This window comes from Bos indicus x Bos taurus, chromosome 3 (assembly GCF_003369695.1).
Source record: "Bos indicus x Bos taurus breed Angus x Brahman F1 hybrid chromosome 3, Bos_hybrid_MaternalHap_v2.0, whole genome shotgun sequence".
Taxonomy (NCBI): Eukaryota; Metazoa; Chordata; class Mammalia; order Artiodactyla; family Bovidae; genus Bos; species Bos indicus x Bos taurus.
Window position 1 is genome coordinate 57,721,893 of NC_040078.1, and position 72,089 is coordinate 57,793,981.

General features: G+C 39.4%; 1 protein-coding gene across 1 annotated transcript; it reads right to left on the bottom strand.

Moving 5' to 3' along the window:
- Nucleotides 1–13,660: 13,660 nt before the first annotated feature.
- Nucleotides 13,661–55,441, bottom strand: CLCA2 (chloride channel accessory 2). The gene is made up of 14 exons (XM_027536654.1): nucleotides 54,680–55,441; nucleotides 53,656–53,793; nucleotides 49,736–49,886; nucleotides 46,673–46,781; nucleotides 45,284–45,443; nucleotides 42,179–42,406; nucleotides 38,423–38,653; nucleotides 37,173–37,350; nucleotides 36,251–36,357; nucleotides 28,293–28,517; nucleotides 25,624–25,894; nucleotides 22,718–22,888; nucleotides 19,154–19,387; nucleotides 13,661–14,204 (listed from the first exon to the last, which is right to left on the bottom strand). The coding sequence occupies exons 1-14, from the start codon at nucleotides 55,100–55,102 to the stop codon at nucleotides 13,762–13,764; spliced, it is 3,069 nt and encodes a 1,022-aa protein (XP_027392455.1). The 5' UTR covers nucleotides 55,103–55,441; the 3' UTR covers nucleotides 13,661–13,761.
- Nucleotides 55,442–72,089: the final 16,648 nt, after the last annotated feature.

Consider the following 72,089-nt stretch of genomic DNA (forward strand, 5'->3'; position numbering starts at 1 on the left):
TTATATCTGACTGTGCAAGGCAAACTCCCTAATTTCCTTATCAGACCTCTATTTCATTATTCCATAGCTTCTATTGTCCAATAAAATTCAAATTAGCATTAAATTATTTTACTGAAATTAAATGTCTCCTAGGTGAGAGGCATTTAGATTATTGCCAGCTACCGTATAGATTCTTTTAAATTTGCCAAGTCTCAGATGGAAACTCATATTGGTCCACCACTTTCCTGTATTCAAATTACTTGAAATATCCCTTCCTATAATATCATTTGATCTTTGCATAGTGGTAAGCATCAGTTTCATCTTGTCTGTCTTTTTCTTTGACATTCACTCATAAAAATTAAATTAGTACTTGTTGCTAATAATTAGTGTGTGAAAGTCGCTCAGTCATGTCCGACACTTTGCGACCCCATGGACTGTCCATGGAATTCTCCAGGCCAGAACACTAAAGCCTTTCCCTTCTTCAGGGGATCTTCCCAACCCAGGGATTGAACCCAGGTCTCGCGTGTTGTAGTCAGATTCTTTACCAGCTGAGCTACAAAAGAAGCCCCAATAATTAGTACTTATTGCTTAAGTGTATAATCTGTAATTAATCAAAAGTGAGGCATTGGAATAGAGTGGAAGTATCCAATTATAAAGTAGTTGTCCAGATAATCTAAGTATGCTTTTACATAAAAATTCAGTGCCTATTGCCCAAAGAAAGGCAATGCCAAAGAATGCTCAAACTACCGCACAATTGCACTCATCTCACACGCTAGTAAAGTAATGCTCAAAATTCTCCAAGCCAGGCTTCAGCAATATGTGAATCGTGAACTTCCTGATGTTCAAGCTGGTTTTAGAAAAGGCAGAGGAACCAGAGATCAAATTGCCAACATCCGCTGGATCATGGAAAAAGCAAGAGAGTTCCAGAAAAACATCTATTTCTGCTTTATTGACTATGCCAAAGCCTTTGATTGTGTGGATCACAATCAACTGTGGAAAATTCTGAAAGAGATGGGAATACCAGACCACCTGATCTGCCTCTTGAGAAATGTGTATGCAGGTCAGGAAGCAACAGTTAGAACTGGACATGGAACAACAGACTGGTTCCAAATAGGAAAAGGAGTACGTCAAGGCTGTATATTGTCACCCTGCTTATTTAACTTATATGCAGAGTACATCATGAGAAACGCTGGGCTGGAAGAAACACAAGCTAGAATCAAGATTGCCGGGAGAAATATCAATAACCTCAGATATGCAGATGACACCATCCTTATGGCAGAAAGTGAAGAGGAACTAAAAAGCCTCTTGATGAAAGTGAAAGTGGAGAGTGAAAAAGTTGGCTGAAAGCTCAGCATTCAGAAAACGAAGATCATGGCATCTGGTCCCATGACTTCATGGGAAATAGATGGGGAAACAGTGGAAACAGTGTCAGACTTTATTTTGGGGGGCTCCAAAATCACTACAGATGGTGATTGCAGCCATGAAATGAAAAGACTCTTACTCCTTGGAAGGAAAGTTATGACCAACCTAGATAGCATATTGAAAAGCAGAGACATTACTTTGCCAACAAAGGTTTGTCTAGTCAAGGCTATGGTTTTTCCTGTGGTCATGTATGGATGTGAGAGTTGGACTGTGAAGAAGGCTGAGCACTGAAGAATTGATGCTTTTAAACTGTGGTGTTGGAGAAGACTCTTGAGAGTCCCTTGGACTGCAAGGAGATGCAACCAGTCCATTCTGAAGGAGATCAGCCCTGGGATTTCTTTGGAAGGAATGATGCTAAAGCTGAAACTCCAGTACTTTGGCCACCTCATGAGAAGAGTTGACTCATTGGAAAAGACTCTGATGCTGGGAGGGATTGAGGGCAAGAGGAGAAGGGGACGACAGAGGATGAGATGGCTGGATGGCATCACTGACTCAATGGACGTGAGTCTCAGTGAACTCCGGGAGTTGGTGATGGACAGGGAGGCCTGGCGTGCTGCGATTCATGGGGTCGCAAAGAGTCGGACATGACTGAAAGACTGATCTGATCTGATCGACTAATCTGAGTGAATTCTGGGAGTTGGTGATGGATAGGGAGGCCTGGCAGAGAAGGCAATGGCACCCGACTCCAGTACTCTTGCCTGGAAAATCCCATGGGCGGAGGAGCCTGGTAGGCTGCCATCCATGGGGTCGCCAAGAGTGGGACACGACTGAACGACTTCACTTTCACTTTTCACTTTTATGCATTGGAGAAGGAAATGGCAACCCACTCCAGTGTTCTTGCCTGGAGAATCCCAGGGACGGGGAACCTGGTGGGCTGCCGTCTATGGGGTCGCACAGAGTTAGACGTGCCTGAACGACTGAACTGAATTGAACTGATTGACTAAATATATGCATTTAATATGCATGCATCATTAAAAGTTTTACATTTTAAAATATCTCAGACACCCCCCCCCCACACACACACACATATTATACATGTCTTCCCCTTGGTTCCCTAGAAAAGAGAGGCTAGGCAAGCTTATGTACTAGTGATTTGCAAGCCTAATTCCAGAACAGTGGGAGTGAGAAAAGGGGAAATAATCCAAGGAAGCCTGGGAGGCAATAAAAAGTGCTTATTACACCACTGTGGTGTCACAGAGATCAGCAGGCCACCCTGCAGATTCAGCCGCCCTGCCATCTGGGATGTCTCCTAATGGGCAATCGGAGGAAGGGAAAATGTTTGGATCCTTCTCAACTACATATGATCACTTCCCCTGAGCTTTCTCGTGTCACCCAAACCTTCAGCAGCTGATTGCAAAAAAAAAAAAGAAAAATGCTATAGCTCATGGTATATAAACAGGCAAAGATTCCAAGTGGTTCCTGATTGACCTCTGGCAGTAGATCCACTTGGGCCTACAAGGAGTGATTGAGGTGCCCATTGGGTCAGCTGGGGCCAGACAAACCTAAAGAGGTTCAATAAGGTGAGTCCAATACAATTTACTTCCTGAACTGCTCAGACCCACTCATGTCCTTTCATCATATCTAGATCCATTATTACAAGGTAAGGCTGGAATTGGGGGTAGAGGCATGAGCTAGTTCACATTTTCACTGAGAGAAGGTTCAAGACCAGTCATTCATAGAATCTCCTCTGAAGTGCTCATCATGGGCTATCTCCTAAAATACCCAAAGCAAGAGAGTTGTTGAAATAAGTTGTGATGCCTGCTGCTACAGCTGGTCTCAAGACCATTACAGATATGTATTGTCTCCTTTCTTCATCAGCAGTTTCCCTAATTTTTAGCCAGCATTTTGGCTGATCTGTGGTATTTGTTTGCCTGATGGAGTGACCCAGCCCTTCATTCCTGAGGCGTCTGAGCCTTGGGTCACTCTGCCCTTGTTAGGCTATGGTTGGAGCAGATGCTGGTGACAGGTGTCGCCTGGCATGACAGAGCAGTTTAGGTGCCTGCTTATATTTTGCTTGGCCTTCCCTGCTGGCTGGGCCCTGATTGCTTGTTCAGTGGAGAGTGCTTGACGCTGCCTCATCTCCTAACACCACTGGCTGTTGTGTCCCAGGGGAGAGGGTGGAGTTAGTGTGGACCCACTGGGCAGGCTGTGGTGGCAGCTCCACCCTCTCTGGTACCCAAGTTCAGCCTGAACAGACTCACAGAGGCTTTGGCTCACATAGCATCTCACGCCATGGCACCTGGGATCTGGCTTTGTCAGAGGCAGCCCAGATTATTTGTGTATTTTAAATAAACAGAAATATAAGTATGTTTTCCTGTGTTTGGCTGCTTTCACCTAGTATTTTCAGCATGAATTTCAGCTATGTTGTTTTACGTAGCAGTAATCGTGCTCTTTTTCCTTTGTATTCCATTGTAAAAATATGCCACAATTTACTTACTGATTGCTTTTGATGAACATTTGGATTATTTCCTGCTTGGGGCTATTTTAAATAACAGTGCCATAGACATAAGCATTGACTTCAGTTGGGTATGTACCAAGAGTGGAATAGCCAAGACACAGAATATGTGTATGTCTAGCCATGGTTGGTCTCCCAGACACTTTTCAAAATGGTGTACTGATTGATCTACATTTCTACGAGTACACAGTGCGGCTGGTCTTTACAATTTTATCCACACTGGATGGGGTATAATCATGTTGTACTGTGGTTTTAATTTGCATGTTTCCTGATGACTGATGTTACTATACATGTTTCCTGATGACTGATGTTACTATACACCTTTCCATTTAATTGCTAGTCATTTGGATGTCCTTTTATGAAGTGCCTTTACAAGTCTTTGCCCAGTTTTTATCAGGTTAGTTTTTTTCTTGTTGATTTTTAAGAATTCTTTTGATGTTCTGGGTATTGAGCTGTGGATGTATACATTGCAGATATCTTTTCCCAGTTTGTGGCTTGTCTTAGCGGTTCTCTTGGATAAACAGAGGTTCTTAATTTTAATGGAATTCAATATAATGTTTTATTTTATGGGTAATGTTTTTGGGGTCATGTTGGAGACAGCATTTCCAAGTTCATGAAGATGTTATACAATATTTTATTCTAGAGTTTTGTCATTTTATCTTTCACATTTAGTTCTGTGATCTATCACATATTATGTTTTGTATATATAGTATGGGGTAGGATTCAAGATTTTTGTTTTGTTTTGCTCTCTAGGTAGCAGTACATGCAGGTCATTTATTGACAGGATCATCCTTTACACCCTGAGACTTGCTGTGTCTCAATGATAAAGAAGCCACTTGCCAAGGCAGGAGACGCAGGAGACTTGAGTTTGATCCCTGGGTCAGGAAGATAATCCGGAGAAGGGAATGGGAACCCACTCCAGTATTCTTGCCTGGAAAATCTCATGGACAGAGGAGCCTGGTGTGCTACAGTCCACGGAGTCACCAAGAGTACGACAATACTGAGCAACTGAGCATGCATTCCTTTCCCCCCACTGAGTTGCAGTTGAGATTTTTTTATGAATGAGGTGACTGCAAGTGTGAAGATCTGTTTTCAGACTCTATATGACTAGGCTTATTATCTCAGTCCTGTTTTGTCTTAGTTACTGCTGGTTTATAAGTCTTAATATTTAGTAGTATAAACACTAGCTATAAAATTATCAGCTTGGGAATTCTACCAGAAGAAAATTGCTGGATTTGACAGGATCATATTAAATTTATATGCTCATTGTAATATGTTAGCTAAATGATACAACCACCAGAGCCATGACAATTCTTAGGTCAACCATAAAAGGTCAAAAAGTGATGGTTACCCAATTCCTGGAAATCTCCACCCCTTCTCCAAAATAATTAGAATAATCCTACCACTCATTAGCTTGTGAAATTACCCAGCCTATAAAAATCGTCCACCTCGTATTTCAGGGCCTCTCACCTTCTGAGATGGCCCACACTCTGTGGGTGGACTGTATTTCTCCCAAAGCCTTTTTTTCCTTTTGAGACAGATCACATTCTGTCTATGGAATGTGTATCTCTCTAAATAAATCCACTTCTTACTTAAAATAAATAAATATATACATATTTATACATCAGTTTGGAAAGAAATGACATTTTTATAATATTGAGTTTTTGAGTCTTTATTGAAAGACTCAATCCACGGTCCTGGAATATCTTTTCATTTTAAATTTTATTTATTTGAGCTCAATTATGTTTTATAGTTTTAAGGGTAAAAGTCTTATGTACCTTTGGTTAAAGTTATTTCCATGGTGTTTTAAAATTGGGGGGTGTTATTATAAATGGTATTTTTAGAAAATTTCATTTTCTAATTGTTTATTGCTGATATATAGAAATATATTAGATTTTTGTGTATTGACTTTTCCTCCACAGAACTTACTAAATACATTTATTTCTAGTAGTTTATAGATTCTTTTGGATTTTGTATGCTTATAATTATGTCATCTATGAATAATAATATTCTTCCTTTTTAATCTTATATTACAATATTTTTATTTTGTTTCCTTCTCTTATTATACTTGTACTTCTCCACAGTACAGCATTGAATACCAGTGGAAAGAATGGTTATCTTTATTCTTGTTCCCAATCCCAAATGAAAAAGCATCCTATATTTTACCATTAAGTATGATATTACCTAGAGATATTTTGTAGGTATCTTCATCAGACAAAGAAAGTCTGCATCTGTTCCTAGCTTGCTGTTTTCTTTTTAAAAATCATAAATAGGTTTTTAATTTTTCCAAGTGCTGTTTATGCATCTATTGATTTTCATTTTTTATGCTGGTACTCTGGGGGCTTACATGGGTTTGAGTTTTCGATATTAAATCTCCCTTACATTCCTAGAATAAATTCTTGATCATGATGTAGTATACTTTTTGGTGTACTTACATTTGGATAGGATTTTTTGCACTATGTTCATGAGAGAGATTGACGTTAACTTTTCCTTTCTTGTAATGGTCATGCCAGGTATTAGTATCAAGGCTATCTGGTCTCAAAAAAGTTGAAAAATGTTTCCTATTTTTCTATTCTCTTGAATAGTTTTAAACAAAGTATTTGTTTAAAACATATTATTTCTTCTTTAAATTTCCCTCTGACCATTGTTTTAGCTTCATTGTGTAAGTTTTGCTATGACGTATTTTTATTATTATTCAGTTCCAAATATTTTCTAACTTTATTTTGGGTTCTTTTATTAGCATATGCACTATATAAAAAGAAGGCTATTGCTTAATTTGCAGACATTTGGGGAGTCTCTAGATAATCTATCATTAATTTCTAGTTTAATTCTACTGGAGCCAGAAAGCATACTCTAAGATTTAAATTATTTGATATTGGTTGAGTCTTACTTTTTGCCTCAGCTTATGGTCTATTTGGTAAAACATTTCATGTGCTTTTGAGAAAAATATTTTCTCTGTAGTTATTAAGTTACAGTGTTCTGTACATGTTCAACCAAGTTAATTAATCATGTTATCCAAATTTTCTAATTTGTTACCAATTTTTGTCTTTTTACTGAGTTATGTTAAAATCTCCAATTATAATTGTGAACTTATCTATTTATTTTTCTTTCTATTCAGTTCTATCAACTTTTGCTTTATATATTTTACAGCTATGGTTTTGGTGTAGGCAAATTTAGGATTGTTATATAATTATCATCACAAAATATCTTTTCTATCTCTAATAACACCTCTTGCATAAAATCTACTTTTAATGATATTAATTATGGTATACTGGTATTTTGAATATTGAAAAGTTAAAAAACACAGCACAGTTCTTGGCATATGGAATTTATTCAATAAAGTATCTTTACACTTCTTCATTTCATTTACCCAACCTGTAGCCTTGAAGGGGAAGATTGGAGAGAAGTCAACAACATGAAAAAGCTGGGGCTTTGCATTAGATGGCATCAAGTAAGAATGACCAATATATGTATGTAGGACATTGGTGTGTTTAATAGGTAGTTTTAAGCTGTTTGCCATATAGCACCTCGATATGACTCTTGCTTCCACACCCTAGTTCCTGACATCCTTTAGTAATGGTAATAAGACTGCAAGGTATTCCTACAGTATTGATGACAGAAAAATTGGTACAAATGTTTTGGAAGGACATATGCATTACAGTTTAAGTGTGTTTATCTTTCAACATAGCAATTCCATCCTAGGAATTTACCAACAGACTCATATAGGTGTACAAGAGTATATGTACAAGCATAATATAATTTGTGCCTCAAAATATACTTTATAATAGCAAGAAGTAGAATTAATAAGTAAGCTTATTTATTATCTATTTTATCACATCTTAAACATCTGTAGTTTTAATAATAGCATGTATTACTTTTATAAGTGAACTAAATTCCTATATAAAACTAAAATGTTAGACTAAATACTATCATTAGGAAATCCTAAAATGTTAGCATAGAACTGATAGTTCTGTTTTCTCTGTTCTTAATTTCTAACCTATTTTTCTTTATTCTTCCATTTAACACTCTCCTTTTTATTTTATCTTCATGCTCTTGCTTCTTCTTTCCTATATTAGTGTGAAGTAAGATTATGCCAGTTTTATAAATGTTCTTTTGAATGTTTGCTAACTTATGTTGCTTCTGTTCCACAGGCCACGATATCTTTCTGTCGAAAGCTATTGCCTATTGTACTGAATGAATTCCTCCTTCTTGTGCCCTTGAGACAAGTGTTCTCAGAAAGCAGCTTTTTGATATGACTTAGCAGCCTCCCTGGAGAAGGCAATGGCACCCCACTCCAGTACTCTTGCCTGGAAAATCCCAGGGATGGAGGAGCCTGGAAGGCTGCAATCCCTGGGGTCACTGAGGGTCGGACACGACAGAGCGACTGCAATTTTACTTTTCACTTTCACTTCCATGCGTTGGAGAAGGAAATGGCAACCGTTTTGTTATTGCCTGGAGAATCCCAGGGAGGGGGGAGCCTGGTGGGCTGTGGTCTATTGGGTCGCACCGAATCGGACACGACTAAAGTGACTTAGCAGCAGCTTAGCAGCAGCCTTCCTAGTGGCTCAGATGGTAAAGAATCTGTCTGCAATGCAGGAGACCTGTGTTCGATCCCTGGGTTGGAAAGGCCCCCTGGAGGAGGGCACAGAAACCCACTCCAGTATTCCTGCCTGGAAAATCCCCATGGACACATGAATGTAAGAAAAGGTGTCCATGGGGTCACAAAGAATCAGACACGACTGAGCGACTAAGCACAGAAACCTATAGCTGAGGGAGACCTGGGTTCAATCCCTGGGTTGGGAGGATCCCCTGGAGAAGGGAAAGGTTCTCCACTCCAGTATTCTGGCCTGGAGAATTCCATGGACTGTACAGTTCATGGACTCGCAAAGAGTTGGACAGGACTGAGTGACTTTCACTTCCACTTTTCACTTTTCTTACATTCATGTGTCAAATATTCATATGAATGGTGCCTTTCTCTTCCTCCCTATGAAGCCAGGTTTCTCAATCATGGCACTATTGACATTTTTGGTTGCCTAGATTTTAAAACATATCTTTGCTCAATATAAAGCTCTTCATTGGCAGATATTTTTTAGCACTCTAAGATATCATTTTGTTTTTTTCTGGCCTCAATTATTTCTGATGAGTAGTTAGTCACCTTTCCTATAATATATGTAGGTGTTATTTTCTTTATATAGATACCAATTTTAGATTCACTGAGCATGTTAGACCTGTGGGTTGGTAGTGTGAATCAAATTTGGAAAATTTTCATATTTCTTTGAATATTTTATGCTCTATTTCCCTCCCTCTAATTCTGGTACTTATTTACTTGTACATTAGACTACTTGATAATGTCACACAAGTCATTTGGTTGTTTTGTTTGTTTCATTTTTTACTGAAATGCTTCAGTTTAGATGCTTTCTAATTTCCTTTCTTTAAGTCATATGATCCTTTCTTCTGTAGTGCCAAACTGTTGTTAATCCATTACAGACTTTTCCCATACATTTCATTTTTCAATTTTAGGATTCTGATTTGTTTGTTTTTAAAGACTTTCACATCTTTCCTGAAATTCTTCCTCAATTAATCACTTATATCTATCTTTTCCTATAATTTATCTTATTTATAGTGTTATTGTAAACTAATTATCTACCAGTTCCAAATCTGGATCATTTTCGGATTCTCTTTTATTGACAAAGTTTTATTCTTATTGATTATAGAACACATTTCTTGCTTGTTGCCGTGTATATTAATGTTTTATTATATATTGGATGATACATTGTAAAGACTGTGTTATGTCATCTTTCTCTGAGTTATGTTCTAGCATAATTGAATTATTGGTGAATATAATCATTCTATAGAGTACTGGTTTTAAACTTGGTCAGAACAGATCTATTTTAGTTTTGCCCTTGGTTCTAGGGCCTAATTCTTAGTCTGCGGGTGTGATCCTCACCACTGTGTGGCCCTTCTAGAGTTTCAGTGGAAACACACGGTGCTTAGAGTTGCTTCCTTTCTGGAATTTCCTCCTTCAGTTGCCAACTGCTTTAGCAACCCAGAACTCCTACTTTTGGTTTATCAGCTCAGTAAGACTGTTGCTGTCTGCTTGAGCCCTATCCAGATAGTCTGAGCAAACTGGAAATGCCTTCTGGGGGAAATGCCGGTTAAATGTTGATATCACCTAGACTGTGTTCCTTTTTTCAAGGATCATATCCCCTCCAGTTTTCACCTGTTTTTCTTGGTTTCCAGTGCCTTCAAAGGGTTGTGATTTATACTTTTTTTTCCAGGGTTATAAATATTATCAGCAAGATGATTGGTTTGATATGAACAAATCTGCCATTAGTGCAATTGGATTCATCATGTTGTTTTAAACAAACGATATAGGCAGGGATCAATTCTTCTGAAATAATTACATTATGGCAGAAGGCAAAACCTAAAGCAAACAAAATAATTTTTAGTAGACTTTCTAATAATATGCAGGTGCAAAAGCACTTTTGGAACAGACAACATTGCACATATAACAGCAATCTGCTCAGCACATAGGCTACATGAATTCATCTCCTAAAAATCTCTCTCTCTCCCATTGAAATTTAACCTTTTACTATCCCTAAAAAGAATAGTGTAAAAAGGAAAAGGATATTGTCCTCAATATCAGGAACAGATTTACATAACTAACCATTCTGGCATATGAATATAATAATAATAATACTTGCCTATATTACCTCCCAGGCAGCTTATCCATCTTTGGGCTTCCCTGGTGGCTCAGATGGTAAAGAATCTGCCTGCAATGCAGGAGAGCTGGCTTTGATCCCTGAGTTGGGAAGATCCCCTGGAGAAGGGGACAGCAACCCACTCCAGTATTCTTGCCTGGAGAATTCTATGAACAGAAGAGTCTGGTGCACTATAGTCCATGAGATTGCTGACAGTCGGACATGACTAAGCTGCAGAGCAGCTTATGTCACCTTCAATTCCTAAACTTCTCTTTCCTCTCCCAAATAATTGAACAATTGGCTCAAAATTTTTTCCTCTTCTTGCGATCTTTGATCAGATTATCAGTGATGTCACTATTCATGTGGTATCCCACTAGTGACCAATACTTCACAGTTCCTCATTCTCTTTGGCCCAGCTCTCATGTATTTATATTCCTTATTATTTGTTCAGGATCAGTGTCACCTCCTTTCCTATGGCTCTGTTCTATTGATGATCACTGGGGTCTCTAAATCAGTATCATCCCACATTTACCACATCTTTCTTATTGTCTAATGTACACCTGGATAAGCCTAGGTGTACTAGGTAGGAGATGAGCTCCTAGCAAGCAGTTGCAAGCACCATGTTTCTTTCAAAGAACTCACTCATTTCAGCCAACTTTCTTGCAATGAGTAAAAGATAAGCCAACAAAGTGTTTTTCACTCCCTCACAATCACTGAAGCTCGTTTATCCTATACCTTTGATGAGATCACTCTTTCAGCTCTGCTATATTTCAGTTTACTACTTCAACATCATTAATCTGTTTCAGTTCTATCTCTCTCAATTCAGTGATTTGTGGATTTAAAGCCATGTGTTCATACTATACCCACAAAACTAAAAAAAAACAACAAAACCCTATTTCTTCAGCCTAACCCTGTATTCTTGCTTATTAACCTTGAAGATTTAAATATTTCTAGGCATAATCCCTGGCATCTTTCCACATTTTCTTAAATAGACAGGAGTAGACTTCCCTGGTTGTCCAGTGGTTGAGATTATACTTGCCGGTGCAGGGGACACAGGTTCGATCCCTGGTCTGGGAAGATCCCACATGCCAAGGAGCACCTGGGTCCATGTGCCATGCTTACTGAAGCCCTAAAGCTCTAGAACCTGGGTGCTGCAACTGCCAAAGCCTGCCTGCCTAGAGCTCATGCTCTGCAACAAGAGAAGCCATGACAATGAGGAGCCTTCACACACAACAAAGAGTAGCCCCTGCTTGCTGCAACTAGAGAAAGCCCACACAGCAACAAAGACCAACACTGCCAAAATAAATAAATAAATGAATTAAAAAAATAGACAGGAGTGAAGGAGCATTATGGCAACTTGACTCCTGTTTACTCTGCCATTAGCCAGCACAGTGCTTTAGATTACTTCCTTAACCCTTCATTTCCCTATTTTTAAATTGAGGAAAACATTTGAAAACCCATGCACCCCATCTTTGTCCCTTTGCATTCTTGTTCCAGCTTCCTACTATTCCCTCTCCACCTCCAAACTGGAAGTGAAGTTGCTCAGTCATGTCCGACTCTTTGCGACCCCATGGACAGTAGCCTGCACCAGGATCCTCTGTCCGTGGGATTTTCTAGGCAAGAGTACTGGAGTGGGTTGCCATTTCCATCTCCAGGGAATCTTCCAGATCCAGGGCTTGAACCCAAATCTCCTGCATTGTAGACAGACGATTTAACGTCTGAGCCACCAGGGAAGTCCATCTCCAAAACTTAATCTAATTGTCATTCTTAGTTGGTACTAGTAATGAAACAGTTCTAATCCACATTATTGTTTGCATTCACCCAATAAAATTTTAAGTTTTATAATATGCAAAGCATGCAATTTTATTGCCCCATAATCTTAAAAAAATAAGGGTAAAATTAAATAAAAGATAATTTTTTATTTCCTTATGACCTGTGCTTGCCTCTCTCTAGTCACCATCCACCCCTGTAGGTAAATACCTGTAGGTAAATAAGCTTTTATGGGGAAAGGATTCGTGAAGTCTTATTTAAACAGTAAAAAACAGAATTAGTTAATAATCTCCAAAGGTCAGTTTCTCCCCTGTGACTTTTTTGGTTGAAGTTGAATGAAATGATATAGCCTATATATGTGTTAAAATAGGCTCAGAACTATGTAGTTTTTTCTTTACTTAGTTTTATGAGAGCTATAACCATTTTCATTGAATAACACTCAAAGCAAATTACTTGGAAAGCTGCTTTGATAAGAGTAGAACATTATAAGCAATAAATTTAATATACCTCTGTTATAAAACCAGTGCCAGGGGACAAGGATAACACCTACATTTTAAGGTTAACTCTTACAATGAGCCAAATCTCTTTGAGCATTAGCAGTGGCATCTATCTGTAGTCTAATTAACCAAATGAAAGAAGAAAAGAACTTTACAATAGGTGCTTCATATATAAAATACAACTTGACCTTTAGTCATAAACAAGCAACCTGTTCTGAACAAATAAAGAGAAATGAAAAATTAATCATAGCAACTGAGCAACTGCTTCATGTAGATAATTATACTGTATCATTCCGGCATAACCTCCTTCTCTTTACTTGGGGCTGTTTTTCCTCTTCAATAGAGTAAGCTTTTGAATCTTTGATTTGATTTTGCTATTGCCTTTGCCTTTAAACACATTAACTTAGAGAATGCTGCTGCTGCTGCTAAGTCACTTCAGTCGTGTCCGACTCTGTTGCACCCCATAGATGGCAGCCCACCAGGCTCTGCTGTCCCTGGGATTCTTCAGGCCAGAACGCTGGAGTAGGTTGCCATTTCCTTCTCCAATACATGAAAGTGAAAACTGAAAGTGAAGTCACTCAGTCATGTCCGACTCTTCGCAACCCCATGGACTGCAGCCTACCAGGCTCCTCTGTCTATGGGATTTTCCAGGCAAGAGTACTGGACTGGGTTGCCATTGCCTTCTCCGAACTTAGAGAATAAATTCCATTATTTTGTCCATAGCCAAAGCCTAAAGGTTTTCTAATTCCCGTCCCCCTCAATTAATGCTATAAAAAAGATTTTTGGTCTATTTACCGTGTAAAATTCTGATCTATACTGCACAGAAACTCAAGACATTTTTAATAATTTGATGTTAATTTGACTTTATTAGTATGTTTTTGTAAAGTGCAAAAGCCATGGATCTTATATTTAAGAGGGAATGTACTCTGTACATTTCTCATAGTAATTTTGTTTCATTCTCTTTCTTACCTGCTCTCTTTTTCCTGTTTAAAACACAGTGTGTTACAACTATAGTGAGGCAAATGATTCCTATAACACCTATTGCTGTCAGAACTCCTTTTAATATAAGATTATCTCTGTCAAGTACAGGAGAAGAATTTGGGAGAATCAACAGAGATGCCTGGGCAATGTTAGAGATAGCAGACTTTAAGGAGTTTCTGTCTACTGCTCGTATTGCCACATAAATTCTGTGGCTTTTTTGTGCCTCTCCATCAGGTTGATATTCAGGTCCGTTTGTGAAAAGCTCTGATGAGAACTTAAATATCTCCTTGGTACCAGCTTGCTGAGGATTTAACTTCGATGTATTCACTAAAATGGCATTGTTAAAGTCATCTTGAATATTCTGCAGACTTTTACTCACTCTTATTTCATAGCTGTTAGCTGAAATTAAAAAAAAAATACAAATGGGGAAGTTAAGTGATTTTGAATAAACTCTCTAGTTTATTAGAAATGGCTTAATGACAATAGCAACCAAAAAAATCAAAATACCTATGAATAAACAAGGAGAGAAATATGCATAAGAACAAAACTTTTAAGACACTACATAAGAACTCATACTAAAACCTGAATAAGAGAAAAGTTTTATTATGTTTTTCAATAGCAAGATTCAACACAATAAAAGATGTTATTTTTTCCCTAAGTTATTTTGTAAATTTTACATGATTTTATTAAAAGTAGCTCTAGTTTCTGTTTTAACAAGCTTATTGCAAGTTTAAACAGAAACTAAATAATCAAAATTAACCATATAAATTTAAAAAATAGCAAATTTATAGTGGAAGGACTGACTTTATCAGATATAAAAACCCTGCAATGCTTCAATAGCTAAAAAACTGCAGTACAGGTGCATGAATACATTCATGTATAAAAATTGACCAAGACATATTCAGGAACTCATCTCACACGCTAGTAAAGTAATGCTCAAAATTCTCCAAGCCAGGCTTCAGCAATACGTGAACCGTGAATTTCCAGATGTTCAAGCTGGTTTTAGAAAAGGCAGAGGAACCAGAGATCAAATTGCCAACATCTGCTGGATCATTGAAAAAGCAAGAGAGTTCCAGAAAAACAACTATATCTGCTTTATTGACTATGCCAAAGCCTTTGACTGTGTGGATCACAATAAACTGTGGAAAATTCTGAAAGAGATGGGAATACCAGACCACCTGATCTGCCTCTTGAGAAACCTATATGCAGGTCAGGAAGCAACAGTTAGAACTGGACATGGAACAACAGACTGGTTCCAAATAGGAAAAGGAGTACATCAAGGCTGTATATTGTCACCCTGCTTATTTAACTTATACGCAGAGTACATCATGAGAAACGCTGGGCTGGAAGAATCACAAGCTGGAATCAAGATTGCCGGGAGAAATATCAATAACCTCAGATATGCAGATGACACCACCCTTATGGCAAAAAATGAAGAGGAACTAAAAAGCCTCTTGATGAAAGTGAAAGAGGAGAGTGAAAAAGTTGGCTTAAAGCTCAACATTCAGAAAATGAAGATCATGGCATCTGGTCCCATCACTTCATGGGAAATAGATGGGGAAATGGTGGAAACAGTGGCAGACTTTATTTTTTTGGGCTCCAAAATCACTGCAGATGGTGACGGCAACCATGAAATTAAAAGACGCTTACTCCTTGCAAGAAAAGTTATGACCAACCTAGATAGCATATTGAAAAGCAGAGACATTACTTTGCCAACAAAGGTCCGTCTAGTCAAGGCTATGGTTTTTCCACTGGTCATGTATGGATATGAGAGTTGGACTGTGAAGAAAGCTGAGTGCCGAAGAATTGATGCTTCTGAACTGTGGTGTTAGAGAAGACTCTTGAGAGTCCCTTGGACTGCAAGGAGATCCAACCAGTCCATTCTGAAGGACATCAGCCCTGGGATTTCTTTGGAAGGAATGATGCTAAAGCTGAAACTCCAGTACTATGGCCACCTCATGTGAAGAGTTGACTCATTGGAAAAGACTCTGATGCTGGAGGGATTAGGGGCAGGAGGAGAAGGGGGCGACAGAGGATGAGATGGCTGGATGGCATCACTGACTCAATGGACGTGAGTCTGAGTGAACTCTGGGAGTTGGTGATGGACAGGGAGGCCTGGCGTGCTGCGATTCATGGGGTCACAAAGAGTTGGACACGACTGAGAGACTGAACTGAACAGGCTTCCCTGATAGCTCAGTTGGTAAAGAATCCACCTGCAATGCAGGAGACCCTGGTTTGATTCCTGGGTCAGGAAGATCCACTGTAAAAGGGATAGGCTACCCACTCTAGTATTTTTGGGCTTTCCCTGTGGCTCAGCTGGTAAAGAATCCACCTGCAATGCGGGAGACCTGGGTTTGATCCCTGGTTGAGAAGATCCCCTGGAGAAGGAAAAGGCCACCCACTCCAGTATTCTGGCCTAGAGAATTCCATGGACTATATAGTTCATGGGGTCGCAAAGAGTTGGACATGACTGAATGACTTTCACTTTCATTTAGCACTGTACTGGGCACTTAATATGGCTTAGGTGGTGCTAGTGGTAAAGAAACCACCTGCCAATGCAGGAGACATAAAAGATGCAGGTTCAGTCCCTAGGTTGGGAAGATCCCCTGGAGAAGAGCAGGACAACCCACTCCAGTATTCTTGCCTGGAGAATCCCAGGCACAGAGGAGCCTGGTAGGCTACAGTCTATGGGGTCGCAAAGAATTGGACATATTGAAGCGACTTAGCACACAGTAAATAATAAAAACTCAGTTTAAACAGTTATTAACCCACACTCTTAATGAAGAGGTAAGGGCATAATCCATTTCCATAATACCTTGTCCACATATATTCCCAAACATAATAATGATCTGGTAATATTTTGCTTGTTTCACATACTTTGTCATCTTTTTACAGTGTATTGTATATGGTAAAGAGTTGGTACTGTATATACAGTGATATATACAAGTTGTTCATTTATTGCTAATAAGGTTTTTAATAATAGTGAAAATTTTCATAATTGTAATGCCAGAGACATACCCTGATTGTTTTTAACTCTGGTGATAGAGGTGACTATCACAGCTTTCTAGACAACAATTTGTGAAGAAAAAAAAAAAGAGAGGATGAAAGCACATGTTTATAAGTTAAACAGGCACCTACTTGCTAGTTGGTATACTCATGGCTAATTGGTCAATTTTGCCATTGCTGGGTCATCAAGTCAGTTATGATTGAGTGATCTCAGCAAGTTAATACACATCTCACCACTCCCTACCTGCCGATCTTTTGTATTTGAGATTTCGCATTGTAACAGGCTTGATATGCTTTAGTCATCCTGCTCTAGTCATCCTCTCCATCCTGCAGGGCCATTTATGTGAATGTGTGAAATCCTCTCTCCCTTTCTAAAGCCCTTTGTAATATCAGTTCTAAAGTCCCATTCAGTTGTATTTCTTCTTTTCAAGCCATTCAAAATCACTGATACTGTACACCCATTTTCTTTGTACTCTTAATTCAGTGGTATAGTTGAAACCACTGGGAACTGGGAACACAGTTACCAGTAGTCTGAGCTTGTCTCTTTTCACACTACTGTGCTTCTGAGGCAGTGAGGAAAGAGGAAAAGTACTAGATGGCAGGCACCACACTTTCTTTTACATAAAGATGGGAGTGAGTGTGGGTGGCTACTTACTTCAAATAAGAAGCTAGAGAACTCTAGCAACACAAATCAACAGCCCAGGAAATTAACTGGGCCCTCTTTCTCCTCCATTTTGTATTATATATGTCACCTTCAGTCAGTTCAGTTCAGTTGCTCAGTCCTGTCCGACTCTTTGCGACCCCATGAATCACAGCATGCCAGGCCTCCCTGTCCATCACCAACTCCTGGAGTTCACTCAAACTTACATCCGTTGAGTCAGTGATGCCATCCAGCCATCTCATCCTCTGGCATCCCCTTCTCCTTCTGCCCCCAATCCCTCCCAGCATCAGAGTCTTTTCCAATGAGTCAACTCTTCGCATGAGGTGGCCAAAGTACTGGAGTTTCAGCTTCAGCATCTTTTCCTCCAAAGAAATCCCAGGGCTGATCTCCTTCAGAATGGACTGGTTGGATCTCCTTGCAGTACAAGGGACTCTCAAGAGTCTTCTCCAACACCACAATACTTTGTGAAATAGATAGTCTTAGTTATATTTTTCACATATACAACTGAGGCTAATAGAGTTTAAGCAAACTGCCAAAGATACAACAGCTGGACTTGTAGTCACAGCAGGGACTACTTTTTGGCTCTAATGTTAAGTTACAGCTGTTTCCATTATACAAACGATGCATCCATCCCACAGTTTCAATCAATTCATATCTCCAAACTTTAAATTAGGAGAATCCTTAAATTAGAATGTAAAATATTTCTCTTCCTTCTTCTCTAGCAAGAAGAGATAGATTGTGATAACAGATTCTTCAAGACAAAACTACAATATTGACTGTTTCTCAGCAGTGCAGAATTATTTGTAATTAAGATGCTTTCTGGAGAGAGTAGTAGAGAATTATAAGCCAAAAAAAAAAAAAAGATAGAAATTGAAAGCAAGACTGGCAGAGGCCTAAGGTGGCTGCTGTTATTCACTGATATTGACAAACTGGCTTTCAAGAGAGAAGGTTAGTTCCTACAGAAATCTCAATCAGAGGCTTTTGGAAATAAACCATTTCATGTGTAACCAATGATAATCTTGTTCTGGTAATGGCAAAGATGTTGGAACATTTATTCTTTCAGAAAATTTAGTCTGTTGAGTTGCTATGAAGAAATGAGGTAGGTGGAAGCTGGAGGCTGGCATAAAAGCATTAGAAAAGAGAGGGTAGAAGTAGGAATTCATCATGTCCAAGCAAGGGTTAGAAAGCCTCAAATTGGAGAACAGGTACCAGCCTCCCTAACAAAAAATGATGACCAGAAGTAGAAGACAGTGTGCCAAATACTTCATGACTTACAGGAATTATTCCCTTAAACTTGAATTGTAAATCCTTGAATTTACAATTTACCTTTCAATCTTCAGAAGACTAATTGCCTCCAGTATTTAAAAGTCCATGCTCTGTCATATAAAACCCATTTCTTTTGACTAGATCACTGTTATATGTGATATTTAGGTTTCCAACAGAGGTTTCTACATTAGTGTCAGTAAGTCTACCAGGACCTCTTCAATCCTGGGGGAGCTGGTACATTCTCTTCCTGTACTCCAGGATACATGGCCTTATCAGCAACTCAAAACTTTTCATGACAACCCTCTGCAACTTTGTCAGCTGTAAATCTCCAAAGCTATTTTTACCCAGCTGACCCCTGACAGTTACTGGAAATGCCACTTTGTAGAAAAATAGATAATGAAAGCAAGAAACCTACCCTGGCCCTGGTCTAAGTCTTCTCCAGGTGCTGTCCAAGATAAAATCACCTCTTCTTCCTCTTTTACAGCTTCCAGGTCAATAATTTTGCATGGTGGAAACACATCAGGATGTGGGCCAGCTGGAACGCCCAGCACAGAAAAGGAGCCCCCTGAGCTTATTCTGCTAAAGCCCCACTTTTGCTCCTCCTCACTCCTGCCCACCGATTTTCTTGGGGCATTCATCTGAATATTACCTGTGACATCAAAGAAAAGAATAGCCAAAACAACAAATTACAATCTCCTGGATAGCTTGTTTTTATAGATTATTGACATTTTAAGACCCTATTTCCTTTTCTACATCTTTAGAATAAGTTGGTTTATTCAACAGTTCTTTTATTCATTCAACCATTCATTCATTCAATAAGTATTTTGAGGGCCTATGCTGTGCCAGCAATCAAAGACAAAACAGTGTCCCTCACAGAATTTAGAAGTCCTGTTTATAAACACATGTTTTATAATTGTGGCAAATGTTGGAAGGAAAAAAAGGAAGGGTGCTATGCCTGTCAATACAGGAGCCGCAGGTTCCATCCCTGGGTCGGTAAGATGTCCTGGAGGAGGAAATGGCAGCCCACTCCAGTATTCCTGCCTGGGAAATCCCATGGACAGAGGAGCCTGGTGGGCTACAGTCCATGGGGTCATAAAGAATTATACAGGACTTAGAAACTAAGCAACAACAAACAATTTAAAGTGGTATCAAGGAAGTAACATTTAAAGATTTCCTATACTATGAGTAGGAGTCAGGGAGGTAAAGAGTGGAGGTTAAGAACATTCCAGGCAGAGAAAACAAGCTGAGTTAAAAATCTTGAGGTATGGAAGAGCTTTGCACATTAGAAAAATTTAAATCTAGGAGGAAGATAGTTTGAGATGAGACAGGAGGGAAAAGTTCAGGCAGGACCTTGTGGGCCACTACAATAGTTTTATAGTTTAATCTTACATGCTGTGGGGAAGCAAGGCAGTGATACAGTCACTTTGCTCTCTGACAGGTCACTCTGGCTGCTCTCAGCGGAGAATGGACTAGCATAGCGAGCAGTGAGGCTTCTGCAACAGTCCAGATAGAAGAAGATAGTAGCTGGGTTGGTGACAGCAGTGGAGGGGAGGCAAGTAGGCATTTTTAGATGCATTTTGGAGATAAAAATCAGCAGTCTGGTTATGCATTTGAATATGGAATGGTAAAGGAGAGAAAGTTGGTGAACAAAAAGAATAGCTCCCACCTTCCTAAAATGAGCAAATGGAAAGACAAACAGCCTAAGAAGAGAAGACAAATTTAATTTTCAAGGTTCGTGGTCCCTGTAAATCATCTAAGTGATGATGTCAAGGAGCCAGTTAGACATAGATTTTAAGCTCAAAGAAGAAGTTTTAGCTACATTTAATAATTTTGAACCTCCAAATTTGGAAATTATCAGCATAAAGATGTTATTAAAGCCATGTAGGTTATTGATATTACCCAGTAAGAATTTCAGCTGTAAAAACAAATAGCATTTGCTGAGTGCTTGCTATATGTCAGGCACTTTTTAAAGTACCTTCCGTGTATCAACTATTAACTTTTTCAGCAATGCTGTGAGGAGAGCACAATTACTCCCATGTTTATAGATGACGAAGCTAAGCATACAGTCTAAGTGACTTGCCCAAAGTCACACAGCTAGTGAATAGAGGAGCTAGATTTCAAACTCAGGCAGTGTGGCTCCAGATAGAACAGTGAGAAGCTTAAGACTAAGCTCTGATAATTGCCAACACTTAGAGGCTTGGTAGAAAAAAAGGAGGGGAAAAAGAGCCTAAGAATAAAAATTCCAGAGAATAAGAGGTAATTTGGAGAGTGTGGTATCATAGAAACCAGGAAATGACAAAGAAGAAATCAGTCAGCTGTGTCAAGAAAAATGAGGACTGAAATGTATCCTTTGGACTTAACAGCAGGTGGCCATCGGTAACCAGAGCCAGAGCAATTCCAGTGGAGTCATGGTCACGTGGCTGGAAGTCTGCTTGCAGTGAGCTGAACAGTAAACTGGGGGCAAGAATGTACAGACAGATTGAATTTCAAGGAACTAGATGACAGAGTAAAGAGGTGGACAGTAGCTTAAGGGGGACCAACAAAATTTCTTTTTAATATTCTTGAATGCTTTTCAGAGGGATCAGTAGTGTGGGAACGTGCAAGGGAGAGCTCTCAAGCTCTGAATGAGCAGGCTGGGTGGAATCTACAGCAGATTCAGCAGAGGCCTTGGGGAGGAGAGGAAGGGAGTAGTTCCTGCAGTGTCTGGAGATTTGGTTGTGTGAAAACAGAGCAGTTGCCATTTTGTGCCATATTGTGCACGTTCAGGGTCATCACCTGAAAATGAGCTAACGAATGTTATGTGAACTAGGCATGCTTAGAGAAATCTAAATTTTTCTTTCTGTGCATGAAGTACACAGATAAAAGCAGAGTTGAATATGACTTTTCTATTCTCAGTGTACTGTAGATATTGATATTTGAATCCTTTAAATTCATGGCTTTAAAAAAAATACCAGTCTGTATTCTGCAAGCTCCTTGATAGGAATCTTATTGATTTGATATCAATAAGTCCTGGTATCCCAAGTTCCTAGGACTAAGCCTGTCACTTAGTAGGCTTTCAAAAACGTTGATGTATAATATAAAGGAGAAGATATCTATTTAGAAGTGACGTATTACATCTAGATACAAAATCATATCTTGGTAGTAAAGTTGAGTTACCTTGCAAATTGATTTACATTGGTTTTGAAGTAATCCAAATTATTTTAAATATAGGTGAGAGCAAGTTATACTCTAGCAATACAAAAAATATCAGGAGATGCAAATCCACTGTAGCATCTTAATTGTTTTCTACTGAAAAGTACAGAATCATGCTATTGTATAGTCCAAATGATTGGTTATAGCTGCTAGAATACATGTAAGTATTCTTAAAGATTCTGCTGTTTTGCATATAAGAATGCTTCCAAACATTTTTTAAGATTATGTTTAAAGACTACAGCATATTTCTGTTTGTTATACTTTAACCACTGCTTCCTATCAGGAACTACTATAATAATGGTGTTTAAAAGAGATGTGTATGGTCTATGTATTTGGCACTTTGAGGCAGGACATCTTCAGGAAGCCCTCACTTTCCCGTAATATCCACACTCATATTTTCCCAGGAACTCGTTTCCTGTGTGGATTGTTTGGGCTGCTTGCTTCCTTCTTTAAACTGCTAACAACTTTTTGCCTCTTCCTTTTGCCTAAAGCTCTATAGAGAAATATAGGAGTTGGAACTGAGAAAATCAATTAATCCCCTTGCCTGGTAGTAATTCGGATAAAACAGTCACAAAAAGAGGTCAAAATTATCTGTGGGAATTACCTACTGCCTTCCTGTTATCCACTATCATACATCACTAAGGATTGAAGAGATAGTCAACAAATTATGCACTGACTTGCACGAGTTTTGAAATTCACCTCTCTCTAATACATACACATACACACACTCACTAGAAATACACACACTAAATGATGTTATTCAAATCACAGTGTTTATGATTCTTACCATTTGTTATGTAACCTGGTGCGTACATAGCATGACTTCCTGGAATAGAGTGGGCTAGGGTGCTTATGCTGGGAGAATGGTTGACATGCACTTTCAAGCTATATCTACCATTTACAGGAAAGGAGAAAAAATACCTCGAGTAAATTCCATCATTTTTTATAATATCGGCACCTGTTTATATACATGAAAAAAAAAACTCAAGGTCAGTACTTATCACAGTTGATTACTAACATTTAATCAAATTATTAAAATAAGATTTATTCTCCTTATTTTTCCAATTTTTGGCATATGCTGGCATGCTAATAGCTACTTTTGACATTATCAGGTGGTTAAAAAATTCCATGGCTCTATAATTTCTCCTTGTGATTCATTAACCTCTGAAAATTTGTTTTCTAAAAGTGAATGAGTTTATCTGCTTTAGTGCTAGTAAAGCATTTAATCACCTTTAGAGTTCTCATTTCTATCACTGAAAATAGTACTAGGTTTTCACAGAAACCAAATACATTCTTAAGTCGGTTTATAGTCACAGACCCTTTTGAGGTAAAAGTTTTCTGCTCCCAGTGAATAAATATATATGCATATAAACACACACTTTCATACAAACTCAAGATGTTTATGAATAGCCCGAAGCCCTGATTAAAAAAAGAAACTTTGGTAGTTGATGTAACAATGTGAAATTATTTGATTTCCTCACTAGAGGATACATGGAACTGTTGTTCTCAATTTGAAGAGGCTCACTGACTTGGAGTATGACAGGCTTTGGGATCTGTCTGCTTCAGGAGAATGTGTCTTATTTCTGGAGGCATTCTGAAAGCTTGCTAGACTTTCCATTTGCATTGCTCCTCAGAGAGCCATTCAATTCCAAACCAAGTACATGACTGAACGGCAGCAAGGCCTGGACTCCAGGGCAGCCGTAGAAGGTGTAGCTTAGGCTGGAGATCACATTCACTGTTCAAGTGCAGATGGCCGCATGGGGCAAGCAGCTTGTCCTGTTCTAGAGTCAGTTCGGTTCTCACACCACACACCCAAGCCCTGTACTGAAGGGCTCTAGAATCTCAACTAGAGAGGCAGGGCTGCTTCTTAATATGAGAAAAATGGGAGTATATTTTATTAAAACAAAAAACACTAAGCACTTTATGATCATAGTAGTTTTAGAAAACGTTTTTATGTACTGGAAAGAAACCAGATCTTGATATTTATTGTTCTAATTATTTATAAAGGTCTATCTTTGTTGAGAAATGATAAAGCCAAATCTCTTCCTGCTGTGGTTACCACTGTTACCTCTTTTAATTGCTGAGAAATTAAAGTTCTCAGAAAGAAATGGGAAAGAACACTGACTTGGATCTCAGAGGACTTTTTTAAGGTCTGGATCTGCCACTTAGTAGCTGATCCCTCTGAGCCTCAGTTTTCTCTCCTGTAAAATGGACATAACATCTCACATGGTGATTGTGATGATTACTTGAGAGTATGCATAAGAAAGTCCATTTTAAATTATGATATTTTATTAGTATAAATTTTATTATTGTTCATTTTATTAGCTGCTAAATACTATTTCCATTATAAAAATAAGTATTAGAAAACTATATGCAAGTGTGTAAATACAGAGGGAAAATCAAAATTTACACTTTGATGTTTAAACAGCCTTTTCATTGTTTCTTTCATCCGGCTTAAATTTTGACATCAGATAAATAAAATGGTTCCAGGGAATAAATATAAAAGCCTATTGAGCATATTGAGCATAAGACAGCAGGATCTGTTTTTCAGGCCAGCCCAAGTGTATTTTTGGAGTATATACAAAGTGAAAGGTGTGGCCAGAGATAAGCATCAGAGTCTGAAAAGTTGTTTGGATCCATTCCAGTAGGCAGAACAAGAGAATTTCTCTAGTATTGTCTGAGGTGGACTTGAACTAAAATCCTTTAAAAGAACTTTTGCTTCATAAATATCATGCAAGATTGCTATGTCAAGATACTAATGAGTTGTCAAACATGAGGCTCTTAAAAAAAATTTACCTTGGAAACAACGAAGAGAAGGAATATGATTTTACTGGTAGATCAAACATTGGGTCTGCCAACATAAACTTTGAGGTCTATTGTAATTCTGAGAATTTAGATTAGGAAAAGAACAGAACAGGAAAGATAAAACAATAAAGGAGTTTGTTTTTAAAAGTTAACACAAGTTAGTCAGAAGAAGCCCAGCTGCTGCTCTTTGCCCAGCTTGATGCTGTGCTATGAGGTATGATGATGAAATTCTTAACTCTATGCAGAATGAGTGCTTTGAGGCAGAGTTTGGTTTTATTTGCTTTGTTTTTCCAGTGATGGAAAAATCTCTATCCTGATTCCACTAGGCTTACTGGCCTGGTCTTCTTGTGATCAAATAACACATGTAAAACGCACTGGCTATTTTCTCTCATCAACTGAGCTAGTTAACTAAAGAATAGTCTATGACATCTCATGACTCACAAGTTCAAGCATCTCCCTTTTTGGGTTTTCATTTACTACTTAATTGTCTAATCCAATTATTTCAGTGCATAGTAAAACTGGTGAATCTGAGAGGAATGTGGGCATGCCTATTCCCAAGTGACTTTACTGAATGTGCTCAGTGTCACAGGACAAGGGAAAGCCAAGACCTGAATGGTGGGAGACTTTCTCCCTCAGTGCTGCTCACACACAGCCACTCTCAGGAGCCTCAAGAGGACTTTCTTTTCCCAAGTTCACTTTTTGCTTTTGCTGTGCAGATGGAAACCTGTAGCTACTTGGTATGTCAATGACTATGACAATTTGAGAATCTCATAAGGTTAGGGGATAAAAAATATAAATTTAGAGAATTAAAAAAATAACTTCATATTGATATTGCAGCATCAGAACAGCTATTAAGAATGTGAAAAATGACATGGAATTCCTTGTTACCTGCTCCATCATCAAAAAGTTTCAACATCACTGGATCTGCAGTCTCTGGTTCAATTGTAGCAATTACAGTGGCATTGAGAATGGGATAAAACCCCTTTCTCACAATTGCATAAATCATCAAAGGATGGGGAAAATGGGTGCTGTCTCTTTCCACAAAGGCTTCCACAGTGGCAGGGGGCATGGCTGAGCGGGAGGCGCGAGAGGTCACTGTCACTTTCAAGGCTTGAGGAGAGTGGTGGGTATTGTTCAGTGTGTAAGTCCATAGCCCAGGCTGCAAAACAAAGACTTTGTTTGTCAAGAAGAAAATCAACCCTTATTTTAAAGTGCAAGCCTAACCTCCAAGGGTTTATTGTTCTTGTTTTGTTGATACTGCATTTTCTAAAATGATACAAAAGAATGTCAGGAAGAGTAATATTGGTTACGAGATAACCAAATTCAGTATTTACATGACTTTCACTGTACAACCCACTTTCTCTTTAGGGAATTACACCCTGAATTTGTTTGTGGGGAAGGACACAACTTGATTCACATTTTTAGAGAATAATAATAAGTGTCAGCTTCAAAGTACTTGGCAAACATTAATCTGAGCTCCTTCACCCGAAAGGAGGTTCAATGTTTTTATTCCTTTTACATAATGGAAAAAATTATAGCAAATCAAGTGGACAATTATGGTTTATGTGGATAACCTGGACTAAAAGGCAATAGTACCTTCCTTCCCTCTACTTCCTTCAAAATTCCCAGACCCAGAAATCTCAAGCAACAAAATCCACATGCACTATAAGGGATCAAGAAAAGGAGTACTATTTTTTAATAGATCAGGATTTCATAATGTCTATGTTGAATTATAGAAATATTGCTAGATGCCATTCTCTTTATCTGCCTGGGCTGCCTGAGGGAAACCTGCAAAAGAATATCTAGAAGAAAAAACTTAAACTACAATGTAGCAGAAATTTGTTCTTTTGATAAAATTGTCCATAAGTATTCCCTTTTTTCCCCATTCCTGCCTTTGCTCCTTCTTAAACCCTGGAAGTAGCAGGAGGAACACAGTGGAGCAGGAGGAAGAGGAGAGAACAATGGGCTAAGGTTTGACTATAATATTAAGAGGCCTGAATGCCCTACCCAGCCTTCTTCATTGGGAAACAATGCTTTACCATTTTACAGTGAAGTCACAATTCAAACAACAAGATTATCTATCTCTTTTTTTCTGTTTTTAATTTTTTTTTGGCTTTTGTACTCATAACATTAGTAACAGGCACGTGGTGGAAACTCCACATGGAAAACTTCTCTGTGGGCATAATAAGTGTTTTAATACAGGGCACCTAATCCAGACAAAGGGGTCAGGCAAAAGCAGCAAGAAGTAGGTAAAGTGTTCTGGTCCTTGTGTACAGGTGTGAAAAGAACATGATGAGTGTGGAGAAAAGTAGGGGCGGAGCATAAGGTATTTGGGAGAAAGGTTAAGAGATAAGCTTGGGGTCAGGGAGTGGGAGGTACAAATAGTATATAAGAGAGGCTCAGTGATATATTGTGCAACCTGGGGAATATAGCCAATCTCTTGTAATAACTGTAAATGGAAAGTAGCCTTTAAAATTATATTAAAAATTTTAAATTAAAAAATAATTTTAAAAAAGAGATAAGCTTAGGCAGAAGCCAGAAAGTAAAAGGCTTGTGTATTTTATTCTGAGACCATCAAAAAGTTTTGAGTAGGACACAGATTTGATAAGATTTGTGCTTCAGAATGATCACTCTAATAAAGGTGCTTGAAAGGAAGGATGCTGGTGCAGAGGCTGGAAGACCTAGCAGAGGCTATCAACAGTGACATGAAGGGGAGGTGAAGGCCAACAGACCTGAAGAGGGACTGCATGCAGGCAATGCAAGAGTGGATCTAACGAACTTACCACCCTGCTTACAACCTTTAGTGGTTCCCTTTAACTGTTCCTCTCATTGACTCCTGTATATCCATCTAACCCCATCACACCCTCCTCTTCTTCCCCTAAATCTCCACTTTCTATGCTATTCTGTATTTCATCCACATCAAACTAGTACTTATAGTTCTATGAAAAGCCATATTCTTTTTCTATAAGCCTTTCTATGTGCTGTTTCCTCTGCCGAGAATGTCATTTACACCTCTCGCTCCTCAGTCCTCCATATTTCCATCTGGATGTCTTCACTTTCAGGAAGCATTCTCCTTCCCCTACTGCCTGCACATGCCTTCTTGGGTTCTGAGTACCCTGTTCTTATTCCTATTATGGCATTTTATTGTAAAGCACCTAGAACAAGACCTGGCACATAGGAGGTGTTCCAAAACATATGTACTGCATGTGTTTATATTATAAATTCTAAGTAGAGGGTTTTTTTTTTTCTAAGTGTACAGATAAGTATTCTATATAGACTTTGTAAAGAAGGAAGTAAGCAAAAACTTATTTGCACTGCATAAGTACTAATTTTCACTGTTGAAGTGAGAGAAGGCTTTGATATCCATTTTAAAGTTTTGAACATACCTTAGTCGTTCCTTTTAAATTTTGAACATTCACAAAATTCCCTCATAAATTTAAAGTAGAATTTTGGTATATCAGAATTGATTTCCTTTACACAATGCATTTAGCTCTGTGATTCAGTCGAAAGTCATGTGCTTGTAACGTTGTCATTATGAACAAGCTTACAACACTTACCTTAGCTGTTCCTGGAATCCAGAGGTGAGCAGTCCGAAAAGGTAGATTGATGATAAAATCATCCATGTTGTATTTTCTTCCATTAGGATCAAATAATATAATCTCAGGGGGACCACTGGTCTGCCACATAACTAGAAAGGTAGTGTCATTGCCCACACGGTCATCCACAGTAACAGTGTTTTTCAGCTGATGCTGAGGTTTAACATTTTCACCTGTACTTTCAAGCTGTTCAAAAGAATATATAAGTGACAGTTTCCAGCATATGCATAATCATTCCATATTTTCTTTGTTTTTATGACAAAACTGAGTTGGCAGAAATAAAAACCATTTGATTCTAACATGTCCTAAGTATACAAATTATTTTTCATATAAAAATATTTGCTTCAGCAAAGTATTATAAAATACTTTGTATATAAAATATACAGTAGATATAAAATATTTTTGTAGCTAGTACACGTGTCACTTCATTAATTTTTATCAAGAGATTTTAGGTGTTCTCATATTTGCCTCTTATCCATATCAACATTAGCTTCAGAGTAGCAGTTAAAACAAGCTTCTTTTTACTTTTGTTTGTGACTACGCTCTAATTAATTTGTATATAATTTGTCCAGATACCATTATGTATTTTGATAAGAAATCAGACATGGGTTTCAGCTGGGTTTTGTACATTAAAAAAAATCATTTAGTCATGATTTAAGCTGTATGCACTTACACTGTGTGTGCAATTGTGACTTGTGTGTGTGTGTAACATATGTAAACTGCATACAGATGACAGGCACTGTGCTAAATGCTTTATATATATTATCTTACACAATCCTTATGAAAGTCCTCTGTTATTGTTGTTCAGTCACTAGTCCTGTCCGACTCTTTGCGACTACATGGACTGCAGAATGCCAGGCTTCCCTGTCCTTCACCATCTCCTGGAGCAAACTATGTCCACTGCACCAGTGATGCCATTCAACCATCTTGTCCTCTGTCCTCCCCTTCTCTTCCTCCGTTCAATCTTTCCCAGCATCAAAGTCTTCTCCAATGAGGTGGCTCTTCATATCAGGTGGCCAAAGTACTGGAGCTTCAGCTTCAGCATCAGTCCTTCAATGAATATTCAGGGTTGATTTCCTTTAGGACTAACTGGTTTGATCTCCTTGCTGAGGGACACTCAAGAGTCTTCAACACCACAATTCAAAGTCTTCTTTATGAACCAACACTCACATCCATACCTGACTACTGGAAAAACTACAGTTTTGACTAGACAGATCTTTGTGGGCAAAGTAATGTCTCTGCTTTTTAATATGCTTTCTAGGTTTGTCATAGCTTTTCTCCCAAGGAGCAAGCATCTTTTAATTTCATGGCTGCAGTCACCATCTGCAGTGATTTTGGAGCCCAAGAAAATAAAGTCTGTCACTGTTTCCATTGTTTCCCCATCTATTTGCCATGAAGTGATGGGACCAGATGCCATGATCTTAGTTTTCTGAATGTTGAGTTTTAAGCCAGCTTTTTCACTCTCCTCTTTCACCTTCATCAAGGCTCTTTACTTTCTCTTTGTTTTCACCATAAGGGTGGTGTTATTTGCATATCTGGGGTTATTGATCTTTCTCCCTGAAACCTTGATTCCAGCTTGTGCTTCATCCAGCCCAGAATTTTGCATGATGTACTCTGCATGTAAGTTAAATAAACAGGGTGGCAATATACAGCGTGGATGTACTGCTTTCTCGATGTGGAAACAGCCTGTTGTCCCATGTCCAGTTCTGTTGCTTCCTGACCTGCATACAGATTTCTCAGGAGGCAGGTCAGGTGGTCTGGTATTCCTATCTCTTGAAGAATTTTCCACAGTTTGTTGTGATTCACACAGTCAAAGGCTTTAATGTAGTCAATAAAGCAGATGTTTTTCTGAAACACTCTATGTGTGTGTGTGTGTTTTTTTTTCCCTGTGATCCAACAGATGTTGGCAGTTTGATCTCTGATTCCTCTGCCTTTTCTAAATCCACCTTAAACATCTGGAACTTCTTGGTTCACATACTGTTGAAGCCTAGGTTGGAGAATTTTGAGCATTACTTTGCTAGCCTGTGAAATGAGTGTAATTGTGTGGTAGTTTGAACATTCTTTGGCATTACCTTTCTTTGGGATTGGAATGAAAACTGACTGACTTTTTCTAGTCCTGTGGCCACTGCTGAGTTTTCCATATTTGCTGGCATATTGTGCACAGCACTTTCACAGCATCATCTTTTAGGATTTGAAATAGCTCAGCAGGAATTTCATCACCTCCACTAGCTTTGTTCATAGTGATGCTTCCTAAGGCCCACTTGATTTCACATTCCAGGATGTTTGGCTCTAGGTAAGTGATTACACCATCGTGGTTGTCTGAGTCATTAAGATCTTTTTTGCATAGTTCTTCTGTGTATTGTTGCCACATCTTTACCATCTTCTGCTTCTGTTAGGTCCATACCATTTATGTCCTTTATTGTCCCCATCTTTGCATGAAATGTTCCCTTGTTATCTCTAATTTTCTTGAAGAGATCTTTGTCTTCCCATTCTACTGTTTTAGTGTTTTGTCTTAGTCTTTCCTATTCTATTGTTTTCCTCTATTTCTTTGCATTGATCACTGAGGAAGGCTTTCTTATCTCTCTTTGCTATTCTTTGGAACTCTGCTTTCAGATGGGTGTATCTTTTCTCTTTTGCCTTTTGCTTCTCTTCTTTTCTCAGCTGTTTGTAAGGCCTCCTCAGACAACCATTTTGCCTTTTTCATTTCTTTTTCTTGGGGATGGTTTTGATCACCGCCTCCTGTACAATGTCATGAAACTCCATCCTTACTTCTTCAGGCACTCTGTCTATAAGATCTAGTCCCTTAAATCTATTTCTCACTTCCACTGTATAAATGTAAGGGATTTGATTTAAGTCATACATGAATGGTCTAGGTGTTTTCCCTACTTTCTTCAATTTCAGTCTGAGTTTGGCAATAGGAGTTCATGATCTGAGTCACAGTCAGCTCCTGGTCTTGTTTTTGTTGACTGTATAGAGCTTCTCCATGTTTGGCTGCAAAGAATATAATCAATCTGATTTCGGTGTTGACCATCTGGTGATGTCCATGTGTAGAGTTGTCTCTTGTGTTGTTGGAAGAGGGTGTTTGCTATGGCCAGTGCATTCTCTTGGCAAAACTCTGTTAGCCTTTGCCCTGCTTCATTTTTTAATCCAAGGCTGAACTTGCCAGTTACTCCAGGTATCTCTTGACTTCCTACTTTTCCCTTCCAGTCCCCTATGATGAAAAGGACATCTTTTTTTGGTGTTAGTTCTATAACGTCCTGTAGGTCCTCATAGAACAGTTCAACTTCAGTTACTTAGGCATTAGCGGTTGGGCATAGACTTGGATTATTGTGATTTTGAATAGTTTACCTTGGAAAGGAATAGAAATCATTCTATCATTTTTGAGATTGCATCCAAGTGCTGCATTTTGGACTCTTTTGTTGACTATGACAGGTACTTCATTTTTCCTAAGGGATTCTTGCCCACAGTAGTAACTGTAATGGTCAGCTGAGTTAAATTTGCCCATTCTGGTCTGTTTTAGTTCACTGATTACTAAAATGTCAATATTCACTCTTACCATATCCTGTTTGACCACTTCCAATTTACCTTTATTCATGGACTTAACATTCCAGGTTCATATGCAATATTGCTCTTTACAGCTTTGGATTTTACTTCCATCACCAGTCACATCCACAACTGGGAGTTGTTTCCACTTTGGCTCAGCACCTTCATTCCTTCTGGAGCTATTTCTCTGCAGTTCTCCAGTAGCACATCGGGCACCTACTGACCTGAGGAGTTCATCTTTGAGTGTCCTCCTATCTTTTTGCCTTTTCATACTATTCATGGGGTTCTCAAGGCAAGAACGCTTAAGTGGTTTGCCATTCCCTTCTCCAGTGGACCACGTTTTGTCAGAACTCTCTACCATGACCCGTCTGTCTTGGGTGGCCCTACATGGATGGCTTATAGTTTCATTGAGTTAGACAAGGCTGTGGTCCATATGATCAGTTTGGTTAGTTTTCCGTGATTGTGGTTTTCATTCTGTCTGCCCTCTGATGTAGGAGGATAAGAGGCTCATCCTGAAAAAAATCTTCCTACCTTTGATTTTCTCTTTAATAATATGAAATTTAAAAAATGCTTAGCAAAAGTAAACACAAAAATTTAACAAAACATTGTTCATGTGTTCATATTGTTCACGTTGTCCTCAGAGGGCATAACGAGCCCTCTGAGATGAGTGCTGTTGTCACTCACATTTCACAGATGAAATCATTGACACTTAGGGAACAAAGCTGCCACACAGCAAGGAGGTGAAATGCACATAGAGCCCAGGCTAGCTGACACCAGATCCTCTTCATTTCATTGCTGTGCATTCACAAAGGATACAAATCTATACATAACTTTGAAAAATTATATTTATTAAATAAATACATTAGCAACACTGTAAAGTTGCTCAGACTTGTAAAGAACATAAAATTTTATTGGTGAATAACAGCAAAGACTTGAACGGTTCTATGAAGACCTACAAGACCTTTTAGAACTAACACCCAAAAAAGATGTCCTTTTCATTATAGGGGACTGGAATGCAAAACTAGGAAGTCAAGAAACACCTGGAGTAACAGGCAAATTTGGCCTTGGAATACGGAATGAAGCAGGGCAAAGACTAATAGAGTTTTGCCAAGAAAATGCACTGGTCATAACAAACACCCTCTTCCAACAACACAAGAGAAGACTCTATACATGGACATAGCCAGATGGTCAACACCGAAATCAGACTGATTATATTCTTTGCAGCCAAAGATGGAGAAGCTCTATACAGTCAGCAAAAACAAGACCAGGAGCTGACTGTGGCTCAGACCATGAACTCCTTATTGCCAAATTCAGACTTAAATTGAAGAAAGTAGGGAAAACCACTAGACCATTCAGGTATGACCTAAATCATCCCTTATGATTATACAGTGGAAGTGAGAAATAGATTAACGGGCCTAGATGTGATAGATAGAGTGCCTGATGTACTATGGAATGAGGTTCGTGACATTGTACAGGAGACCGGGATCAAGACCATTCCCATGGAAAAGAAATGCAAAAAAGCAAAATGGCTCTCTGGGGATGTCTTACAAATAGCTGTGAAAAGAAGAGAAGCGAAAAGCAAAGGAGAAAAGGAAAGATATAAGCATCTGAATGCAGAGTTCCAAAGAGTAGCAAGAAGAGATAAGAAAGCCTTCCTCAGTGATCAATGCAAAGAAATAGAGGAAAACAACAGAATGGGAAAGACTAGAGATCTCTTCAAGAAAATCAGAGATACCAAAGGAACATTTCATGCAAAGATGGTCTCGATAAAGGACAGAAATGGTATGGTCCTAACAGAAGCAGAAGATATTAAGAAGAGATGGCAAGAATACACAGAAGAACTGTACAAAAAAGATCTTCATGACCCAGATAGTCACGATGGTGTGATCACTGACCTAGAGCCAGACATTCTGGAATGTGAAGTCAAGTGGGCCTTAGAAAGCATCACTACAAACAAAGCTGGTGGAGGTGATGGAATTCCAGTTGAGCTATTCCAAATCCTGAAAGATGATGCTGTGAAAGTGCTGCACTCAATATGCCAGCAAATTTGGAAAACTCAGCAGTGGCCACAGGACTGGAAAAAGTCAGTTTTCATTCCAATCCCAAAGAAAGGCAATGCCAAAGAATGCTCAAACTACCACACAATTGCACTCCCTACTCCAGTACACTTGCCTGGAAAATCCCATGGATGGAGGAGCCTGGTGGGCTGCAGTCCATGGGGTTGCTAGGAGTCAGATACGACTGAGTGACTTCACTTTATCTTTTCACTTTCAGGTATTGGAGAAGGAAATGGCAACCCACTCCAGTGTTCTTGCCTGGAGAATCCCAGGGACGGGGGAGCCTGGTGTGCTGCCATCTCTGGGGTCACACAGAGTCGGACACGACTGAAGTGACTTAGCGTAGCATAGCATAGCACATGCTAGTAAAGTAATGCTCAAAATTCTCCAAGCCAGGCTTCAGCAATATGTGAATCGTGAACTTCCTGATGTTCAAGCTGGTTTTAGAAAAGGCAGAGGAACCAGAGATCAAATTGCCAACATCCACTGGATCATAGAAAAGACAGTTCCAGAAAAGCATCTATTTCTGCTTTATTGACTATGCCAAAGCCTTTGACTGTGTGGATCACAATAAACTGTGGAAAATTCTAAAAGAGATGGGAATACCAGACCACCTGATCTGCCTCTTGAGATATTTGTATGCAGGTCAGGGAGCAATAGTTAGAACTGGACATGGAACAACAGACTGCTTCCAAATAGGAAAAGGAGTTCGTCAAGGCTGTATATTGTCACCCTGTTTTTTTAACTTATATGCAGAGTACATCATGAGAAATGCTGGAAGAAACAACAAGCTGGAATCAAGATTGCCGGGAGAAATATCAATAACCTCAGATATGCAGATGACACCATCCTTATGGCAGAAAGTGAAGAGGAACTAAAAAGCCTCTTGATGAAAGTGAAAGTGGAGAGTGAAAAAGTTGGCTTAAAGCTCAACATTCAGAAAACGAAGATCATGGCATCCGGTCCCATCACTTCATGGGAAATAGATGGGGAAACAGTGGAAACAGTGTCAGACTTTATTTTTCTGGGCTCCAAAGTCACTGCAGATGGTGACTGCAGACATGAAATTAAAAGACGCTTACTCCTTTGAAGGAAAGTTATGACCAAACTAGATAGCATATTCAAAAGCAGAGACATTATTTTGCCAACAAAGGTCTGTCTAGTCAAGGCTATGGTTTTTCCTGTGGTCATGTATGGATGTGAGAGTTGGACTGTGAAGAAGGCTGAGCACTGAAGAATTGATGCTTTTAAACTGTGGTGTTGGAGAAGACTCTTGAGAGTCCCTTGGACTGCAAGGAGATGCAACCAATCCATTCTGAAGGAGATGAGCCCTGGGATTTCTTTGGAAGGAATGATGCTAAAGCTGAAACTCCAGTACTTTGGCCACTTCATGCGAAGAGTTGACTCATTGGAAAAGACTCTGATGCTGGGAGGGATTGAGGGCAAGAGGAGAAGGGGACGACAGAGGATGAGATGGCTGGATGGCATCACTGACTCGATGGACGTGAGTCTGAGTGAACTCTGGGAGTTGGTGATGGACAGGAAGGCCTGACATGCTGCGATTCATGGGGTCGCAAAGAGTCGGACATGACTGAGTGACTGATCTGATCTGAACAGCAAAGACATTGTGGGTTATTTGTCCAAACCAATTTCACAAGTGTTCCTGGTTGCCTACTACTGTGCCAAACATACTCTGTGCTGCACTCCGTACTGTTGAAGGGGATTAGATATAGTTTCTGCCCATAGTCTAATGGGGCTAATGACATGTAAAGAATGGGGGATAGGTGGCCATGTCTGGAAACTAATTTGAGTCATATGAACAATGTTTTGTTAATTTTTTTCTTTTACTTTCTTGAATATTTGTTTTTATTTCATATTGATAAAGAGAAAATCAAAGGTAGAAAGATTATTCAGGAGAGCAAATTGTACCCTAATCTAAAATATATATTGTCATTTAAAATTCATCTTTTTCCACATCTAATGATAGAATTGTGATCATTGCTTTTACTGTGTACACATAATCTTCATGTTAAATGTTTTCTTTGAATATTTTACTGACTTCTTTGCTCCCATCAAGCCATTGACTTGAGAGGTTCATTTACCATCTGTGAGATGACTTGTAGGTCTGAGGAGTATAGACATCAGATAAAGATGGAGCCTGGTTCTAGTGATGTCAAGAAGCTCATTAAAAGCCTTCTTTTAATTTAACAAGGACTGTTACATATTCAAATAAGGTTAGTGAGGCAGTCAGCACAATTCATCTATTTTTCTTGCTCCTCTTTCACCCATCTGTAAACAAAATACTGAGGAAATTCTGACCTGAATGTGTTGTTGAAAAATGTCTCCGGTTCCTGAGGAAATTCTACTGAAAGCATCAATCATGCTATTGGCATTGGATTTATCTGGAACAAAGAACCTTAAACCCCCTGAAACACACAAGTGGGATGTTAGCTGTTAAAATGTAAAGTAATACAAAAGATAAACTGATAGGCCTTTCCTAACAAACTTCCTTTGCTTAAGAGGGTGAGTTTGGGGAAAACAGGAGCTGTGCTTGGCTTTCTATACAAGGCATCCTGTACAATCACATGGTGAGTGGATGGCCGAGGCAGGTGGCTTTGTCTCTTCTATTAATGATTGTAATTGTAGGGTCTAGAGCTCTATCCACTATGCAATAAAAACTCAATAAATATTTATTGAATTCAATAAATATTTAATGAATATAATTCATAGACGATCTAGGTTAATTGCTATCTATTTATATCACTATATGTTTACATTTACATTCTGAAAACATTATTTTCAAACATAATTCAATAAAACCTAATTTTCAAGTTAGCATACTCCTTTTTTATTGAGTATAAGATAAAATTATCTTATGCCTCATTTAAAACAAAAAGATGTATGTTTAATACTGCATGTGATCTTATCATAGAAGTTAGTGCATTCAAACATACTTTTAGCCCCATGATTATACATACTCAGGTTGGTTTAACAAAGAAGTAGTAATAATATTTTCATTAGATGTATATAATTGGCAGTTTCTAAGAAAAGTACAAAAAAGTCAGCAAATTTTTGACAGAATTTAGCACTGAATTGTGTTTTTTTGTAAGAAAACTCTTTATATTTTTTTCTTTCAATTAAGCCCTGTATTTTGTTCACATTATATGCGTTTCATGGCTGTTCTTGGAATATCCAAGTTGAAAGGAAGTTCTCTAGCATATGTTCCCAGGGATTTACTTACCTGTAAGATGGGACAGTTCCTCCAGGTTTTTGACCGTAGATGAACCCAGGGCAATGGTGTGGATAGTTGAGCCACTGCTGAGAGCAGTGAGGAAGCAGTTGCTGATATGCTCATCATCTCCACTAGTCACTAATATCATCACAGAGCCAAAGGCTTTTCCATTCAGTTTTTCAACCACCTGAACACAGGGTATCAGTCATTTAGGAGGAGATGTAATTCAGATTGCCTTACTAGGCAGAAGAATTCACTTTCATTGCAAATTCCCCATAAGTGGGGCTTCTTCCTCTTCCAGGTCCTTCACAGCTCCCTGCACTCTCCATGCCCATCTGTGCTCAGTCCTTACCTCACCCCATCAGAGCCCCTGCCACCCTACACACCATTGTCAGCTTACTCATGGATAGGGCTTCTTCCTGTTCAAATCACTATGAGATGCCCTAGTTTAGAACAGTGTCCATCGTAGAGGATATGGGAGAACATTATAGTGTGAGATCCTTGCTTCTGAGATCCAATAAGTGGCCAATAAAAGGACCTAGAGCAGTGGCTATACATTAAAATAAGATGAGAACTTTACAATTTTTAATGGCCTGATCATACCCAAAACGAATTAAAACAGAATCTCTCGGAGTGAGACTGAGATATCAGAAGTTTTGTATCCCCAGGTGATTTTGATGGGAGGCCAAGGTGGAGAAACACTTATGGGTGAGCAGCAACAATTGCAATTTTGTTCTGCTTGCTACTAGATATTTAACAAATGGTTGTATCCTCGGTGTCAAATCCAAACTTATGGTGATTTAGATGAACTCCGTTATTCTTGAAACATACCTCTGACTTTAACTGATATTCATATGCTTAAGTTCTAGTATGACTGTAGGCAGAAGCCAGACATGCTGATTTTGTTTGGAAAATCCAAGGATAACAATGGCCACAGTCCCAGAATAGATAGGGACAGTGTTAGAAATTATTCAGATGATGCTGATGTCCCAACCTTAACCATTGTATTCATTTATTTACTCATTGTTTCAGCAAACATTTCTGAAGCAACTATTTAATGTTATATGCCTTTTACTAGGTGCAGGGGATTAAGTGATGAGAAAGTTGTGGTTCCTGATCTTAAAGGTAATCCATTATTATTTTCCTATATTTGACACTGTGATGACATTGCAACAGATTTCCCCAAATCAGAAGCAACCTCAGATATGAAGTGAGAGAAAGGAAAGTGGTGATCCGAGGCTTAGGGTGCTCTACTGTACCTCAAATCCTTTCTTCAGCCCTGAGCAAACACTGGTTTCTGCTTCAGCTGACACGGCGACAGGCAGATATGAAACCAGCAACTTTCGGTCATCATCATTGTTAATTTGGTGTAGCTGGGCTCTGATCTCCCCTTTGCTATGAAAACTGGCAATGCCCACAAAGGTATGAATCTCAACAATCTGCATCAAGTAAAATTCTGCTGCTTGTTGCAGTTGAAGGAGTCTGTCAGCCTATGTTTCAAAAAGGAAAAAAGAAAGATAATAACATTTGGTTGGTAGACAAAAGTATAACTTAGTAATTCAATTAGCAAATATCTCTGCTAATTTTTTTAAAGATGTCAGATTATGATTTTTGAGCTGTAAAGATTGATATGATGCTAGAATATTGTTTGATATTGCAGGCTCAAAAATGAATGCTTTTCGGGGAGGGTGGTGTGATTTGGAACTCTGCCCCCAGGATGCTGTTCATACTTTACCATTCCCTAAGAACACATATATCCACTGTTTCTCTCCTATCCGAATTCAAAGATCTGTAGAACCAATAGAGACTTGGTTTGTAATGTCTTCTTTGAAAATTCATCCTGAGTAAGAGGAAACATTGCAAAGACCTTACAGTAGAGAGGAACAGCAGTCAGGTATCTGTCCCAGCACTACCCTCTGTTACCATGTTTATCTTAGACTGGGCATCCCATCTGTAAATTGGAGGAATAATATTCTTTCTTACTTATTAAAGTAGAATTACTGTGAGGATCAACTGAGGTATGTATATGACAATAGTTACACCTTGAAATACTAAGTATAAAGTAATACTAATATTACTGACTGCGTTTGGGCAGGTGATACTAGTGATCAATTCATTAGGGTCACTTGTCTTGGAGGCTGCAGGAGCAACAAGCCGAGCTCAGAGACCAACTGTTCAGTTATGATTCTGGTCTCTGCCTCCAAACTACACGTCTCCCTTAACATCTGGACCTGCTTTTCACACTGCTTAGGAAATACCACTAATTTAACATGCCATAGGCATTTCAGAATCTATACACGTTGAATTCATTACCCTCCTTCCTAAATATTGTTTCTTTCAATATTGAGAGGTAAACTGGTAGAGTGGATAAAACAAAGACTCTGAATATGCCTTCAACTTTTACTAATAGTGTGACCATAGAGAAATTACTTATCCTTTTTAGCTGCAGTTTTCTTATCTGCAAAATGGATACATAGTTAGCATTCAGTAAATAGTAGCTATTGCTAATATCACAGTCATGACCTCTACTTCTAACTAGTGAAGCCAGAAACTCAAAGCTCTCTCTTATTACTCTTGTGTTACCAGCCTCCATATCTGAGTGGGTAGTCATTCCTTTCTCCAGGGGATCTTCCTAGCCCAGGGATGGAACCCAGATTTCCAAAACAACTGATCCAGAAAATGCAAGAGGATAAACTCTTTCTTAAAGTATTCAATACTATAATAAAATAACAGTTGCCACTTATAAACCAAAAACTTAATATCAACTACCTCATTATCCTCTCAACAATCCTATGAAGTAGTTAGTAGTGTTCTGGTAAATACTAAAAAATGGCTTTCTGGTCAAAAGAGAGAGGGGGAAATCCTGGGTTTGTTGCAGTTTCTGTGGGGTAAAATATTCCCACTGTGACTGGTTTAAGTTGTCAACCTGATGTCACTGAGTGCACAGTTGGGAAGAGATATGCAGGAGCAGACATAGAGATAGGATAGACCAGAAAGAACCTCAAGAGCCTGTATCTGGGATCAGCAGACATTTTCTATAAAGGATCTGATAGTAAACATTTTAGGTTGGGTGGGACATATATTCCCTTCAGCAACTACTCGACTCTGCTATTTTAGTACTAAAGCAGCTATGGATAATATGTAAACAAATAAGTGTTGCTGTCATCTAATAAAATTTTACTATGGATGCTAAAATTTGAATTTCATATAATTTTAATGTGTCTACTTAATAAACCCATTCTTAATTTGCAGGCAATGCAAAGCAGAAAAAATAGTAGAAAAATAATTAGGAACTAGTGTCAGACTTTCTTTTTTTGGGCTCCAAAATCACTGCAGATGGTGACTGCAGCCATGAAATTAAAAGTTGCTTACTCCTTGGAAGGAAAGTTATGACCAATCTAGATAGCATATTCAAAAGCAGAAACATTACTTTGCCAACAAAGGTCCGTCTAGTCAAGGCTATGGTTTTTCCAGTGATCATGTATGGATTTGAGAGTTGGACTGTGAAGAAGGCTGAGGGCCGAAGAATTGATGCTTTTGAACTGTGGTGTTGGAGAAGACTCTTGAGAGTCCTTTGGACTGCAAGGAGATGCAACCAGTCCAGTCTGAAGGAGATGAGCCCTGGGATTTCTTTGGAAGGAATGATGCTAAAGCTGAAACTCCAGTACTTTGGCCACCTCATGCGAAGAGTTGACTCATTGGAAAAGACTCTGATGCTGGGAGGGATTAGGGGCAGGAGGAGAAGGGGACGACAGAGGATGAGATGGCTGGATAGCATCACTGACTCGATGGACGTGAGTCTGAGTGAACTCCGGGAGTTGGTGATGGACAGGGAGGCCTGGCGTGCTGCGATTCATGGGGTCGCAAAGAGTCGGACACGACTGAGTGACTGAACTGAACTGAATGAATTTTGAGCATTTATTGTGCTTATTTCAATATTTTATTTCATTATAAGTCTACATAGTTTAATTTTTAATAATGGCTGCATTTACAACTTGCAAATTTCCTAAAAATTTAACAGTTGACTCCTGTGAGTCAGTATGAACTGGCTCTGTCCCAACAATGAAATAGGTATTGTTGTTTCTGTTTTACCAGTTGAGAAAACTGAGCTTCCAGAGAGGTTATTTGCTCCTGATTACACAGACAGTAAGTGAAGGAGCCAGGACTCAAAGCACATCTGCCTGATTCCAAAGACAAAACCTCTCATGGGCTTCCCTGATAGCTCAGTTGGTAAAGAATCTGCCTGCAATGCAGGAGACCCCAGTTTGATTCCTGCGTCAGAAAGATCCACTGGAGAAGGGATAGGCTACCCATTCTAGTATTCTTGGGCTTCCCTCGTGGCTTAGCTGGTAAAGAATCCTCCTGCAATGTGGGAACCCTGGGTTCGATCCCTGGGTTGGGAAGTGCCCTGGAGAAGGGAAAGGCTACCCATTGCAGTATTCTGGCCTGGAGAATTCCATGGACTGTATAGTCCATGGGGCTGCAAAGAGTCGGACACGACTGAGCGACTTTCACTTTCAAATGTCTAATACTGCCTAGGAATTATGGAGCTTTGGAGAGTGGGTTTCTGGAAGGCTGCTAGATTAGAGAAGACTGAGACATGGTTCTCTGTACACAATGACATAGAAAATATACATGTAGTGGATATGCACATTTAACTGCAAACTCAGTCTATTGCCTCAGGAAGGGTGTTTACCAGTGAGTGGAATGTGGTCACAAAGGAGCCTTCAGTTACATGTCAGAGTTTTGTAGAGGGTTTTTGTTGGAAAAGATTGCAATTAATAGCAAAAATAAGGGCTGGAAATTACTTGTGCACTTTATTTATCTGCATTATCTCAATTTCTGGGCCACATTCTGAATCTGCTTCTCTCATGCGCAAGAAGAGATGATGCCCATAAATATTCCAAACGTTTGCCCTCACATTTCCCTGCCCTTACCCTCTGAAAAGAAAAGAAATTAAAAACTGATAGAAAAAAGGGATGAATGGTTTACAACCATTTTGGTTCAGCTGTTACCTCTGCCATCTTGCTGGACACATCCAGCACTAAACAAACCACTCTGTCACCAGCCTGTGCAAGAGAGAAAGTGGGAGGAGGTGGAAGCTCCGTCCCACTCATGGGAAGACTGTTTACAAAGTCGTCAGAGTCTGTGATTACATCCCAGACACTTCTGAGGCTGCACATTTGGTTCTGCATGTTTGGAGCTTCTTGGTTGTGGGTACTTGCATTACAGAATTCAACCACCTAGAAAAAGAACAAAATAAAAGTACTTAGAAAATAAAAATACTCCTCTCATACTAGACATACTTCTCATTCTCAGACAACTAAAAGTAAAAGGAAAGGTGAGCTGAAACACGAGAAATCAGAAGTGCTACAGCAATGTCCATCTTTACTTCAAGAATGCCATTTCAAAAATAAACCTTGACGCCCTTTGCTTCAAACACTGGCACCCTTGAGGTATTGTGGTCAATCTCTAATAAATTTTACTTGCCCTTAGATAACAGAGAGAGTAGACCATGTATAAATAACTTAGTCTTTAAAAAAATAAAACCCAATTCTCATTCCTTAGCATGATAATGTGTTAAAGAAAACACCACAGGAGATGTTATCTTGGTCAGCTATTCCTTGAAATCATATTTAATAACCACTGTATCTCTATCTATTGATCAGTCAACATATATTAAGCTAGTTCAAATACTCATCTATGTAAGAATAAGATAAGGAGAAAAGCAACTGAAATCTATTTCCTGATCTTCCCCTCATTTGGAGATATGGCCATAATTCATGTAAAAATACTACACCTATGGCAGTACTCCTTTTAAAGGCATGATTTGCATTCCAAAGTAATGTGTTATCGACTTCCCAGTGGCTATATTCCTATGAAGAGTAGATGCTTCCTGCTAATAGAGCCATGGAAGCTTAGAGCTAAAATTAGAAATCTTTTTGTTTGTTTGTTTGTTTTTATGTTTTATTTTATTTTTTGACTTTACAATATTATATTGGTTTTGCCATATATCAACATGAATCCGCCACAGGTATACACGTGTTCCCCATCCTGAACCCTCCTCCCTCCTCCCTCCCCATACCATCCCTCTGGGTCATCCCAGTGCACCAGCCCCAAGCATCCAGTATCGTGCATCAAACCTGGACTGGCGACTCGTTTCATACATGATATTATACATGTTTCAATGCCATTCTCCCAAATCATCCCACCCTTTCCCTCTCCCACAGAGTCCAAAAGACTGTTCTATACATCAACATCACTCATTATCAGAGAAATGCAAATCAAAACTACTATGAGGTACCATTTCACGCCAGTCAGAATGGCTGCGATCCAAAAGTCTACAAGCAATAAATGCTGGAGAGGGTGTGGAGAAAAGGGAACCCTCTTACACTGTTGGTGAGAATGCAAACTAGTACAGCTACTATGGAGAACAGTGTGGAGATTCCTTAAAAAACTGGAAATAGAACTGCCTTATGATCCAGCAATCCCACTGCTGGGCATACACACTGAGGAAACCAGAATAGAAAGAGACACGTGTATCCCAATGTTCATCGCAGCCCTGTTTATAATAGCCAGGACATGGAAGGAACCTAGATGTCCATCAGCAGACGAATGGATAAGAAAGCTGTGGTACATATACACAATGGAGTATTACTCAGCCATTAAAAAGAATACATTTGAATCAGTTCTAATGAGTGGATGAAACTGGAGCCTATTGTACAGAGTGAAGTAAGCCAGAAAGAAAAACACCAATACAGGATACTAATGCATATATATGGAATTTAAAATTAGAAATCTTATAGACTCTCTAATCTTGAGTCTAAGTTCTTAGAAAATGAGCTGAAGTTTCAAAAAGTTAACAATTGCGTAAAGACACAAGTTTCTTAGTAGGATGGGAAGACAAGATAGAACCTGTTTGTTGTTTGTTTTTAACTTTTAAAATTTCATGACTATGGTTAGGAGATGGTGAAACTTTTCTGATGATATTAATGAGTAGGGCTTTCAAATGATCACAAAGAGAATACTAGCCACAAACAATGTGCATTAAATAGCATGGAATTAGCTTGGCTTCAGATATTGAAACTGTAAATTAAAGCTATAATGAATTGGATAAAAAATATGAAAAGTCACCTTAAAGTTACAGAATGACTCTTAGCCTTGACTAAAAGTGGACTGAAGGGAAAAAAAAAAAAAAAACCTATCTGAAAAAATGAATGTGTCAATCCAAGGAACATTGGGTCAGCCACAGAGACAGAAAACTTCACCAGAACACTGCCCATAGTGTTCCCAGCCTGTTGGAGAGGAAATGACTCACAGAGATGATGAAGTTGGGAAAATGTATCAGGTTATGAAGGCTGATGGAACTAAATCTCTGAATCTCCTAACTCCCTCCTTTCTGATTTCACACTCTCAAAGTCAAAGCAGGCCTCTGGGTGGAATTTGGCTATTCCATGATAGTTCCTTCAAATAGAAAATGAACTGACTAGAAGATGCAAATGTCAGATCTCCATGACAGAGTACTCTTTTTAAATAATAATATTAAAAATGTGTTCTGGATTCCTACACGTTTCTTGTCAGTTAGTGGGGAATGCTGACAAGATTGAGTTTTTGAACTTGTAAAGCTAAGGGTTAGTTGACTTCCCTTGGTAACAATAGACTTTTCAAGTTCTAGAATACGCAAAATGAGGGAAAGAGAATTAGGGAATTCCATATAAATAAAAATGGTTTTCTATCTCAAATGTGAGAAATATAATCATAAATTACATCTCTGTCATTAACCCCTGGTATACTTTCCCATAAAAGGATACTGGAGAACCACTATACAAGAAATTTTTTGAAGACTCCAGGATTCTCCATCTTCCCTGGAGAGCGAATAATCACTTTTATAAAGGAATCTGTTTTTACTGATCACCTTGGATTGTGTGTGTGGGGTGAGGGGGATGCTGAGGTGTTTTTTTTAATCTGTAAAGTAAAAACTAGATTAACTCTAAGGTTCCCCAAGATTTAAAATGTAGTGAATCTTAATTACTTTGTTGTTTAAATACTGAAAACATATCAGTCTATCTTGGGAAAAGGTGGGGTCTTGTAGGAGTTTGCCATTCTAAGATCATACTTACAGAAGATAAACTTTGCATGAACATTATCGATGAAGTTGCATTTTGGGTGCTATTGTATATAAACATGCATCCTTCTTGGAAAATCTTGCTAATAATACAGTTTTCTTGGGGGCAGGGACCTTTCTCACACACAAAAATGCCTGCGATGTCAGATGAACACCTAAAGTAGTAAGAGAAATTGGTTTGTTTTATAAAAATTTATGTTTCCTTTTCATTGGTTCATAACATAATTTGTTTTAAGGATTGTAGATTGCTAGATACACATAAAACATTTTTAAAGCTATAAGAAAGGTCATTAATTTATAAATGCACTTCACTTTATTTTCAAGCATTTGATTCTGATGAGAAGCTCTGTTTTGCCAAGGGCTTTCCCAGCTAAACAAGGTCGAAGCAAAAGCTACTAGGAAATCCCCATGAACTTTTGGAGGCCCTAGGAAAGCATGAGTGGTGATATCCTGAAGTAGGGCTCTTTGAGCTCATTGCCATTGGACATCAGAGGAAGAAGAGAGTGAACACGTAATGATGATAAAGGATTCCTTCTTAATTTAACAGTCTCAATACTTTCGATGGGATGAAAAACCTATAACTTTCAGGAGAAGAATCAGTATCTACCAAAGTTACAACTGAAATTGCCCTATGACCTGGTAATTGTTAGAAGCTGCTCAATACATACACAGATCTGCCTGTATAAAATGGAAATAATATATATATCATTATGACCTGTAGTAATAACAAATATTGTGAAGTTAAGTCACTCAGTTGTGTTCAACTCTTTGTGATCCCACAGACAGTAACCTGAATTTCTCCTCTGTCTATGGGATTTTCTAGGCAAGAATACTGGAATAGGTTGCCATTTCCTTCTCCAGAGGATCTTCCTGACCCAGTGATTGAACCCAGGTCTCCTGCATTGCAGGCAGACTCTTTACCATCTGAGTCACCAGGGAAGGTCATGTGTGTGTGTGTATATATATATATATATATATAATTACAATCTGTAATAATAACAGACATTGTGAACAACTCATTTGTTTAACAATAAGGGACTGGTTGAAAAATTATGGTATATCATACAGTAGAACACTATGCAATTAAAAGAAAAAAGTGAAGAAAACTATGTGTTAATATTTATTTCAATTTTCCTAAAAAAACACAAATAAGGTGGGTTACCTAGAGGGGATGAAAGAGAATAGGGTGAAGAGAGTGGTGGGAGCATGATAAATAAGAGTATAACTTTTTCTATTGTTTTGATATTTGACCACAGAAATATTTACAAATTTTTAAAAATACAATAAAATTTCAAAATTGTCAGTTAAGTTTTAGCTGCCATTATAAACGATTTTAGAATCAAAAAATAAACAAGGAATTTTAAACATGTGAAAAATCACTAACCTTGTTACTTCAATTTGACTTTGCCCATTTATGTAGAAGGGTTTCTCATTGTTATATTCATCAAACACACCCCAACGGAAATGGGCCCATTCATGAACAAACACTCTGCCTGTGGAAGGGAGGATTTTTGTTTTGAGTTCCTAAAATTACAGCAATGGACCTTGCTAGTCATTGACGATATAGTATCAGCTGACTATATGTACTCGTTCTGAATGGTTGAAGTGCAATTCTTCCTTCCACTTTCCTCTTCCCCACCCCACTCCCATCTCCTGCTTTATTCCCACCACCACAAAAAAGGGAGCATAAAAATATGTTTAGTGTTGTAAGTGTAAACCAGTGATTTACCTGTTGCACACCTGTTAGAAAGTAGTGAGGAATCTCATATCCTCTCATTTCCCTAATGAAGCTGCCTAACAGATTTCTATTTAGCTTCATACATGCCTATAAGTTCAGGATTCTGGGAAAGGAAAAAAAAAAAAAACCAATGGACTGAATGTTTTAATTCAATGGACTGAATTTTTATGTCCCTCCCAAATTCATATGTCAAAATCCTGACCCCAAATGTGAAAGTGTTAAAAGGTAAGGCCTTTGGGAGTAATTATTAGATCATGAGGTTGGAGGTTGGAGCCCTAATAAATGGGATGAGTGCTCTTATCAAAAGACCCTAGAGAGTTCCCTTCTTCTTTCTGCCACGAGAAGACACAGAGAGAAGATGGCTGTCTGTGAACCAGGAAGTGGGCCATCATAGACACCAGTTCTGCTGGTGCCTTGATCTTGGACTTCCAGTCTCCAGAACCATGAGAAATTTCTTCTGTAAGTAAGCCTCTCAGTCTATGATATTTTGTTATAGCAACCAAAATGGACTAAGACACCAAAAAAGCAAATAAAGCTTTCCTGTTTTTCAGTCTGTTTTATGCAGGCTTGCCTGCTGCTTTTTTTTTTTTTTTTCTCCCTATAGATAATTCTGTCTGGAGCAAAAATTAAAACCCTGGGGCCAGGGAGGGAGGAAGGAGCCAAAAGAATCATAGAACCTCCTCACCAGGTTGGATGGTCCTTTCTCTTTCATTATATCCCTGATTCTCCATGTTTATCTCCAACTCTTACTCATGAAAATCTTCATCATCAGCATCGTCCTTTATAAGTTCCTCTCTACCTATCTAAATCTTGCATTTCTTTCAATGTTCAGCAAAAAACTGACTTCCTTAGAATTTTCCAGATTAACTCCCCTCCCAAAGTACACTTTCTTTACTGAATACTTTTAAGACCTGGGAAGGCAGGAAATGTTTGCTGAGTTGACTCAGGCTGTGACCTATTGTGCAATTTTGGGACCTTGGGACAAATGAAGGGAGGGGAACAGTCTAAAGCTGAAAGTGTTAAGGAAAAGTTTCTGCCTACTCATGGAATTTAGAAGTGCTGGTGAAGTCATATATTTGTACAGAGATTATCAGCACCTCATAGTTACCAGGAAAAAAAAGGCCTTTTCTATAAGGTGTTTTATAAAGTGTGTTTTATGGGGTGCGTGGCTCTACTTCCTGCTAGTTATACAGAGGATAATAAAATCTGTTTGGATTTAAATGGGGGTAAAAGTAAAAACAACATTTGAATGGCACTACTGTACATTGCTGCTGCTGATAAGTCGCGTCAGTCGTGCCTGACTCTGTGCGACCCCATAGACGGCAGCCCACCAGGCTCCACCGTCCCTGGGAATCTCCAGGCAAGAACACTGGAGTGGGTTGCCATTTCCTTCTCCAATGCGTGAAAGTGAAAAGTGAAAGTGAAGTTGCTTAGTCATGTCCTACTCTTCGCGACCCCATGGACTGTAGCCTACTAGGCCCCTCCATCCATGGGATTTTTCCAGGCAGGAGTACTGGAATCGGTTGCCATTGCCTTCTCCGACTGTACATTAATCACACGCAAAAAATTAAGAATTGAAAAGTTAGCCCTCAACTTGCTGATTTTTTTCTCACCAAAGTTTCTTTCTCAGATCTCATCCACTAAATGCTGGTCTCCAAACCTGTGACACTGACTTCTCTGTCACACTCCAGTCATCCTTCTCCAGCCACAGTCTAGGCCTTTCCAAGCACAGTCCACTGTTCCTCACACTCAGTCACCTAAACTCAGACTTGTGGATTTCCCCTTTAAACTGCTGTCTTTTACTTCTGACAAAAACCTAATGTATTCCTTAATGCTGCTGCCCACACACACACCATTGCCTTTCACTCTGAAGCAGTTCTGATCTCTATTTCATATTTTTCCACTCTCTGGACTATCCTTGCTTAGAGTTTTTAGGATTAAATAAAACAACACTTAAAAAGCAAATAGCCCAGCACTTGGCACAGAGAAAATTTTCTTGTTTTCATTACTATCTTTCTTGTCCTTCCCATTTCCCTGCTTGCAATCTTACTCAAGCCTCATGGCCTCATGCTTGGCCTTCTAGTTATTCTCTCGCAAATCCAGTTTCTTCCTCACTGATCTGAGGAAGCCAGATTATCCACACAGCCACATTCAGCTTCTGAAAATCCTGCTTGGATGGTTTCATTCCTATGCTTGCAAGCCTGCAGTGGTGATTCCTTAATCTGGGCATTTGAGGCTCTCCATTACCTATCCCATGTGGATTTCAGCATTTTCTCCCCCTATTCACTGCCCGAAATCTCTCTGCACCATCAGTGGGGTCTATTGCTTTCTTCTCTCAAATATGCCCTGGGTTCTTCTGCTGCCACAGTTTTATTCATACTCTTCCCACTCTTCTCCCTCTTCTTTCCACTCATCAAAATGATATTCAACCTTGAAGATCCTCTTGTGAGAGGATCTCTAGCTCAAATGCTCAAAATACTTTCTCTCTTTGCTGAATTCTTAAAGAGCTCCCTGTCTGGGCCACTAATCTGGTGCTTAACCCTTTCTGGCTCACTTTGATTCTTATCTTTTTTATGGGCATGTGGCCTATCTTCTCATCCAAATGGTAATTCCCCAACAGGTTTCAGGTTCTCTGAATCCCTTTCAGTACTGAGCACAATATTATAAATAGTTCTGTCCATTGTCTATGTCTTGATTGATCACACTTACCTCGTGATCCATAGCCAGCTGTTAAGCCATCATTTAGTAGAAATTTAGATGTAAAATGAATATATTTTCCCTCTTTTCCACATCCTCTGTATTGCAAGGTGTACGGATCATCACCATGTGCCCCATACCAGTCAGTTACTATGACATTTGCCTAAATTAAAAGAAATGCCTTGTAATACCATGTATCTTGGCTGTGATATTGGTGATACTAATATCTACATTTGTTAAAACACATTGAACTGTACATTTAAGATATGTGCATTTTTCCTGTGTGGTTTATATCCCAATTTAAAAACAGATTTTTAAAAACATATGCCTTTAGATGGAGTTTAGAATGAATTCACAATTAAATGTCAACACCAATATCTGTCACTTTCAAAAATGTGTACTTTTTAAAAACTTAACAGATTTCCATGGAACTTCATTACTGTCATTTGACGTACCCATTTTCCAGATTAAAATTTTCTCAGAAGTCAAAACGGTAAAATTCTGACATTAGGTACACTGTAAAATGTAATTTAAATATTCAAAGAAATTTTAAGAGTATTTACACATCATTTAGAGCTGTACTGTGAAATGGTATAGCCTTTTGTGAACAACTTTCTGTAGGTTGATCCCTTTTCCTTTTATTCCCATAACCAATCAGATCAACAAAACAATTTTTCTGTTGAAGTTATATTTCATATTGTACCCTGACCATTTCAATTACTATTTATAAAACACATTATTTTAAGTTGGAAACAAAAATAAATATCTATTCCAATAACCATCTAGAGAACACAGTTTTATATACAACATTGTTTTTAGGAAGAAAGATAATACATTGTCTCAAGAATTGCTCTTAGAAGTTGTCTGGAGACTTGTTCTTAGAAGTTGAGTATCTATCTGGTTAATTTCTTTAAAGCTGATTTTGGAACAATAGATTTAATATAATCCTATAAGTGTATGGGCTTCCTTCGTGGCTCAGCTGGTAAAAAATCCACCTGCAATGTGGGAGACCTGGGTCGGGAAGATCCCCTGGAGAAGGGAACGGCTACCCACTAGTATTCTGGACAGGAGAATTCCATGGACTGTATAGTCCATGGGGTGGCAGACAGTCAGACACGATTGAGTGGCTTTCACTTTCATAAATGTGTGAATATATATATATATGTCTATATATATATGTAATGATCACTATAAAAGTACTACATGTGTACTGGTGTGTGTGTGTGTCTATGTACACACCACTGAGGAATAATGAAAGGTAATGTTTTCATTTTCCATATTTCTACATTGTTTTTTGCAATAAGCATGAATTATTTTTATAATAATTAACATTTATTTTTAGAAATGTAAGAATTCAGGCCAAGGACTTTTCAAGGCAACACCTGTGAAAGAGCTAGAGTCTTGTCCTAGAAGAGTCTTCACGAGGATAAAACCTCATTTCTATGTCTGGAAAGCTGTCCTGAAGCAACAAGGAAAGAGTGCTCAGCATTGAATGGAATACTCAGCTGTTTGGGGTTATATTCTACTTATAGGCCATATTAAGTTTTTACCTACTTTTCCTAACCCTATCCCCACCCTCTGCTGCCTACCTACACTAGACTGTAGATTCACAAGGACAGGAACTATACTGCTTTTCCTTGTGTCCTCTGTCATGCCTCACATGGTTCCTGTATATAATGATTATTCACTAAGTGCTTGCTTGGTTAACATTATGAGATTAAAAGAATTGGTATCTAGCAGATATATGATTCAGTGATTCTTTCCTTTAATCTTTCTGTTCAGTCATCTTTGCGTTAGTTATTTATTTGTCTTCTCCATTAGGATAAGAAGTACCACCTGATTTTGTTGTTGGTTAATGCCAATACTTTTTTGTTCCACTAAAGGCCAAAGTGATTAACAACATCTGTGTAAGATAACTGGTGACAGCATAGCTTAGAGCAAAAAGCACAGGTTTTGGAATCAAATAGGCATGAATTCGGAGAAGGCAATGGCACCCTACTCCAGTAATTTGCCTGGAAAATCCCATGGACGGAGGAGCCTGATAGGCTGCAGTCCATGGGGTCACTAAGAGTCTGACACGACTGAGCGACTTCACTTTATTTTTTCACTTTGATGCGTTGGAGAAGGAAATGGCAACCCACTCCAGTGTTATTGCCTGGACAATCCCAGGGACAGAGGACCCTGGTGGGCTGCCGTCTATGGGGTCGCACAGAGTCGGACACGACTGAAGCGACTTAGCAGCAGCAGCAGCAGGCATGAATTCAGATTGCTCTTTAATTTACCAGCTGTTTGACTTGGGATAAAATCCTTACTGTATTTGAGCCTCATTTTCCTAATTTTTGATAATAGCAACTAACAGCAACAATTTTAGGTGTGACTGAGAACTAAGCAATATATATATTAAGCAATTAAGCAGTTATATGGAATATGTAGGAATATATACTATAGAATATAATAATACACCAACAATATAATAATATAATGTTAATATTGTAATAATTATATATATGTGTGTGCATATATATATAGTCTGGCATTTGAAGTGAAGTGAAGTGAAAATCGCTCAGTCATGTCCGATTCTTTGCAATCCCATGGAATATACAGTCCATGGAATTCTCCAGGCCAGAATACTGGAGTGGGTAGCTGTTCCCTTCTCCAGGGGATCTTCCCAACCCAGGGATCGAACCCAGGTCTCCTGCATTGCAGGTGGATTCTTTACCAGCTGAGACACAATAATATAATAATACACAACAATATAATAATATAATATTAATTTTGTAATAATTATATATATGTAGAATTTCTGGCATTTAATTGAAGTTTAATAAACATTATCTCTCTTCTTAGTTTATCCCAGTGCCTCTGTCTCTCTTATCTCCATGTCTGAGCCTCAAATGCTTTCATTTGGTTATAAATCAAATAGTTTTAAGAGCCCCTTTAACTTTTTTAGGACACTGGAATGCCTATAAAGATTGCTATTAATATATTATTCGGTTACTGAGGAATAAACTTCAAAAAAGAGCTAAGAATTAAAACAGCCTTAGGAAAATTCATGCCAAGTGACACAAATAAGGAAAAGGGGAAATTGCTGTAATCCAGCCCTTCTATTTGAGCTGTCATTACAGATCTCGAACCCAACCCATTGCTAACGCCCTGAGCTCTGTCCTCAATGCCTCTCTGCTCCTGCCCTTTCTGGTAGTTGCCAGGACTCTTTTCACAGTAATCTCAAATAGTCATTTGCCAAATTTATTTAACATTTATTTGTAGCTTGTTCCCAGTATGTGCCAGACATGACCACAGGTGTTTATAATTTTCGGCTTACGAGAGTCCTTGAAGCTTAAGTTTTTTTTCTTTATTTTTTGGTTGGGAAAGAAAAGTTAGTCATGCCTCTTACGCTGCTTTCTTCCTTGCTTCTCTCAACATACTTCTCAAAAACAGTGACCCGGACTTGGGCTAATGTGAAATTCTACGAATTTGCACTCTTGTGGGATAGGAAAGTCAAATTTTTCTGTGTGAGTGGCTTAGGCTTCCATGTGGACATGCATGTTTATTGCCCTTGACAGGGTGGGAAATGAAGATACTCATAATTGGAATCGTTCCCTTTACATCTCATACTCAGTAAAACTAGTTCTTGGTCGTTAACCAAGAATTTCAGAAAGGAAGGACTCTGTAAGTTAAAAAGTGCAAGAGATCGTCTGCGAGGAAAGAGATCGTCTGCGAGGCTGCTTGGGCAATGGCATTTTGCTTATTTTTTACTTCACAATTTTCATTTATTACATGTATGTATTTTCATACATTTTGTGCATAACAATCTTTTCAATAATATTATTTGTGTATTAATAGCAATGATTTGTTATTGCCTAAAGTTTGAACACATTATATTGTATTTTTTTCTTCAGTTGAATTCATTTAATGAAATCCTGAATTCTTACCTTTTCGTATGATTCTTGTTTTACTTTGCTGTAATTACTAGCTTTCCATGTGGCAGGTATTAAAATCTTTACATTTCTGAAAAACACTCTTCTCTTGGTAGCATTGAATAGGTAAAAAGAAGCTTCAGTTATCATTTCCTATAACCAAATAAAAGAAAAGTTTATATTATCACTGTGAATTCTTAATGTTTTGGTTTTCTAGTTATACTTGAATAAGTAGTAACAAAAATAATGAAAATATTTTGAAGGAGCCCATTTCTTTTAGAGACAGCATTAGATTTGGGGAAAACTTGGAAGCAAAATAAATAAACTTCAAATGCTTATCTGAGAATTTAGGACAGTAACTGTGTGTCTCAGCTTGCCCATATAATTTTCCCAATTTTGTAAAAGAAAAGCTTTCACAAAGCTTTCTAAGCTTTCACTGAACAAATCTTTTTTACGTCATACGTGTGGGCATGCCCAAGACCACACGTTATGACAATACTAATTTCATCAAAGGGAGACTCAAGTAATGGAGCTGTGAGCCTACACCTTACCATACTAAGGGGAAAATAGTCAAGTTACTTCACAGGACATTCAGGTGAAAAGAATGTTGCTCGTTGGTGCTCCATCCAGACTCTCTTTCTATCTGAGAATTCCCACCCTCAGGATGGACTTCAGCAACATGATTTTAATAAGCACAATCATGCTTCTTCATCAGCCACGCATCTGGTCTTTGTTGCCACAATGGGTTATTTTTGGAGTTTCTGCCCCCAAAACAGTCAAGTAATTAAACACAAAAGCTAAAATTAGTAGTAACCAACAACAGATAAAAGGTGGCTAGGTAAACAGTATGTAAGCTGAGACTATACAGAATTAGGTGAATGAATTGGCATGGCTTTCATTATAATTTTTTTGCTATCTTTGAGAAACACCCCTTTCTCTGCTGCTCAAATACAAACTAGGCAGTGTTGTTAATTTCGTACAGAAGGCTAAAGGTCTATATGAATAAGATGATGGTTTCAATTTCATATACACCACTCACCTTAATGTTTGGGATGAGGTTCTGATCCTCGGATACCTGAGGATTGACTGCAACAAGTAATCCATCGTACCCATTGTCTCGAAGCTGCAGTCCAGCTCCCAGAAAGAGGAATTCTGGACTGAAGGCCACTAGGAGAGTCACAAATTTCAGGCTGCAAACACGACCTTCACTGTCCCTGTGGGTCATGTTGAGAAAAACCTCTGGTTCAGTCACACTGGTCCTGCCAGGTACATTGTGCCAAGTTGTTAATGGCGAAGCAGATAATTTCTTCCTGAACTTGGAAGGGCTTAGAGTCTGTGATGAAGGTGGTGCCTTCTTTGCAAAATCTGGGGTGGATCTAAATGAGACCTGTCTCTGCAAGTCCTTTTTCTCTAGGCGATGCCACACTTGCCTGTTCTGTGGCTGGGCTTCCTCCTGAATCATGGTTGGGCAAGAAATCTTCCACCCCTTACTTATTTTATGTCTTCTCAAAAGGAATAGGAAAATAAGGCAAAAGGAGCTTCAAAGAAGGAAGGCTGGCTGGCTGGCTGGGCTGGGAATCAGAGAATCTGGGTTTTTCCATCCACTTTTACTAGACACACAGAGATCTATTTTTCTCTCTTCATCTTTGAAAACTTCCTCCATCAGTCAGAGCAACTACTTCCCTATGGCTCTCAGGTAATTTTTTGTTTGATGGAAGGTTCCTTTGTCTGCTTATTTTGAAGATTCAAAAATCCATCCTGTAACCCTCTCCCTGAGACCCTTAGGTCAGCTGATGACTGGAGGGAAGGGATCGGGTATCCCCCGGGGAGGGCCAAGTGCCAGGAATCGCATGCCTGTGCAGGCCACAGAGGCCGTTCCTTCTGTCCTTGCCTTTTCTCTCTGAATCAAGGAAAAGAATGGATTTCTCTTTTAGCAACTCTCTCCTGAGAGCAAGGCTGTGCCTCAGTCAACCTTCTATTTCTCCAATAGCTCTCACAGGATCTGGAGGATAGTAGGCCTCACAAATATTTTATAGGCGATTAATGTTACCTGATAATTATATAATGCTTTAGAGTTTACAAGTGAACCCACTTAAATTTCAATTCCCTAGAACAGGTATAATTTTTACTACTATTTGTCAACGAAGACATTGGGTCTCAGACAGATTATGAAAATTAGCCAATGGGGAAGGGAGCTAATTTTATCATGTGCTGGGTTTTATCATTTCTGTCTCACTGGTAACAAAACTGAGATTCAAACTTGTTCAAAGCTGTGTGAGTATTATTACAGGGTTAGAATGAGACCGACTGACTCTAGGTTCCAGGTTCCATTTTCTACTGAACCATGTCTCTATGTTCTCAAGAAACTAGAAATGAAGTGTTAAGAGCTAAAATGTTGAGGGATATTGAAGGGAATTTGTCTTTTACTGTCCTTCTGTTTGTAAACTTCCCTCCCACTGCTTCTCGCCTGCTTTTCCTACAGATTCTTTTACTGCCCTGGGAGCCTGAGCTGAGCTCTCTACCACCTAGAATCCTCTCTTTCACTCTGTCATTGCATCAGGTACCTTCCCTGTGAAGCATGATCATGGCTATAGTGTCACATTCATATTGTGTTACCGGCTGCCTGCTTCCCGCTGAGGGGCTTATGACAGAGGGACCCTGCCTGTTTTTCTCACTACCTCCTTAGTACCTAATTCAGTAAATACTCAATAAATATTTGTTGAATAAATCAATGAACAGAGTCAGAGAAGTAAAGTAAAGCAGAATAAGAAGCAGCCCTGGATTATAGTGTGAAAATAATCTCCCCAATTTTAAAAGTATCTCTTTCTCTGGAACCGTTTCCCTCTTGATTCCTCTTAAAAGAAGTAGCTTGGGTTTTGGTGCTCTCTCGGGGGTGCTGGAGAACGAATGTCACTGGTCACCATGTGGCTACCAGAGTTGCTCATGCTATAGCTCAGAGGTCAGTCGAGTTGTCTTGTCTTCTGGGGCTGATTCACAGCCATTTTTTTCCCTCTCACTCATGCTGTGTCTGAGTGGAAGCTACCAGGTGTGGCAACTTCAAAGGCTTTGCCTGGAACTGTGACTCATTGACTGCAACAATGCACTTTATTGTCAGCTTTCCTTGGCATTTAATTTTCTTTTACTAATCTCTTATGCTTTCAAGAAAAACATTATTCCCATCAGTAAAGCAATATACTAAAAAATTAAATGCGTAAGCCACATCATGACAGTAGCTTTTTGCCACAATCAGGGAAGTTTCTTCTTACCACTGTGCACACTTATGTGAGTTGTTCACTGGCTAAGGTGGGAGCTGAGGGCCGACATCCAGCTCTTTCTCTACTTACTTGTTCTTGTCAACAGTTACAAAGGCTCCCTTAGAATGTAGGGGTGGAGAATATTGGCTACAGAGTGCATGCAATGCTTTATAAAGAACAATCATAAGTGAGCAGTTGTATCCAACGTCATCTGGTCTAAAACCTGAAAAACACAGGCAGATTTTGCTCACCTTGGGCTGAGAGTCCAGGTATGACATCCATTCCTGTCTATCTGCTTTTTGATTCCTTGGTTCTGGAACCTAATCCCTAGGTCTGGCCACTTGGCAGGATTCCACTCTCATCACCTGCCTCTTCAGATTCCTAGTCCCTGGACTCCCCGCCCCCCTTTTTTTTTTCAACTGTGTCTTGGGAGTCATATTCACTCCTGAAAGCCCTTTCCCATGGCCTCTGTTCTGACCTACCTAAGAACACTTTCTACTCTCAGAAACCAGACCTGGGGCTGGGCTGGCTGAGTATCTCTTCTTCCTACCTTCTCTTCTGACCACGCTGACCCTACAGGAGACAAAACGAGAAAGCTGGCAAATCCTGACTTGACTAAGTGACTTAAAGTCATTCCTGAGCAGTGTCCATGTCCTGTAAAGTGTGAGACCTTGTCAACAACAACAAAACCCCACATTATCCTTTCATTCAAAAAAAAATCTGCTCCTATAGATTTTATGATATATGAGAACTGAAACAAACCTGAAGTGAAGAAAAATAGGAATACAGTGTTTAAGCATTTATTTCAATGTTATATACATTTTAAGATTCTACTGTTTTTATCTGTTTTCAAGAAAATAAGAGTTCTTCAGTTTCAGTAAATGAAGAATCTAAAGCACATTTTTGTTCATTGTCTAAATCTACAGTTCAGGCTGATCCCAGAAGGCCTCTCTGTTTTCTCATGGAATCTACAGGTAGAGACCCATAATCAAAGTGAGTTAAACATGCAGTTGGGGTCAGAGAATCAGGAGATCTGACATCTTGAGGAGTCCCCAAAAGCTTTGAATAATTTTCTCTCAGGCTTTTGTTTCAGCTTGTCAGCAATCCCATTGAGAAGAGGAAAATATCATCCTCTGTGTGTCTTGGCTACAAAGCTTATGGGCCACTTCAGTTTTGCAGTGTTTTTGAACTAAATCGAAACACAAGGTAAAAACAGTTGTAGACTAAATTTGTTTTAACTTTTTACTTCATATTGGAGTATAGTTGATGAACAATATTTTGTTAGTTCCAAGTGTACAACAAAGTGATTCGATCGTGCATATGTGCCTGTATCTATTCTTTTTCAAGTTATTTTCCCAATTAAGTTGCCCCATAGTACTGAGCAGAGCTTGAATAAAACATAGACCTTGCTAAGGACTAAGATGGCACATTGGACACCTGCCTTATCCCATTTTCTTTACAGTTACTCTCATTTTCAAGGCAAAGGAGTGCAGTGGATGGTGCAAATAGGGTCTGGGAAGTCATTTGTGTTTATTGAGTCACCACTTCGCCAAAGCACAGAGAGCTTTCACTTCATTTCTCATTTCTTGAATTATCCCCATGCAGTCTTTCACCTCTGGGATTTTGCAACAAAAAACTAAGATCATGGCATCTGGTCCCATCACTTCATGGCAAATAAATGGGGAAACAATAGAAACAGTGGCAGACTTTATTTCCTTGGGCTCCAAAATCATGGTGGATAGTGACTGCAGCCATGGAATTAAAAGATGCTTGCTCTTTGGAAGAAAAGTTATGACAAACCTAGATAGATTTTAAAAAGCAGAGAAATCACTTTGCTGACAAAGTCTGTATAGTCAAAGGTATGGTTTTCTCAGTAGTCATGCACAGATGTGAGAGTTGGGCTATAAAGAAGGCTGAGTACTAAAGAACTGATGCTTTTGAACTGTGGACAGCAAGGAGATCAAACCAGTCAATCCTAAAGGAAGTCAATCGTGAATACTCATTGGAAGGACTGATGCTTAAGCTGAAGCTCCAATACTTTGGCTATCTGATGCAAAAAGCTGGCTTTTGAATCTTGGATCTTGGAAAAGGATATTGGAAAAGATTCTGATGCTGGGGAAGATTGAAGGTTGGAGGAAAAGGGGGCGACAGAGGATGAGATGATTGGATGGCATCACCAACTTAATGGACATGAGTTTGAGTAAACTCTGGAGATGGTGAAGGACTGGAAAGCCTGGTGTGCTGCAGTCTGTGGGGTCACAAAGAGTCGGACACAGCTGAGAAACTGAACAACAATAACTCCACCCTCATGATGGCAATAATGAAGATGATTTTGTGCACAAGAAAACCCTCCAAAATTTGCCCAAATGAATGGAAACAAGAACTACTTTTAATGATAATCCAAGCTAGTGATAAAGAATCTGCCTGCCAATGCAAAAGACTAATAGACATGGGTTCAATCCCTGGGTTGGGGAGATCCCTTGGAGGAGTACATGGCAACCCACTCCAGTATTCTTGCCTAGAGAATCTCATGGACAGAGGAGTGTGGCAGGCTATAGTCCATAGGTTCACGAAGAGTTGGTCACGACTGAGTGACTGAGCACATAGCATAATAAAGAAAATGTGAGAAAGGTATGGAATATTTTTCATTTGCAAAAAATTCTATAAAGTTGCTTTCTATAAAATATTGTTCTATCTATTATGTACCAGATAGTGTATCAGTTCAGTTCAGTTCAGTCACTCAGTCATGTCTGACTCTTTGCGACCCCATGAATTGCAGCACACCAGGCCTCCCTGTCCATCACCAACTCCCGGAGTTCACTCAGACTCACATCCATCGAGTCAGTGATGCCATCCAGCCATCTCATCCTCTGTCGTCCCCTTCTCCTCTTGCCCCCAATCCCTCCCAGTATCAGAGTCTTTTCCAATGAGTCAACTCTTCGCATGAGGTGGCCAAAGTACTGGAGTTTCAGATAGTGTATAGTATCATGCCATGTATAAGATATTACTACCATTTTTTCAGAGAAGAAAAAAGAGAAAGCAAAGATGTAGGGGAAATTATTTTAAAAGATGAAAAATAACCAGAGAGATTCAGAACAAAAGCAGAAGTATAAAATCTTGACTCTGTTCTTCCCTGCTGCTGCTGCTGCTGCTAAGTCGCTTCAGTCGTGCCTGACTCTGTGCAACCCCATAGACGGCAGCCCACCAGGCTCCGCCGTCCCTGGGATTCTCCAGGCAAGAACACTGGAGTGGGTTGCCATTTCCTTCTCCAATGCATGCAAGTGAAAAGTGAAAGTGAAGTCGCTCAGTCGTGTCCGACTCTTAGCGACCCCATGGACTGCAGGCCACCAGGCTCCTCCGTCCATGGGATTCTTCAGGCAAGAGCACCGGAGTGGGGTGCCATTTCCTTCTCCCCTTCTTCCCTAGTTTCCCTTTTTGTTTTCTTCCTGGTCTAATTCTGTCCTCAATACCTCTGAGAAGCCCCGGGCTCTGCCAGATTCCTTGACTTCCCCTATTCCCACCAACAGGGGGCAGTAAATTTTTCTGTTTTCCTTCTCTCCTTACGCTGCTTCGGCTACTTCATTTCACCCTACCAGACAGACAAAGAACAGGAATCAACATTAACCAGATCTGCAAATGGGGATTAGGGCTCTGCCTTCTGTTTTTGGAGTATAGGTACCTGCGGCTCTGAATCCCCAGGCAAAACTCTCAGCAAACAAAATTAGCCTGCACAGACCTTCTAGAGTAGACCAAAAGATACTTGGCATAGTGCTTTTCAAATTTAAATATTCCTGAGAATTACCTGTTCAAATGCAGATTCCAACTCTAGAGGTCAAGGTAAGGTCTATAGTCTGCACTTTTATTCAGCTCCCAGGTGATGGTGAGGCTGCTGGTCCTTGGGCCACACTTCATGATTACACTCCTTACACTAGAAAGAGGTAGTCTGTGTAGTCTTTATTAATTCTTATGGGAAAGGCCTGTGTTTTCTTCAGAACTCAGGAAAAAAATATTGCATTAACTATGGATTTTTGTGGTAACACCATTGTTTTCTCTTTGTAAAGAAACAACTACTAAGTACAAGGTTGAAATTAACAACATCAACACAGATAGCTGGGTTTAATAGCTTACACCGTGATTGGCGGATGGTGCCGCCGGATTCGTGGTCTCCAAAGGAGAAAATTTAACTCCTGGACCAAAGACAGTCTCAGTCACTCAGAGCTTTGTGCAGATTTTATTTAAAGAGAAAGCGACAGAAAAAGCTTCTGATATAGACATCAGAAGGGGGAAGGAGAGTAGCCACCTCACTAGTTTAAGGGGGCCTCATATAGTTCTCAACTAGATGTTGAAAATAGATAAAAAGAATACCTCAAGGTTGTAAGAATTTCATCAAACCCTTTCCCAAGGCATACATCCTGAGATAACTTTGGCACAAGATTAGCCAAGGAGAACAGTTCTGGGCAACTGACTCTGGGTGAGACATACTGTTGCTGTGTAATCAGGGGCACCTCTTGAGAAACAGGTTCCCAGGCAAGATGTGTTAGAATTATAATCATTAACATAGAGCCTAAGAAAAGCCAGAGATCAAATTGCCAACATCCGCTGGATCATGGAAAAAGCAAGAGAGTTCCAGAAAAACATCTATTTCTGCTTTATTGATTATGCCAAAGCCTTTGACTGTGTGGATCACAATAAACTGTGGAAAATTCTGAAAGAGATGGGAATACCAGACCACCTGATCTGCCTCTTGAGAAATTTGTACGCAGGTCAGGAAGCAACAGTTAGAACTGGACATGGAACAACAGACTGGTTCCAAATAGGAAAAGGAGTACGTCAAGGCTGTATATTGTCACCCTGTTTATTTAACTTCTATGCAGAGTACATCATGAGAAACGCTGGACTGGAAGAAACACAAGCTGGAATCAAGATTGCCAGGAGAAATATCAATAACCTCAGATATGCAGATGACACCACCCTTATGGCAGAAAGTAAAGAGGAACTAAAAAGCTTCTTGATGAAAATGAAAGAGGAGAGTGAAAAAATTGGCTTAAAGCTCAACATTCAGAAAACGAAGATCATGGCATCTGGTCCCATGACTTCATGGGAAATAGATGGGGAAACAGTGGAAACAGTGTCAGACTTTATTTTTCTGGGCTCCAAAATCACTGCAGATGGTGACTGCAGACATGAAATTAAAAGACGCTTACTCCTTGGAAGGAAAGTTATGACCAACCTAGATAGCATATTGAAAAGCAGAGACATTACTTTGCCAACAAAGGTCCATCTAGTCAAGGCTATGGTTTTTCCTGTGGTCATGTATGGATGTGAGAGTTGGACTGTGAAGAAGGCTGAGCGCCGAAGAATTGATGCTTTTAAACTGTGGTGTTGGAGAAGACTCTTGAGAGTCCCTTGGACTGCAAGGAGATGCAACCAGTCCATTCTGAAGGAGATGATCCCTGGGATTTCTTTGGAAGGAATGATGCTAAAGCTGAAACTCCAGTACTTTGGCCACCTCATACGAAGAGTTGACTCATTGGAAAAGACTCTGATACTGGGAGGGATTGGGGGCAAGAGGAGAAGGGGACGACAGAGGATGAGATGGCTGGATGGCATCACTGACTTGATGGACATGAGTCTCAGTGAACTCCAGGAGTTGGTGATGGACAGGGAGGCCTGGCATGCTGCGATTCATGGGGTAGCAAAGAGTCCTACACGGCTGAGCGACTGATCTGATCTGATCTAAGAAAAGCATTTCTGTGAGTAAGACATTGTGCTGTGTGATCATTAGCTTCTAAAGAAAGGCCAGTTATTGGGCAAGATACATTGTTGCACAAGGCATAAGGAAAGCATGAGGGAGAATGTTCACCTCCTCCTTAAAGGGCCTTGGACTGCCTGCCTAAGCTTTAACTCTTTCATTCCCCCGGTTTTCTTTTAGCAGAATATGGTTGCCAGGGAAAGGGGCAGAGAAAGCTTTCTGTAACTTCTTCCTGCTGATAAGAGGCACAGACCCTAAATTGTTGAGGCAACATATTCTCCTTACCCTCATATTGAGGATCTCTGATCCAGGGGCCCCAAGTAATAGTTGGAGGAGGCTGTGGCAATCATAGGAGCTTGAACAACCATTTGTAACTTAAATGCCTCAAGCTGCTTAGATACAAAATTCATTATACACTTACAGATATAAGGAGCAAACAGCAAGAATAAGATGATTACAATTATTACAGTCAAGATAGTTTTCCACCTAGGAGAGCTTGTAAATCAAAATTGTATCTGTGATGAGAGTAGAACATCAGGGGAGTCCCTTTTGAAGTGTGACCAGAATTTCTTCATCACCTTTACTTGGGGAAGCCACTGTACCCTTTAGAAAGAACAGACTAGACAAGTAGATTAAAAAGGCAGAGACCAATAATCAGTAAAAGAATTATTGTAGTTAGCAGTCCAAGCAAGAGTAAGAATCAGGTCACATTTGGTAGTAACTTTGATCCTGGTCTAGATAGAGTCAGCACTTGGGCTGCCCTGTTTATAAGAATGGAGCCATTTGGCGTGTTCATACACATTTTGAATGTAGGTATAACAAACCCAGTTAGAAGTAGTTGAAAGAGGGATAACCTGAATCTTAACAAAGTAAATCTTACCATTTCTTTTCAGAAGAACGGGTCTGAACCCCAATGTAGACAGCTATTTTAGGGAGACCTATAGCCAGGTAGCCAGTTGTCTAAGTTTGTCCAAGTAGGCTTCAGCCTCTTTATTGCGGTATTAACATATAAGCCAAAGTAGTTGTCACCATTAACAATTTCAGTGTTTTTCTAGGTATGAGAAGATGAAAGAATTTGGGCTCAAGAAATCTTTGAAAATATTTGAAGGCATATCTGAAGGCCTGTTTTGTCCACTTTTATCAGAGCAGAGAGTGAATGTCTAATTTCTGATTTTCACCCTGAATTCCATTCAGGGGATGTTGAAGGTCAGCAGCTGTAGTGTCCATGATTTAATCTTTGGCATAATTTAACTGGCAAGTGTCAGTTTCCAGTCACAGGGCCCCTTTATGGCCATGAGTATGCCCATGGTTCGGAGGGCATTTCATGACCATCTTGTCCCACAGTGCTGGGAAGGCTCATTCCCAGGTCTGTTGAAGGTTTCACTGATAGGTCACTCAGTGTGCTGTTACTCGACTAGGCCCTGTGAGTAGCAAAAGTCTCTGGACCACACCTATCTCACTAGTCTGTTGGTCCAGGAAAATATTCCTTCTTGTTGCTTTTTCTCATATACAGAGTCACACCATTATAATTATGAATTTCATATGGAACTATACACCATCATTATATCAGTGGCTCAGTCACACACTTGATAATGTAAGGGACAACACTTTTGCAACAAGCAGTATAGAAAACAGTATATTTAATAGTAATAGTCAAGGCTATGGTTTTTCCAGTGGTCATGTATGGATGTGAGAGTTGGATTTAAAGAAAGCTGAGCGCAGGAGAATTGATGTTTTTGAACTGTGGTGTTGGAAAAGACTCTTGAGAGTCCCTTGGACTGCAAAGAGATCCAACCAGTCCATCCTAAAGAAGATCAATCCTAGGTGTTCACTGGAAGGACTGATGTTGAAGCTGCAACCCCAATACTTTGGCCACCTGATGCGAAGAGCTGACTTGATGGAAAAGACCCTGATGCTGGGAAAGATTGAGGGCATGAGGAGAAGGGGATGACAGAGGATGAGATGGTTGGATGGCATCACCGACTCAATGGACATGGGTTTTGGTGGACTCCAGGAGTTGGTGATGGACAGGGAGGCCTGGCATGCTGTGGGTCATGGGGTCGCAAAGAGTCGGACACGACTGAGTGACTGAACTGAACTGAATAGTAAAATCAGTTCAGCAAATAGTAAATAGTAAAATAGTAAAAAGTAAGAGCTTAAGTCAAGACCTTCCATTAGGTATAGCCCAGTGACATCTCCAGGTCATCTGACTTAGTTTGTTAAATGACTCTGGCCTGTTGTTAATCTCCTGGTTGTAGATCCTGGAGCATCTGCTGCTGTTGCTGCTGCTAAGTCACGTCAGTTGTGTCAGACTCTGTGCGACCCCATGGACGGCAGCCCACCGGGCTCCCCTGGATTCTCCAGGCAAGAACACTGGAGTAGGTTGCCATTTCCTTCTCCAATGCATGAAAGTTAAAAGTGAAAGTGAAGTCACTCAGTTGTGTCCAACTCTTAGCGACCCCATGGACTGCAGCCCACCGGGCTCCTCTGTCCATGGGAGTTTCCAGGCAAGAATACTGGAGTGGGTCACCAGTGCCCTCTCTGAGCATCTCATCTTTATTCAAAGACTGGTTACTGAGATAAACTTTAGAAAAAAACTCAGAGTGCCTTTTGTAATAACTTAATTAAACCTCTTACCAATATATCATAACCACAAGGAACTGTCTCAGAAGTGAATCTTAGTATATACAGACCTTAATTAACAAAACTAGAACTTAATATTCAGTGAAACATAATAGATGCCATAAGCCTGACATCAGTTGGGTGGATTTTTCTTTTAGAGCTCCCCAGTATATTTTGAGGTTTATACCTGATAAGCCTCCAATTTCTGGAGAGATGAGGCAGAGAGAAAAAAGTTATAATTTTACCAACTGGTGTGTATCACTAAATTGTTTTAAACCATTAGTAACTTGAAGAGAGGAGTTTCTTTATATCTGTAAACAAAGATTAGAAGCCAGTAGTATGTCAGATAAAAAGTTACGAAAATTGTAATCATATTTAGCAGTTTATTCAATCCCATGTAACCGATCCTTTTGTTCTGCCGTCCTTGCCTGACAACTGAGGATGCCTGTGAAAATGATAGTCTCTAAGAAGCTCATGAAGTTTTTTATGCCAATGTCTGTGTGACCTGTCCAGCAAAGTGGGTGTCCCAATCACTGAAAATTGCAGAAAACACATTTTAACCATTTTTTTTTCTCTCTTGTGAGATATTAACCCTGAAGCCAGGAAAGGCTTAAAAGTGGGGTTTGTCAGGGAGCTTAAACTTCCCATAGTCCTGACTGTTTGGTTTATAGCCATTGTTTATCCATTTTAAATTCCCTGATGAAGGGTTAACTTTGTAGAAGCAGAATGAGCTTTGTCTATGTGTGCCATAGTCTCCATAGATCATTATGAAATAACACTCATTCATTTCATCAAAGTAACAAAAGATTTTAAAAGCATATTTGAATCACTTAAAGACAAAGAAATTTATATAGTCTGTTATCAAAAGCCATATTCCAAGAAGACTTTGTTCTTTTAAAGGGGAGAGAAAAACAAATTCTAGTTTGGTACCACTTTACATTCACAGTGAAACAATAGTCATTCAAAGTATCAATAAAAGGCAGTTTAATGACTTAAGAAATTTGGATCATGCACAAAACTCTCCTCTACCTGCCACAAACCGTTTTTATTTGTCACAAACCTTTTTATATTTTGTATTTGCCCACTCAGAGAACAGCTACCTATAAGTTCAGATTTACTTCCTTTTCCCTTAACAAAATGTAATTCTATTTGTTAGAACTTTTTATTGAAAACACACGTCCTACTTTCCTTCAGCAACCATGAACTGTACTTTATATCATCATTCTGTAGATTGGTAAACATAAATCACCCAAAGCTATGTCATTTACAAAAGTATTTTCGCAAAGTCAATAAATAAACATTAATATCAGGTACCAATTCAATAGTAAATATGTCCCAGTTCACACAAGCCTGAAATTCATTTAGTATAATTTTCTTGAATCTATAATTGTTTGATTTGTAAATGCTTACTTCTCTTTAGGACAATTAACCTTCAGCAACATTGCCCAAAGACGAAGACACACACTGAGATACATATACATCTGGACAGAGACCTCACAGTTTTCTGCTTGAAATTTATTTATTTTTTAATTTAAATTTATTTATTTTAATTGGAGGCTAATTACTTTACAATATTGTATTGGTTTTGCCATACATCAACATGAATCCACCACAGGTATACATGTGTTCCCCATCCTGAACCCCCCTCCCACCTCCCTTCCCGTACCATCCCTCTGGATCATCCCAGTGCACCAGCCCCAAGCCTCCTGTATCCTACATAGAACCTGGACTGGTGATTTGTTTCTTGTATGATATTATACATGTTTCAATGTCATTCTCCCAAATCATCCCACCCTCTCCCTCTCCCACAGAGTCCAAAAGACTGTTCTATACATCTATGTCTCTTTTGCTGTCTCGTATACAGGGTTATCGTTACCATCTTTCTAAATTCCATATATATGCATTAGTATACTGTATGGGTGTTTTTCTTTCTGGCTTACTTCACTCTATATAATAGGCTCCAGTTTCATCCACCTCATTAGAACTGATTCAAATGCATTCTTTTTAATGGATGAGTAATATTCCATTGTGTATATGTACCACAGCTTTCTTATCCATTCGTCTGCTGATGGGCATCTAGGTTGCTTCCATGTCCTGGGTATTATAAACAGTGCTGCAATGAACATTGGGGTATATGTGTCTCTTTCAATTCTGGTTTCCTCAGTGTAATGCCCGAGAAGTGGGATTGCTGGGTCATAAGGCAGTTCTATTTCCAGTTTTTAAAGGAATCTCCACACTGTTCTCCATAGTGGCTGTACTAGTTTGCATTCCCACCAACAGTGTAAGAGGGTTCCCTTTTCTCCACACCCTCTCCAGCATTTATTGCTTGTAGACTTTTGGACCACAGCCATTCTGACTGGTGTGAAATGGTATCTCATTGTAGCTTTAATTTGCATTTCTCTGATAATGAGTGATGTTGAGCATCTTTTCATGTGTTTGTTAGCCATCTGTATGTCTTCTTTGGAGAAATGTCTATTTAGTTCTTTGGCCCATTTTTTGATTGGGTCGTTTGTTTTTCTGGAATTGAGCTGCAGGAGTTGCTTGTATATTTTTGAGATTAGTTGTTTGTCAGTTGCTTCATTTGCTATTATTTTCTCCCATTCTGAAGGCTGTCTTTTCACCTTGCTTATAGTTTCCTTTGTTGTGCAGAAGCTTTTAATTTTAATTAGGTGCCATTTGTTTATTTTTGCTTTTATTTCCAGTATTCTGGGAGGTGGGTCATAGAGGATCCTGCTGTGATATATGTCGGAGTGTTTTGCCTATGTTCTCCTCTAGGAGTTTTATAGTTTCTGGTCTTACATTTAGATCTTTAATCCATTTTGAGTTTATTTTTGCATATGGTGTTAGAAAGTCTTCTAGTTTCATTCTTTTACAAGTGGTTGACCAGTTTTCCCAGCACGACTTGTTAAGGGATGCAAGGATTCTTCAATATCTGCAAATCAATCAATGTAATACACCACATTAACAAATTGAAAAATAAAGCCATATGATTATCTCAATAGATGCTTGAAATTTAAAATGTTTCTTTGCCCTATTTCCCTGCCCCGCCCCCCCCCCCCCCCCCCACCCCCGACCTTGGCTTGAAATTCTACTGATTTGCTCATGGCTGGAATCTCAGACACAGTGGGCTGTGAATCTCAAGGACATGATAAGATTTAGCTTCAGGGTTTTTCCCAGGCATGTTTTTGTTTCTCAGGCAGGAATGGAACTCCAAAAAAAGTATTTTAACAAGTCAGCTTTTTCCTAACTGCACATGCAAAAAGAAATAATCTTGCAATTTCAAAAAGATTTCATTTTAACCAGTTTTCTCCAGAGTCTAAAGAATATCATGGCCATTTAGTGTCAGAAATGTCATCTCTCCTTTTTGTAGTCATAGTGTCATAGCTAAAAGTTAAACCAGAGTGTGTTCAAATTGGCTCTGATGAGAGGGGTGGACTGACTGATGAGGTGTTGTCCCAGCAGGGATGGCCTCTCTGGGAAGGTAAGGTTCTCTCTTAAAGCAAAGACAGCCTATAGGTAAGGGCCTTTTTAGGCTCTGGGGATCACACATATCCTAGTGTTTCAATATACAATTCAAAGGGGGTGGCTCTGGGACTGCTAGCTCCCATCCGTAAGAGAGAAAAAAGCAGCACAGAGTGCTGTGGCTTTTTTCTACTGGAGGCATCCCTCCCTGCTTTAGATGGGGGCAGGGACAGGCATTCCACCTAAGCTTCCTTCCCTGGCCAGATTTAACCCTTCTCTTACCGATGCAGGTGGCCTACTGCCGTTCCTCCTCGTTCTACTACCGAGGAGGGGTAGCGGTGCACCAGGGGTGGACCTGATGGCATCCCAGCCTGATGTCCAGTTCCTCACCATTAAAACTTTGGCTTGATTTCCCCTTTTTCTCTGGTGCCACCTGGGGTGGAGCAGAGTAACCTTCCAGAGTGTCTCCCAAGCTAAGACTGCTAGGGGGAAACATCCTTCTTCTGTATGCCTGTGCACATTCCTGAGCATATTCCTGACCGCAGTAGAAGTGGTAAGTCATAAAGGGATGATCCAAAACCCAAGATGTCTCTTCTGAGTGTCATCACACCAGTCTATGTGATAACAAAGGAGGTGATGGAGAGCTGGCCCTAGAGGGAAAAAATTAATCTTTCATGTTCATGGTGTGTCAAGGTCAACATTTCTATTCCTGTCCAGCAGACTGTACAAAAAGAATATCTAAGGAATTGAGACAAGAGCCACCGGAGGGCTTTATCTAAGGAATTGAGACAAGAGCCACCGGAGGGCTTTCTCTGGTCCTCTAAGAGCTAGCACTACTAAGGGAAGAAGCCTGCTCCATTTCCAATCTGCCCAAATCTGGGGTTCCTCAAACTGTGTCCTCAGGAATCTCATGCTTACCAGCAATGCCTCCATCCATATAGTCTGGAGGCATGGCCATGATAAGAACTTGCCTCTGGGTCTCTGGGGTCAGGATGGTGATTTCCAGTCTGAGAGATGTGCCTGGAGCTAGAGCTCCAGATAGCCCCTTAATGCGTTCCTGCCTGCAGTGTCCTGTAAAATTTGGAATGGGGGTTTGGCTAGAAAAACACAATAACAGCATGGATTGCAGGTCCCCTGAAAGTCTACAGTCTGCACACTAGGTTAGTAGCTTTAATTCCCCCAAGCAGTTGTGAAATGGACAGAGACCAGAAAAAGCTAACCAGCAAAAGAAGTTTGGTCCATATGCTTCTGAGTTAGTAGAGACTTTACAGCAAAAGAGCAAAAGAGTCTCAGCTCTGAGTATTCTTACCTTGTCTTGAAGATACTGGGAAAGCCCCCAAGATGATAGCTTATGCGGTAAGCAGTGAACGGTGCCACCAGATTCATGGTCTCCAAAGGAGAAGATTTAACTCAGTCACTCAGAGCTTTGTGTAGATTTTATTTAAAGTGAAAGTGACAGAAAAAGCTTCTGACACAGACATCAGAAGGGGGCAGGAGAGTAGCCACCTCACTAGTTAAGTAGGACCTTATATACTTTCCAACTAGCTGATGAAATAGGTAAAAAGAATACCTCAAGGTTGTAAGAATTCCACCAGACCTTTTCCCAAGGCATCGTCCTGAGATAACTGGCACAAGATTAACCAGGGAGAATGGGTTCCAGGCAAGGTCTCTGGGCAAGATAATATTGCTGCTGTGTAATCAGGGGTACAAGTGTTGAGAAACAGGTTCCCAGGCAAGATTTGTTACAATTATAATCATTAAGGTAGAGTCTAAGAAAAGCATTTCTGTAAGACATTGTACTGTGTGATCATTAGTTCCAGACCTAAGGAAAGGCCAGTTCTTGGGTGAGATACATTGTTGTACAAGGCTTAAGGAAAGCATGAGTGAGAATGTTCACCTCCTCCTTAAGTGCCTTGGACTGCCTGCCTAAGCTTTAACTCTCAGGTTTTAGGCTTTCAAAAGCCACAATCATCTATTATTAAAGCTCTTGCCTCAAATTCCATCTGTTTTCTTTTTAATCATTATGTGAGCCATGATAAGATTGTTTTATTGATCTCTGCATGTAGCCTCAAGCAAGTAATTTCTAAGGATATACCTTATTTAAACAAGGAACTGCTTCCTTATTTTTTTCTTTTTTCACTTATTTATTCATTCATTCATTTACTCACTCAAAAATAAAATTGTATCAAATATACCTCAGTAAACCTTTTGGAAATTTGAAACTATGTTTCTGCTAGATGTCAGGCACTATTCTAAATGTTGGATGTGAAATGAAATGGACCAAGTCTGTCCTCAGAGAGTTAACAGTAGTGGAGAGAGAGAGACTAAGGAAACACATATGATGGGACATCTAGTGAAAGTGATATGAACAGCAAGAAGTCAGGTAATGGGGAGGAGGCCAATGAGAGAGGTTTGCTATTTTGTATCATGTGGTTGGGCAAGGCCTCACAGGTAAGACTGTCAGGAGTGGGGGAAGGAACCATTTGACCACATGAGAGACAAGTGGTGCAGGCTGATAGAAGGGCAAGAGGGAAGACAGGGGAGTGCTTGGAGTGAAATGCACCCTGAAGAGAGCAGTGGGAGACACCATGAACTGGAGGGAACTGTGTCTAGAACACAGATCACATAAAGCTTGCAGCTGTAAAATTTAATAAATAGAAAGCTCAGTTAAATAAAGTTGGGAGACCAGAAATGGTTGGGGTTGGGCCGGGGGGGTGGTGGGTTGGGGGTGGGGGGTGGCTCTCACACCCTGAGACAACGGCTGAGCCCAGCAGGAAAAAGAAGACTGCTCCTTTCTTGCCAAGGACTCAGCCAACAAAAAGCCACGGATTCTGGGTTTATTTTAGCCTTCCCAAATTCCTTTTCTTCTCTACAAAGTCTCTCCTTACCCAACTGTGAGGGACTTGCACGTTATTCATCATCATTACAGATCCCAAATTGCAGTTCTCTGTCAATCCCAAATCAACCCATTTTTGCTGGAGAAATACCTGGCAATCTATTTGTTTTCATTCAGCCGAGCTTGTGGGAAAGACTAGAGTTTACCCATGAAATAGGAAACGGTGAATGTGGAGGAGTGACATGATCTGACTGTTAAGACTTTTTGTGAGTATGCAAAGGTGTAAGCAGGGGCCAGCAAAGTTCTTGCTGAATGCAGTTGAAAAGGACAGAGCTCAGACAACACTTTTGGCTGTCTTCTTTTAGCCTTTCCCCTCTCCGTTGAGTATTTTTGCTATGAAGATGAAATAAAAGCCTTTCAGTTGGTATGCTTATCAAGAGAGGTATCAAGGAATACTTCTTTGCCCAAAAGTGCCTAGCATGATGCTGACTGACAACAGAAGAGATTAACTGGGAAACAATGA

Excerpts from the sequence above, each read along its gene's own strand:
- CLCA2 (XM_027536654.1), bottom strand. The coding sequence starts at position 55,102 with ATGATTCAGGAGGAAGCCCAGCCACAGAACAGGCAAGTGTGGCATCGC. Across the intron at positions 46,782-49,735 it reads AGCTGGCTATGGATCACGAG|GCAGAGTGTTTGTTCATGAA; the intron begins GTAAGTGTGATC and ends TCCCTTCCACAG. Across the intron at positions 19,388-22,717 it reads ACCAGGTTACATAACAAATG|GTAATATTCAGATGAATGCC; the intron begins GTAAGAATCATA and ends TTGATGTCACAG.